The following is a 72,089-nucleotide window of genomic DNA, read 5'->3' on the forward strand; positions in this document are numbered from 1 at the left end:
TCTAAGGAAGAAATTTTCAATTTATCCAAAACTATCCGCAGATTATGGTATTTATTATTCAATAAATTTATTGTTCAATAAATGCAAAATGGCCAGTATAATAGTTTTATGCACACTTTTATCTTTGAAATCTTTGAACGCATATCTGTCACTTTCTCAATTTATTTGGGATTTTATTATTTTCTAACTCTGGTTTAAGGGTGATTGATAGAGTAATTTTAAGGAATCCCTGCCCTACATCTACACCTAATTTGATATCAACATCATTTGTTTCTAGATGTTCTTTATGAAGCACCATTGCTACAAGCTCTTCAACGTCATTGCAATACACCATAGGAGTATCATTTTTTACCAACTATTTATGAATTCAAAATGAATGATACAGATTGCATTCTAGTTGTTTTAAAAAATTGTCGATGATAGATTACACACCTCTTTGCTTTCATTTAATCCTAATAATAATGGGATTTTATCACCATCGAATAATTTTCCAATCAGCTGGTTGCTCTCAGTCAGTTTAATATGGAAACCAGATTCCACACTTTTCCGTCCTCCTTCACTTCTCAGAAATAGTACAACTTCAATCATATTGCGATTACTTAGAAGTCATAACGAAATTATTTTAAAATTGGCTTTAAATTCATAAGTATATTATGAAAAAAAAAATTTTAAGCATCAAAACTTTACTGGTATGTAGTTTTAGTTGAAGTTTGTTCAACTTATCCTAAGAAAAGAAAGGTTTTTTAACCTCAGTCTTGCTGACAAGACAACAAGTTGCTTTGAACAAAACTTTTTCAAATCTAAAGTGCTCCCTGATTCATTTGTGGTCAAGCTTTTAAAAGAACTGGACAGAACTTTTCTTTGAGTTGTATGGGATGTTGATCTTACAATGGCCGTCAACTTCTTTTGTCTTTCTAACTTTGTACAGGGATGTGAAATTCCATGTGACACTTGAACATAGCAATCTGGACAAAAGTCTTTTTGCAGGTTTATTTGAAACGTCTTTGGCACTTTTATAAACAGGTTTTCCCGAAACACATTCAACCATAAGGGCCAATATTTTTTCCATTTTTGATTTGCGCCCATTTTCACATATAAAACATTCACATTTTCTGCCTCTGATAATTCTGATATTCAGGTCTAAATTTCATAACGTATGCCTAGTAACTATTGTTCCCATAATAACGTAACTAAATTTTAACTAAAGTGCATATTTTACTTTCATAATACGGTCGCATAGCGAAGTAAGGGTTAGTCCCAGTAAGCTTTTTTTTTACATTTTGAGCAAAGCATCGTTGGAAGGTCTAAGTTGTTAGCTGAATAATCTTTCTAAAATATTTTTTTGATAATATTTGAATAGTCTTTTTTCTTTTTATTTAGATTTATATATGTTTTTTTGTCATTATTTGTTGGTCTTAAATCCTCGCGTTTCCTGAAGCAGCAAATGCAAAACATTTTAACAAAATCAACGTGTTCTTACGCATGATTAGGCATTTTAAATATATTCTTCAAATACAAACTTCTAATGTGCATTTATAATAATGGCATGATATACCGGCCCCGTTAGTTAAATTTCAATTTAATGACCAAAAGCATGTTTTCAGTTGAAGATTCAACGAAAAGCATGTTTTCAGTTGAAGATTCAACGTGTGTAAGGAGTTATTATCTTAATTATTAAAAATTAGCGACGCCTAGCCGTTGCTAGTTGTTAATATTTGAAATAGTAATTGTATTAACTAAATTCTAATAATAGTAATGACTGAAATAGAAATAGCAGTAAGTAATTAATAAAGTTAATAGTTCAGTTTGCAAATTCACATTTGAAATTCGAAATAAATGCTCGCGGGCATGTTTTTTTAAGTATAATTTTGTGGTGTAAGACAAGATCTCCAATCTTAAACCACCCCCACCCTCACCCCTAGGGGATGGTCCCTAAAACAAATTTTTTGAATCTTTTTTTGTATTTTATTAAACTAAATTAAAATTTATTGACAGATTTCCTATTTTAAAAGTTATGAACAGTCAAAGTTATTTCAAGGGGTAAATTTGTAGAATTTTTAACTTCTTATGGTCATAAATCTTAAACGAAAAGATATTTTTTGATGAAACTTGAAATCTGTCGATAAATTTTGGTATAGTTTATGAAAAAACTTTAAAAAAAATTTATTATTTAAGTAGACGTAGTTCTAGGAAGGGGGCAATTAGGGGTCGGGACGGAGTTGGGTTAGCTCCAATTACCTAAACTTTTTGCGACTCATCCTCATTTTATACCAGTATTAACATACTAAAAATTTGAGAATGCCACATAGCTCTTAGTTACCTTTCTTGAACAACAAAATTACTAGCCGCTCGTCTAAAATACGTGATTTCTCCTTAGGCCCAGGTGAAAAAAGTTGTTTTTTACATTTTTGAAATAATGAAGAGTCTTCTAATAATATACAAACAAAAAAATTTCTGGGGATGTGTTGCATGGTCTCAGAGCATGTTTCTATGCACAGTGTATTTTAGAAAGTACTTGACGTCATCTGCTGATTGATGGCATCATGTGCTGGATATTTCTTTGAATTACTTTTTTATAATTACTATCCATTTTTTCTTAAAATCTTTTTTATCCAAAACTAATTTCTTGGTTTCCAGCAGGATTCCTTTTATAATTGACCAATAACTTTCAATAACTTGCTGCTCAGGACAATTTAGAGGATTTGATTCCTTTCGATACAAAATTGACGCCATTTTTTATATATCATTCTATAAACTTTTTTGAGAAGTAGGTTGTAGCCAAATCAGGCCAAAATATTATGAGCATACCACGCCTTTTTAATAAATGGCAAAGGTGTTTTTGTAAGCATTCATTTATATACAAATCCGCTTTCTAGGTTTTAAGAGTAATTTATGCAAATTTCAAGTCATCAACCATAACGATATTGGTTGAAGGATAAAGAGAAAGGACTTAGTCATTTCGATCAGAAATAACATCAAAAAAGGTGCAGTCTTGAGATGAAAGAGAGCGATTTAGAAAAAAAAGAAATGTGATAGCGTGAAGGAGTGCTAAACGAAAGAACATAAAAGAATAATCTGTGGATTCAAACCTTGTTTCCCGACAAATGAGTGAATTCTTACGAATGTAAATGCGCAGGCTGAGCACTTGATTATTGGAGTCTTTACGAATTAAAGGAAGATGTTCATCAACACAAAGATCACAAGATGAAACAGCTGAATTCAAATTTTCACAAAGAGTCTCACAAGTATGTCTGGTTAATTTTGCAAAAGATAAGACTCAACAAAAGAAAAGTTACTTCGAATGTTAGTGATTGATTGATTTAGAGAACTTGGCGATGACAATGTTTTTTTGTGTTTTATAATTTTTGATACTTTAGTCATATTTATAAATTAATAATTTGACTCGAAGCGCAGATAGCAGTCAGTACACTATCTAATAAGCTAAGCAATTACCTCGTTACTATTAATTAACCCTAAGCCGTAACAAAGGGCTACAAATGTGGCCTCGACAATGCACACCATCCATACACACCATTGCCATGTTAATACATTATTAGTACATGTTAGTACAACAAACCTTTCGTATTTATCGATCAATGTTATCGTATTTATGCAGATCTTGTAAAAATTGCTAATAATTCTACTGTTGACTCTGCGTCTATTTTTTCTTCGGAATTCTTAAGTTTGTTATAATCTTTTATAACGGTCTCATACTATATAAAACTTGTTTTTCAAAAATAAACCTTGTTTGCTGTTTCTTATTTTCTTTAACTTTTCACAACACTACAGTAGGTTTATGCATTTGAAATTATTGTATTTGAAAACCAATTTTTACTTCATAACATTTCATACAAAAGAAATCTTTATTCCTATCCGTTGAGTAACTTAACTTAAAAATATTTTATACACTATTCAATATATGTTATCGTATTTATAATATTTAAGCTATCTGCATCCCATGTACAACGAACCCATGCATGGGGCCGTTGATAAACAGATACCCCATGTAAACGTTTGAATCTCCGTATGTTTAAAGTTTTTTACTTTTTTATTTGAAAAGAGTTATAACATGAGTAATACAGCTTCAAATACAGGATATTTGACACTTTAAGGTAAATTTATGGAACCCTTAAAAACATGATAAATTGCTCTATGCATAAGATGTAGGTAATGCGATCGAATGTTGAAAAGTTTTTTTGTTAAGAGACAGATTTCTTGTACCTTTCCTCTTCATTGCCCCTCAGTTTATAAAAATTGTCTCCAGCCATGCATTAAAATCAATTTTTTATTTAATGTCAATTTTTAATTCGGGTAGTTTTTTTTTTTTTTTAAATTTTTTTGTTAGCTTTATTTTACAGCAACAGAGATATTGTATATGTTGTCCCTAATTATTCTGTTTAATATTTCAATAAATAGATCTGTATACACTTTAAATATTCCAAATAAGTATTTCTATAAAAATCTTAGTAAAATAACATTTATATGAAACGAATGCAAATATTACAACCTTTAATGTTAAAAACATTAAAGACAAGATTATTTGTATGTAGTTTAAAATTTAAACTCTTGTTCAAATGATTTTCTAGATTATGAATTCATTATTTTTAGGTATTAATTTGTTGTATAAATAAGGATCATAATATGAAATAAATAATTTTTTTCAAAGGTTTAATAAAGTTTCTTGTTTTACTTGTGTTATACTTAATACCATGATTTTTTAAAAAAGTTGCTTATAAAATGATATGGTACCTGACCTAGTTTGTATTTTAGCGTAAACAGTAGGTACCTATATTTTGGTATACGTTAATTTGATAAAAATTTTGTACATTCACTGTTTTGAATAAGGGTTCAGCATATGTAAGTTTGACTTTATCGTAAATTAAGTCAAACTTACATATGCTGAACACACCGTGACACGCTTTTGATTTTTTCTTCATAATAATTTTCTTAATACACCTTTTTTTAGGCGATTGGTTTAATTTGTAAAATAAATTTATACCTACAAAATTAAACTTCTGAATTACCTAAATATAACAGGTTAAACTTGCGACCTTTTTTTTTAGAGTAAAATTAGAAATTTGTTTTAAGGTTAAAATTGTTTATGACACAATGCAGTTTAACAGTTATTCTACTGTTGTAGGTCCCCATACAATGCAGTTCTGAACAAGTCAAGTTCTGCACAGTCCCCACACAATGCTCAAGTTCTACACAGTCCCTACAATGCAGTTCTACACAGTCCCTACACAATGCAGTTCTACATAGTCCCTACACAATGCAGTTCTACACAGTCCCTACACAATGCAGTTCTACACAGTCCCTACACAATGCAGTTCTACACAGTCCCTACACAATGCAGTTCTACATAGTCCCTACACAATGCAGTTCTACACAGTCCCTACACAATGCAGTTCTACAAAATCCCTACACAATGCAGTTATACAGCTATTCTACAGTTGTAGCTACTCAAACAAATGTATCCCCATACTTGCTAATAAAAATCAACCGCTTTTTTTTCGTATCCACTTCTTTTTTCAATGATTTTGTTTTATGAAGTAAAATGCCCATGAATTGTTGTTTTTAAAATAATGTTACTTACCGATAAACACATTGAATAAGATATCTTAAAACTTATGAACTTTAAAGACTAATAAATTACTTTGTCATAAAAAAAACACAAATTTATGACCCCTCGCAGGCATAATAATGTCAAATTAAAAGATTTTTTTTACAAAATATAGTTTTAGTAGTTACTGATTCACCATATGAAAGTGGTTGTCACAACTCTTAAAGTGCCTCCAAAATTTCAATATTTTATGGTGTCCCATGTATCATAATGCCCCACTCTCCCTATATATAACATCAATATAATACTTGCAATTTTGTTATATGTGTACTCTCTCAAGCAAAATTCGCTTAAACTCGCCCAAGCTATTTTTGCGTGACAGCGTATAAAAGAGGAACATTTGAATTAGTTTTGAGATAAAATAGATCTTAGCTTAAAAAGTAGTTTTTTGATATTTTAGTGTTTATAGCATTTATATGATCTTTCAAAAAGATATTTTTATCAATTAGAACTGCAAAAAATTGAATTTTCTGACACTATTTTAGTTTCCTGAGATCATTCAATGATTATTTTTTAGAGAGGGTAGAATTCTAGCTCAGAACCAAGAGGTCTGAAGCTCGACGCTGGCTCTACCCCAATAAGCGACATTGGTATGGAAGGAGGCGTAAACTTCCTAATTAACTGCTCTTTCGCGGTGTTTTATGATTAATCCGTAAGGATTTCTTAAAGGCTTATAAAATTTATACATATAAAATTTATAAATTTTACATTTTAGTTTTTATAAAAGTTTTTTTTACTTGCAAGCTGAAACCTCTTGATAATGAATTAATAACAATGGTTTATACATTACAAAACTAGAGTGTTTTAAATTCCAATTTAAAGTTGGTTTCAGTATTATCTTCAAAGTTATAAAAAATGTGTTAAGTACGACTTAACTACTAAGCAGCTAGAAGTATTCATTTTAATCTCACCCAGTGCTTCAAATTTGGTCATCTGTTATTTCTCAAATATATAAATGATACCAATTTATCCTCTAAGCTCCTGAAATTTATTCTTTTTGCGGATAATAATATTTTATTTTCCGGTAATAATTTAAAATTATTTTTTTACTGTTTACACTTAACTAACTAATCTCAACGACTGGGAAACAAAACCTTCAAAACACATTGGAAAAATAATATCAGTTAATATTAGTTTAATAAAAAAAGTTCTATTTAACTCTGGGGATCATGCTGAAAACGAATCTCCATTTGTATCATATGTATTTAAAAAACTTATATTTTTCATTTATCCATAGATACATTAGTTAATGCAATATAGCAAGCAATGTTACATTAGTTATTGCAAGTGGGCAAGTAATCTCTATCTTCATTTAAAAAATTATTTAACAAGCAAAAATAAGTCGGTTAATATTTAATGCAGATAGATATGCATGCTACCCAGCAAGCATTGCGGATTTTCACTGGATCTATATAGGCATTTTGAGCAGACCACTGTAGTTTTACTTAGCCACTACTAACATGGCGGAGAGTTATTGGCTTGCAATTTATAGTGGTTGCTACGAATGGCCCACTAAAAAACCGATGTGCAAAACTCCAATAAACAGGTAAAAAATGCCTATATACTGCAAATCCACTAAAACAATGTTTGCAGGGTAGAGTATAATTTATTTCAGTCAAAATTTAAATTTTTAAAATTTTGGTCTAGCACGCTTGGATCCCTATGTATTTGGATATGGGAAATTAAATTTTGATAACATTTTTGTAAAATATGAATGTTTAGCTACCGGGAAACGGGTTTTTAAATTACGGTTTTATTAAGAATTAATCTTTTTAAACTAAGGTTTAATTTTTATAAATTTTTATATTTTTGACAATTATTATTACAAATTAAAATTTTATAAAGTAAACCACGAGTAATAAAGAAGATGAAATTATCATGGATTCGGATTCCTCTGCCATAAATGTATAAAACCCGCCGCCTCCCATTATTATTTGATAATTTTATTTCAACTATCAAGATATATTACGATTACTGTTTATGTAAACCTTACTCAAATGCTTTTTTTCAAAAATATTCCGCATACCAAAGCTTTATAAATTTTAACAAAGAGACAGGGATTGTTTTACCCCCATCTCCTCCTAAAAAAAGTAACAAGAAATAGTTGGAATAGTTGGAAAAAAAATTAATAAAAAAAATTAATATAAAAAACTAATAAATTTCACAAACTTGAAGATAAAATAACCAAGAAACAAATAAGTAGAAATAACCAATTAATATCAAATTAACAATAAAAAATTGGTACTAACTCGAGTTTAACTAAAAATGTTCATTCATAAAAAAAACATTCTGTATTAAAACAAGTGAGAGCTAGTTTTAAAAATTTTACAATATAATTTTTTTTTAGCATTAGTAAATTATTCAAAGTCTTTTTTTGATTTCATTACAGGCATTGGTTTTCAATTTCAAAAAGAGTTTGACTTCTCTCTCACAACTTTGGGTATGGAATGAAGGAAGCTCCAGGGAAGAAACTCTTAATGGATTGAGTTAGGCTAATGATAAGTTTGCAATGAAAACTGATTCAATAATGACATTTTTTTCCAACCAATAAGTTTTTTAATGTCATAAGCATTAAGGTTGAATGTTTGGGTAACTTTAAAAGGTCTCACATCAGTAAAGCCATATGGCTTTACTGATGTGAGACCATTGTGGAAGTGTCTGGAATGAAATGTCGACGGCAAATGTCACCTTTGTTTTGAGTTATCGGAACTGAGAAGTGCGACAAGTATATTCTCAGAAACAGCCCACAAGGGTTCACTTCTTAGATAAGGTTGAGAGGCTTCTTTAATTCTATCATCTTGCTTCTACGAGACTCAAAATAGGTTTAAGAGATGACCAGAACCACATTTAATGCCATAATTTACTTTAATCTCAAAAAACATTTAAGGGTAAACCATGTGTCAGGCTGCAAGCAGTCTCAAGATCTTTGCATTCTCAGGTTTAAGATCATCATTGCTCATAAATAGAAACAAGCATCTCATGCCGCAAGTAAGCCGTCAACTGTGAGACAACCTACCGCATTTAAAGACTGATCGGAATGATAATGACCGTTGGGATTTTTGAAATATTTCAGGAACCACTTAATCAGTTTTTATAATTTTTTTTTTGTTTGAAGCAAATTTTTTCAATTGCTCCACGCCATCTTTTTTGTGAAGAAGTTGGCCCATCAAGTTTTCTACGATATGACGGAAACAAAGCTCATTAATGTGAGCCCAGTAAAAAGATCTAAAAAATGTTTTATTGAGAAGACATCACTACAAACAATCGCGTATTGTTGGAAATTCAGTTTGGAGAAAATTTTTTATTTTTTACTTTTAGTTTTTTAGGGTAAGGGTTACCCCAATGGGCACAGTACGTTTTTAAAACGTTCTTTCGACGTTTTTATTAGGTTTAAACCTTATAAAAACGTCTAAAAAACGTTTTAAAAACGTACCGTGCCCACTGAGACCTAACCTTAACCATAACCCTAAGAAACATTCTAGGACCTACAAGATACGCGCTCAGCTTTGTGTTAATGGATTTTCAGGTTTTCTTACTATCTAATAACGTTATTTTTGTATTTCGAATATACTATGAATCTAAAAAACCCGGAATAATAGCAACTAAATTGAAAATAAATCTATAATAGCTATCATCCTATTTGTAAGGTATAGTTTAATATTAAGTAGCACTTATACACAAAAATTTAAAAAAAAAATAAAAAACATTCTATTATAATAAAGGGTTAATCACTATTATAAATAGTCATTTTATACATTTGTAACATAAATAGTCAACATTTAGGTAAAAAAACACAAAATTTTCAGAAAAGAAAAATGTTTTTTCGGTAGCAAGAACTGTTGCTTCACCAAAAAATACCATTCAACTCAGGCTTTATACATACATTGGAAAAGTGAAATACTGAATCAAAACAATGCATGAGTATGGTATACCCTAATATGTATATATGATAAATTCAATGTTTATTCTTTACAGAACTTTCAAATAATAAACATATGTTTATACCGCGTATATATATTTTTTTAACCGCAAAGAGGTGCGACGTGCTTAAAAACAAATAACACATGTTAATAAAAATTGAATATTTGTAACCAATTTAAGACAAGCTTGGAAAATAACTTTTTATATAACTACGACGAGATTTACGAAGACTTAATACTAATTTTGTAACATTACAGCTTTACCTATATTTATAAGATAACTTTAAATATTGCAATCAATTATGATTTTGTACTTTATTTTCAAAAGAAAGTTTGTAATTGCATTTATATGTTTTTTCATTAAAAATGTGTCTGCCAACAGAGCTTTGAAAAACAACAACAAATTTACATTTATTAACAAAAATTCATCTGCTATATTTGTCAATACAAACTGGAATGAAAACAACGAGGCATTCTATTTTAGACTGTCAAGTAGTGGAAAAGATGGCAATGTATTGTCAGTTTATGACAAACTCAGTACACAAAGACTGCATATTAAAATATCAAATGGAAAATTTAATATCATTGTTGAAGATCAACATTATAACATTCCTGGTTTAACTGACTTTGTAATAAAAATAAGGAGATGGTACATTATAAAGCTATTTCAGTTAAATGCAGCCTTAAAATTAGAACTTAACAACCAAACTGTATTAATTGCAAATAAAAAAAAGAAGATTTTTTCTAAATGGGAGTCCATACATTTTGGCACAAATGTTGTTGAAGGCATATTCCAAGGTAACAGGTAATTTATCTATTTTTTTCACCAAATAGCTTTAAGTTTGAAAATGTTAACTATGTTAACTGATATTAATTAGTAATGATTTTACGTTTGTTTAGTTTCATTGGCTGCATTGACATACCTCAAAGTGAAAGTCTGTTATTTAAGATATCTAATTTAATACAAGAAGGTTGTGTAAATGCTTGTTTAATTCAATCTTGTCATAACGGAGGTAGATGTATCAACTATTATGATCATGTAGTTTGTGACTGTTTTGGAACAGGCTTCAAGGGAATTGCATGTGAAATCGGTAAATCAATTTTTTGATAAAAATAAAAGTTTTTGCAAAATTGTTTTTAGATATCTAATGATTCCCTTTTGACAATTGTTTCTCAACAGAGCATCCAACTATTTATTTTGATGGTAAAAGTTACGTGACATTTAAAGGAAACAAAAATTTAGAAGGAGAAATAAAAATTCTCACGCAATTTAAGACTATGTCAGAAGGAGTAATTTTAGCGACAAATTTTAAAAAAAGTATAATTATAATTGAAGTATACAACGGAAACGTATATTGCAGAGGAAATGCAGCAGGAGGTATATATATTTAACTTTTTTTGTACAAGTTGTTCATATTGTATAAACTATTCTGATAAAAAATTTTTTGATTACTCAAATTATGCAAGTGGATGGTGCCCTTCAGGTATAACTTTTTTGATATATTTTTTCGCGACGCATGTATATTTTATTTTATTTTAGTAAGAGTAGCTTGTGGTTTTAAAATGTAATAAAATTGCAGACAGAAAACGCATAATTAGTCTTTGCCCTGTTCACTTGACCAGATATAATTTTATAAATTTTCTATTTAATTTAAAATGTTTCTAAAAGTGCCAGATGCAAATATTTCAGCAGGTATATTTTTTTTTTGTTCGCATATTAAAGTTATGTTGGCATTTAAGTAGCTGGTGGTCAAAATGTTTAAAAAGAAGCATTTTTTGGCACCAATACTTTCAGTTTTTCTCAATAATTTAGATCTTCCTACATTTATGAACGGTAATGTACTCGATGAGCCATCTACTCTTCATCTTCTAGGATTAACTCTATACTTCCGATCTTTCTTGGAAACCATACATCAAATCCGTTGCAATATTAGCATCTGCAAAGGTTGCATCTCTTTATCGAGCTCGGCACTTTCTTTTTATCTCTTTATCGAGCACTTTCTTACTTTGGATCTCTTTATCAAGCACTTTCTTACTTTGGATTCTATTCTCTATCTCTATTAATCTCAAATCCGGCCTTGTATGAAATGCTGTTGCCATATCTGGGGCGAATCTTCTAATGATGTCCTTTTTCTTTTAGACAAGATGAAAAAATGCATTGAAACATTAGACCTGCTCTTGAAACCAACCTCCAACCATTATCACATCATCGTAATGTCGCTTATCTTTCTCTCTTCTAAAATAACTATAATGGGCACTGCTCTAAAGAGCTAGCGTCCCTTGTACCATCTACTATAATTCATTCTCGTATTATTTGTTTAAAAAGAACTTTTCTCCTTAACTTAAACACACACATCGCCCATTACCATTTATAACACAATTGTTCAGTCACATAGGTCTACTAATTGGAAACAATGATTGAAATCATATCTTCATTTAATGAAGAAGAAATACAGTTAATCGCTCTATTGCTGAAGATTTTTCATATATTTTATTGTTTTATTGATGTAGTTTTTACGTCATTTTTTTTATCGCAAATTGTTGTTTATATATACATTTCCTTAGTATAGTAAGATACCTTAATTATTCACATATTTATTTTTTAATTATTCACATATTTTCTTGATTTATTTACTATTTTTCTATCCAATAACTAAATTTTACATTCAACACCAGTTATAGTTGTAGCTCTATTTTTCTAAATTTTTTTTTTACATCCTTTTCTCACCACATCTACTAATATATGCATTCATTTATATTATCAAAGCAACAACACTGGTACATACAGGATCGTTTTTAGGAAAGGGGCTTAGGGAGTTATCCAGCCCCCTAGAACATTTTTTTAAAAATTATTATGCAAGTTTGGACGATGGAGTCGGCAAATTTGGATCTTAAGTTGGAAGTCGGTAAATGTCAGCCAACGAGGACCTTTTTTATTTTAAGGCCTTAATTAGCAACAGTTTTTTATTTTTACCTACAGTCGGCTAAACCCCTTTTTTAACCCACATTCCTTTTAAAACCTCTTTGCGACGGCCCTTCATACATATTATTTATATACAGAATTCTAACCAACAAAGTATGTCTATAAACAGTCCAGCTTATGAGATCGTAAGATCTACCATGTCTACCACCCAAGCGTATTCCTCTATTTTACTATAATTTTTATATATACTATTTTCAAGTTATCTATATTTTATATTACTGCGTACGAGGTTGTCAAATGTGTATTCTTTTTTGTGGTTTAAGGACTGTAGGTCATTTAGTTGTTTGTACAAACTTTTTCAAAACAGCCCTTACAATCTGATATGGCCCTGATAAGACGAAGGATTGTTCTTTAACCATGGTTTTGGTCACATTGACAACTTAAGTCCTTGCGCGCAACCACTTATTTATTAAGTACATTACTATAATATTTTACAGTTCTTTATATCGTATTTTATCTTATATACCTTCGATTTTACTAAGAAGTGCATTTATCCCAAGGTTGGATCCATAGAGAGGGGGGGGGGGGTGTGAGTGATGGCCCCCCCCCCCCTCCTCCCCTATCATCTACAAATATTTTTAAATAGGTTGTTTTTTATAAACTTATATATTTAAATTAATTTAGGCAGGCTGTTTAGATGTGATAAAAAATTTAATAAATTTGTGTTGTGCAAAAAAGAAAATCGAAATGATGGACTGATAATCTATAATATAATTTTATAATAACATAGATTAAAACAGTAAAAGACTAATATTCTAAAAAAATTAACTAAAAAACGAGAAAAATTGCCCGCCCCTTCCCTGCTTAGTTTGTATCAATGAACAACCCCCTCCTCCTCCTCCTCGTTCTTTCCCAAATGGATGCACCGACTCAAAAAAATTTTAATTTCGCCTCCCTTTACTAGATGGTCTGGATCCGCCTTTGACTCATCCTGTGTAATTAAAAAGCATTTTCCGATGATCACTAAAGATTTAGAAGTGTTTTTATGGTCATTTTTTACGCCAGTTGTAAACTTTTGATTTCATTTTTTTTTTCCAGATTCTAGATACCACATTCCAGTTATGGAACTTAAGCATTTAATGGTATTTCTACATAATTAGTTATATATATATATATATATATATATATATATATATATATATATATATATATATATATATATATATATATGTATAATAATCTACAGTTAGTCAGGTCAAGTAGCATCACTTTGCAACTGGCAACTTATCACCATTAAAACAAGGATTATGTGGTCGAAAACAAGAGACCTTAGCGAGAAGCAACCAGTTTCTGATGCTAGAGAGTATCAAAAACAAGTTACCAACTGATGAATGTTTTAGCTACGCATGACATCCATGTCTGCTCGAGTGCTATGCCTATAAAATTGATAGCTGTTTGCCAGAAAACTTTCTATAAAACTGTTACTTACAGATGCCATGAAAAAAGAAGCGTTTCTTGTGGACAAAGGAATACAAAGAGTGGACTAAAGACAAATGGAGAAGAGTACGGTATAATGTAGTTATTAAATTGACAGCTATTTTGTTTATTGTATCTGTACAACCATACTATTTTAAATGAAGAAATTAAATTGAAGACACTTTATAATTGTTGATTAATTTATTTAATAACAAGCCTGATAATTGTTAAATTATTTTTTAAAGTAAAAGATCAGTTATCAAAGTTTTTCGTTGCTCTGATGGTGAGCCTATAGACCCGGACTCATTGAAAAATATGTCAAGTATCCAGAAAAGATGTTTTGGTTATTTCTCTGTTGTTTCTTACTTGGTTATTTATCTGTTGTTTGTTGTCAGAAAAGATGTTTGGTTATTTCTCTGCTGTTGGACCAGGAGCACTCTACCCAGTTACTGGCATGATGAACTTTGACACTTTTAGTGAGGTTCTGCAATACATTTATTTCAAGAGATGTTAAAAGTGTTGGAAACAAAATAAAATGTTAAAAATGGAAACAGAATGCAGGATTTAGTCTCATGCCATAGACTCAAAAAAGTCAAGAAATCATGATAGAAAATAATATTAAATAACTTAAATGGCCTGAAAACTCTTCAGATTTCAATCCAATTGAGAATCTTTGGGTAATTGTAAAAAAAAGGCTGCAAAAACATGACTGCACAACTAAAACTAAGCTTACCACCACTATCCTTCAGATTTGATTTGGAGACCTAGAAATCCAAAACATTTGTAAAAATTTAGTAGATTCTATGCCAAATTGTGTGCAGAAAGTTATAGCAGCTCAAGGAGGACTCACAAAATATCAATGTATAAGTTTTATTGAAAGAAAACTTAAAAATTCCTGGATTTTTATTGTTTTTGATTTTGATGCAATTGATTTGCACCATACTTTATATATATATATATATATATATATATATATATATATATATATATATATATATATATATATATATATATATATATATATATATATATATATATATATATATATATATATATACAGTGGTGGCTCAAAAAATTAGAGCCACCTCGAAATTTAGACAATATTTGAGTTTCGACTGTGAAATTAATTAAAATACATACGGATGTCCAGTTTTTGTCATTTCGTATTGTTAATTACTTTGTTTTGAACATATTTTTACAATGACAACACTATTGAGCGGTTTTGAGTGAAGTTAGTTGCATTATTGCAGAAGATGTCACATTTTAGCACGTGTTGTACTGGGCGATAGTTGTGTTTCTGTTTGTATTTGTTGATTTTATATTTTTACACTAAAATTTGTTTATTTTACTATTCAACACTTATTATATATTCTATTTACAAGTAAGTTATCAATATATTACAACTTTTTTATCATATTTAGGTAAATTTTGCTATTTTTTAAAATAATTGGTGTTTTTAGGTATGGGCAAAGAGAAAGATATTTCTCCCACAAAACTAGGGCTTATTCAAGGATATTTGTCGAGTGGAAATCATTCCAACAGGCAAATTGCCAAGTGTGTGAATGTTTCCAGAGCAACAGTCGATAGGATTAAAAGAAAACTGGACAATAATCAATCACTAAAATTGAATAAAAGAAAAAGTTGTGGACGAAATCGAATTACAACGCCTCGCACCGAAAGAAAAATAAGGGATATTGTGATAGAAAATAATAAAAAATCGAAAAAAGTGCTTAAGGAAATCATAAACAATGAAGGTATAAAAATATCCCTTGCAACACATCGGAGAAGAATGGCGGAGCAGGGGTTTAAGGCCTGTAGACCAGCCAAAAAACCAAGGCTCATCCAGACAATAAAGGATAAACGTCTCCAATGGGCTTAAAATCATCGCCATTTTACCACTGATGATTGGGAAAGAGTAAGTACTCAGTTTCTCTTCATAAACACATTAAAATTTAAACGAATACCATACTAAAAGAAAAGAATATAAATATTTCATCAAAAATATTAACCCTATTTTGAAAATTTTAGGTTTGCTTCTCAGATGAATCCACATTGGAAATTCTAATGGATAAAACTAATTTCGTCCGAAGAAGGACAGGTGAAATGTTCAATGAAGATTGTCTTGTGGAGAGGGTGAAGCATCCGCTAAAAATTATGGTCTGGTCAGTCATTAGTAGCCAGGGTACTGGAAGGTTTTACATTGTAAAAAATACAATGCGGCAGGACCAGTACACCCAAGTCTGGAAGGAAAGAATGATTCCTCAAGCGATGGAGTGGTAACCGAATGGGAACTTTACCTTCCAGCACGACTCTGCTCCATGCCATAAGGAAAAAACTGTAACAAAGTTTTTAGAGGCTGAAAAAATCCATGTATTACCCTGGCCAGGAAACTCGCCCGACCTAAATCCCATATAAAATTTATGGGAATTGTTAAAGAGGGATATAAGTAAAAATCTTATAACAAATAAAAGAGATTTGATTGAAAAATTAATAAATGTTTGGTACCACAGCGAGGAAATAAAAAAAAATTGTCAAAACCTCATCAAAAGTATGACCAGAAGAGTTGAAGCCGTAATTGCTGCAAAAGGTGGCCACACTAAGTATTAGTGATTTTGTGTACAATATTTTGTATATCTTATTTATTTTTCCTAAATATACGCTACACTTCTATATTTTTGTCATTTACTATTATTTATATCCTATGTTCCCAAAATAAATAGTTGTAAATTTAACTCATTACAAAATATAGGGAAAATCAGCTTCAGAATATGAAAATTTGTAAAAATGTTGGGTGGCTCTAATTTTTTGAGCCACCACTGTATATATATATATATATATATATATATATATATATATATATATATATATATATATATATATATATATATATATATATATATATATATATATATATATATATATATATATATATACATATATATATATATATATATATATATATATATATATATATATATATATATATATGTATATATATATATATATATATATATATATATATATATATATATATATATATATATATATATATATATATATATATTTGTCAAAAGTATTTTACTGATTCAAATTGTAAAATTTTTTTTTAGGTTCTGTCAGCGTAAAAGTTGGCAACTTTGTACTAGACGAGCAATGGCATTATTTATCCCTAGTAAAACATCACCAATATATTAAAATTAAACTCGACAGACAAATATTCACTTTATTGTCCATTCAAAACCAAGACGAAATTCAATTTAACAAAGAGCAAGAATACTTTTATATTGGTGGAGTTGGCAATCCGCAAAATATGACGCATTCATTAAGCAAAAAATATTTTAAAGGATGTCTTAAACATAATATTTTTAATTCAAACGATAAAATTGTTAAAACAGTATGGAGTGATCTTGGATATGAATTATTTAACAACGTAACGCAATGCTAAAAAAACTAAAAAGTCCGTAAAAATGAAAACCATAAATAATAAAAAAACTTTAAATCAATTTTAAAAACTTCTATATTGCTTACATCAATGAGCCATCAATGATTCAAGAGAATTATGTCAACATAAAAATATTGAGTCATCAATGATTCAAGAGAATTATGTCAACATAAAAATATTGAGTCATCAATGGTTCAAGAGAATTATGTCAACATAAAAATATTGAGTCATCAATGATTCAAGAAAATTATCTTAACACAAAGATTTGTTATTATTTTCAGCTTTAATGTTTCAAAAGTTATTTTTCATCGTTTTTTTGTGTTAACAATATTAAAGATAAAAAAATAAGGGTATTACTATTATTAATTTTTTAATTCTATTAAGTTTTTACATTATTTATATTATCATTATTTTTTTTTAATCTTCGCTTCAACAAGGCTGCAAGCAACCACTATTAGAGTTGGAAGTTACTGGAAGAGGAAAAATAAAATTTTTAAAGGAAGATAACGATTAACAGACGACTTAATAGATTAAAAATAATATGAATTAGGAAAACAGGATGAAGATAACAAATTCCAAAGAGCTAATGTTCAAGGAAAAAAATTAGCCGAATGATAGTCACAGTAAATAGATGACACTTTTTTAAATGACAAGTAACACGACAATGAATTTTAGAAGATGGGACAAGAGACGTTAGCACTTTAGAGCAGCGCCAATTATAGTATTTAAAGAAAAAAGAAAGAGAAGCAATACTACGACGATGTAACAAGGATTAAAGGTTGGCCTTAAGAGCAGGTCTGACCATGTTTCAATGCATTTTTGCATCTTGTCTAAAAGAGAAAGGACATCATTCAAAGATTAGCTCCAAATATGGGAACAGTATTTCATACAACGACGGATTTGAGATTAATAGAGAAAAAGAGTAGAATCAGATATAAGAAAGTGGCAAGCACAATAAAGAGATGCAATCTTAGCAGATGCTAGTTTTGCCATGGATTTGAAATATGATTTCTATTAAAAATTGCAAGTAAAATTTAATCCTAGAAAACGAAGGGTTGATGACTCTTCAAGGATATTACCGTTCATAAATGTAGGAAGGTCTAGGCTGTTACAATAACAATGGACTAAAAAAACATTTAGTTTTATTTGAGTTCACCAGCTACTGAGAGCCCCATTTTGTAGCAGAAGTGAGATCTTTTTCAAGATTAAAGGCCCCCTCCAAGTATTTATTTCTTATCAAGTCAAGAATAAATGGTAGTATCATCAGCAAACAATGCCAGAAGATTGAAATCCATATTGATGATCAGAAAGTGAGTTATTAGATTTAAGATGAGTGATTAAGTGTTTGTTAATTAAAGACTCAAAACCTTGCTTATGATAGGAAGAAGACTAATGGGACGATAGTTAGACAAGTTAGATCGCTCTCCAGAATTTTTGACAGATGCCTATGAGACGAGATTGATGAAAAGTTTTAAAAAAACCTTTTTACAATGGTATCTAGTAATAGTAAACAGAGGGCTGTTTTCTCGAGAATTGTTTTAGCGATAGATATGGAAATAATAGGTACGATTAGAAATTGCGGAAACATAATGAGAGGAAAACATGGAGAAGAGTGGGGTTCCGCTTGGAAATATTGAGTGTTAATAAAAGACTTCTTGCCAGCCTGAATTGAAGAAGCTATGTAAGAAGCAAAATTGCCAGCAGGAAGACAAAAGATTTATACTCAAAAGCTTTCACGAAGAAAATTACGGAAACAGTCCCAGTCAGCTTTAAGGTTGTTGTAAGATGTAACTAACGGTAAATGTAGTGAAACTGAGCACTGACTAGGATCAGAAACAAGACATAAGTCGAATATAGAAGGTAAATGATTTAGATTGTCTGTAAAGTGAGTTAGAAAGTTGGCTATTTGTATTAGAGATTGAGAATGGCAAAAGTTGTGGGCAGACTCACTGCGCTCACTGACTCACTCACTGTCTCACTCACTCAATGACTCAATCACTGTGGACAGACTCACTGACACTAGAACCCATCCATTCTTAGTGATTAGCATTAAAGTCACCAACAACGTCGATATTGGCTGAAGGATAAAGTGAAAGCGCTTCGTCAATTTGATCAAAAGTAATATCAAAAAGAGTGCAGTCTTGAGATAAAGGCAAGCAATATAGAACAAAGAGAAAAGTTTTAGAGTGTATAGTCTGTGGATTCAAATTTAATTTTGCGACAAAAGGGTAAATTCTTACGAATGTAAATGCCCAGGCCAAGCACGTGACTATTCTAGTCTTTACGCATTAAAAAAAGATGACCATCAATACTAAGATCACAAGATAAGACAGCTGAATTCAAATTGATCTCACAAAGTGCAAGTAGATCTGGTGAACATTGGAAGAGATAAAGCTAGTTGCTTTTCTTTATACTCTTTGAGCTCTGTAGCCCTAACGGCAAACTTTTTTAAATATTAAAGCGTAGTTTTAAACAGTATGAATTTAGGTGACATTTTTACCTTGCATTCATTATAAAAAAAATTTATTAAAAAAATTTTTTTTTTTTTCCATAGTAATTGTTATGAGCCAACTAACCCCGTGAAAATTCTGCTAACTTACCCCAAGAGCCTTTTTTTTAATAAACAGTCTATTGATCCTGAAAAACGAAAACTATTGAAAAAAAGTATGACTCGAAACCGTAAAACAATTGTGACTGGAATTTTCACAATATTTTATTTTTCATAAGACTAACTATTTTCTTCGTAAAATAAAACGGAAGCGATGTTCCAAAAGTTACGTTTTTGTCCAAAAAAAATAAATCCTAATATCCCATGCGCATGTGCGAATCTTAAAAATACTATAGTGAATGATAAAATGGTCAACTAGGAAGGTTCTGTGTAATTTTTGTCACATTCTGATGAAAGGCTCTGAAGAAAAAACGCAGTTCGTCAACTTACCCCTGCTGCCAATTAGCCCCGTCTCCCCCCTACTCACGGCAACCATCACACCCGAGTTAATGTCTAAAAAGAATTGCTGCTTGTATAAAAAAATACGAACGAAAGTGTATGCAAATATCTAACTTATGTAAACTTCAAATTATGCAATGTTAAAACACATATCAAGTTTTACAGTTTTATTTTTACTTTAAAATTGTATTGCGGAAATATCTCCTTAACTTTGAGTTACAGCATTTATTTGTCGTTTTATAAAGTTATTTCGCCGTCTTTTGTTTAGTAATAGTGTTAAAAATTGACAGATTAGTGTGCCATACACACTAAAAAAAAGAAGGTAGAAATGCCTACCTTAGGGTAGGATATGTGATACACCCTTAGTAAGGTATAATTTTCTACCTTTTAGGGTAGAAAATTATATTAAAAACAATTTTTTCTCATACAATTTTCTAACTTAAAGGTATAATTTTTTACCTTATAAGGTAGAAAATTATACCTTACTCAGGGTATATCACATATCCTACCTTAACTAAAAATTTCTACCTTTAATTTTTAGTGTGTAGTGGCCGAAGTAGTTAGCTAGCAGCTTTCTGAAGTGAAATATCGTGGTTCAAATCCCATCATTTTCAATTTTAAAAAATCCTTTTGATTTTTTAAAATACAAAATAAAACATTTTGGAGTTTACATATTTTATATTACTCTTATAAAGTTTTACTTTTTTTAAAAAATTGCGGCAAATCCTCCTTAATTATAATTTATTTGCCGTATAAAGCTATCCAATTATTTTTTTTAATGGTATTAAAATCTGGCAGATTGTGCCTTGGTGGTCGAAGCCGTTTGTTTACTAGTACAATGTTAGGGTTCAAATCCTGTCGCTTGCACATTTTTTTTTTCAATTTTTTTTATTTTCTAAAATACGAAACAAAACATTTTATAAAAAAAGTTATATTAATGTTATATACATAAAATATACAAAGATATTAACAACTATAACAAACAAAAGAGAGTTTTTCATAATGCTTAAACATCAAAACAGCGGTAGAAATTTTTTGCGCATGCCATGAGAGAGATCTTAAGTTATTAATGTGCTTAGGTAATTAGTTAAGTTTGCGCGTTTAACACTCATTAAAAAGACAGCTATTTTCATGGGAAAAAATATTTTACATTCAAACTTTTATTTTCTTCAAAATTATTTTAGTAGTAGTTTCATTTATTTCGCCGTTAAGAATTTATACAACATACAAATATAACAAAAGGAAATGGCTGGAGCAAGAAGAAGGCATCAATTAGCCTTATCACCGAGCCCCATTACAATCGTATTTTTAAGTCTGTAAAATATTAAAAAATCTTTACAAAACGTCAAGTATAAGAAGTTAAGAAACAAAAAAGTACTAAAAAATTAAAAGTAAACCAAGTTAAGAAAGATATGAAATCTATAAATATATATGTGTATATACATACACACATGACACATACACACATACATATATATACATGTTGCCTTGTATTGTCGTTTTTATAATAAAATGAATAAAATTCCATCTACAACAACATAAAATATATAAAAGTGTCAAAAGTAAAATAAATTAAATGAAACAAAACAACAAATCTTTTTAAACTTCAAGACCAAATATTCAAAAGTTAACATTTTTAAAGAAGTGTGATAAAGACATTGATATTCTTAATAATAATAGTTGATCTTATTATTTTTAGTTTTTTGTTAGTTAACATGTTAAAGTTGTTTAAGTTAATGTATCATTATAAATTTATTTTGATAACTTCTAAAAAAGACTGGCAATATTTAGAATATTAAAATCCATATTTACTAAATGATATTTTAAATTATCTTTGAGTTGCGTAAGTGTTTGTTTTTTATTAATAACAATCTGTTTAAAACTTTTCCATAAAAAAGGTCCCCGATACTGAATAGAATAAGAACATAACTTTTGATTAAATTTTAGAGTTACAAAGTTGTTTCCGGAAAATCTGGTGGGGTATTTATATGGCTTATTTTACTAAAATATTGATTAAATATTGTTGGAGATAGTTCGCGTTTTATTTTATACATGAATTATAAGTATATATTAACTTTGTACACGTTTAATGATCCAAACTTATTTAGAAGTGGCTCGCAAGGCACATTTCTTGTTGCTCCAAATACAATTCGGCAAGCATGTTTTTGTTTTGAATAAATTTTTTTCAACTTTGTGTAATTTGTGCCTGCCCATACAATATTTCCGTAAGTTAAATAACTATGTATAAAAGAAAAATATAAATTTTTTAAAGACCTAATATTTAAGAATGGTTTTGCTTTATACATTATTGCAATATTTCTTGAAAGTTTTTTTTCCAGAGAGCTTATATAAGTCTTCCAAGATAAATTTTCATCTAAAATAACAGCTAAGAAATTTACAAATATTTGTCTAGTAATATTTATTTTATTCATTTTTAGATCAGGTAACTTTAGAGGAAGATTATCCGTTTTATTTTGTTTATGAAATAGTATATACTTAGTTTTTGCTACATTAGGCGATAGTTAATTACATGTAAACCATTTGTTTACTTTGTTTAACTCTTCATTAACCACTGTAAAAAGCGTTTTAATATCTCTATGCCAATAAAACAGGTTGGAGTCATCCGCAAATAAAATAAAATTTAATAAGTTTGATGTAAAAGATAAATCATTTATTTAAAGCGAAAATAATAGTGGTCCTAAAATCGAGCCTTGAGGAACTCCGCATGTCAATATATTTTTGGACGTTTTACCTGTTTCATATTGTATAAACTGTTTTCTGCTTGATAGATATTCTTTAAACCAAAGTAAGTTATTGTTTTTTATTCCATTATGTTCAAGTTTTTTAAGAAGAATGACATGATTGACGGTGCCAAAGGCTTTAGACAGATCAATAAAAACTCCAAATGTCAAACAATCATCATTGAAGGCATTTTTTACATGGGTTACTAGCTCGATCAAAGCGTGATTGGTTGAGTGATTTTTTTAAAAACCAAATTGCTTGTTGAACAACATGTTGTTTACCATTAAGTAGCTGTTAAGCTTATTATACATTATGCGTTCGAGTAACTTAGAAAAGCATGGCAGAACCGATATTGGTCAGTAATTTGAAGTATTTGTGTCATGAAGTATTTGTCATTGAAGTATTTGTGTCACCAGATTTAAAAATAGGTGAGACTAGTGCAGTTTTTATTTTTTCTGGAACAGTACCTGATATAATAGAAAGATTAAAAATGAGATATAGAGAGGATTCTATTATATTAAAAACTGATTTTACAACATGCACACTAATTTGATCAAAACCTGCACTAGTGTTGTTTTTAAGACTATCTAGAGCAGATCGCAACTCATAAATATCTGGTTTAGATTCATCCATTACACCATTATTATCATCATTTTTTTTTTCATAACTTTAAAAAAAATAACAATGTTTATAGTTTTTATACCGTTTACTAATATTTAACGGGGCAAGGGTCCTAAATAACTGCAGATGGTTTGGAACAAAATGCAATAAAAGCCTAATAGAAATATTTAGTATTTAATATATTTAGTAGAAACTTAATAATAATATTTAATATTAATAATAATTAATATTAATAATAATAATTGATATTTAATTTTAATAATAATATTTAATAGAAACTTAATAAAGAAAAAAAAATTTAATTTTATAGAAGTTTATAAGTTTACAAAAAGAAGCTATCAAGTATTGAACCATTAATCGTTAATTCAAAACAAATATGATTTGATGATAGATTATTTGATGGCAGATTTATGACAGATTTTTATTTTACACCACTTACTAAAAACTATCTTATCATATCAAGCGGGTAAAAAATATCAACAAGACCAGCCGTGGTGCAGTGGTAGCGCACTTGCCTCAGAAACAACGGATCCGTAGTTTAAACCTCACCTCTGGGCAAGTTTTGCGACATTTAGGTTAGGAAGGAGGGCGTGAATTTCCAATTAATTGCTCATTCGCGGTGCTCTGTGATAAGACCGTAAGGAGATCTTGGGGCAACTAAAAAACAAAAAATAAAAATATATCAAGCGGGTATTCTAAATATTATTTAGAACACTCGGTTAGGGTGCTAATATCCGAATCACTGATAATTAGCGGTTCGCGTAACGACTACCAAAGTTTTTAAAAATTTTTAAAGTTTAAAGATTATGTTATAAATTATTATCATAATTTTTTTTTTCATAACTTTAAAAAAAATAACAATATTTATAGTTTTTATACCGTTTACTAAAAAATATTGAATAATGGAAATCGTATAAAAATGGTTTAAAATAGACTTTCCAAGACCCGTATTTTACGGGTCTAGGTCCTTTCTGGACAGCTAGTATTTGTGAATGATAGATTTAGAGAACTTGGTGATGACAATGGTTTTTCGTGTTTTATAGTTTTCGGTACTTTAGTCATTTTAAAATTTGTTAGAGAACTTGACTCAAAGCACAGATAACACTCAGTACACTATCAAACAGGCCAAGCAATTACTTTTTTAATTAACCCTAAGCCGTAATAAAGGGCTCCAAATGCAATCTCGACAATGCAAATCAAAATTACGAACAGGAACACCATCCAAGCGTAACATGGCTGTTGGTACTCTGATATTTTACAGCTGTTGATGAAATTAGTTTCGCTGGGAGCTAATACAGAGTTCGGGAAACATTGTGAAAAAACAGAATAAGTAATAAAAAATGTGTTGCAGTCATGGAAAACTTGCTGAAAGTTTTGTCATTGAAGAAGTTAAAAGTATCATAAAGTTTTGTCGTTAAGAAGAACTTTTGTCGATTTTATAGAATACTCATAATTTGTTAGATTTATGACTTGGTGTACTCTGTTTTTTTCTTTTTTTTTTTTTTGACAAATTAAATTTTTGATTGATGTTAAGATCTTAGAAACTTTCCAATAATACATATGTGATGAATAATATATTAAAAAATATTTTGACTTAAAAATATAATAATAAATTGAATCATATGAAAATGTACAGTCGTATGACAATTTATTATGGCCACCCAATAAATTTTAACATACCTTGCTTATCTTTTGTTTTCTTGGCATTATAGTTCAAAATTATATAATTTAATTTATTTGGATGCATACAATATAGTTATACGTTGACAAAATTATTTAAAATTTTATGCTGGTCTAAACACTGTCATTTTTGACAGCCATTTTGTGTGACGCCATCTTGAGACCGCTATTCTTACAGTGCACGTGGTGAATACTCTCTGTTAGTTTTGGTATATTTTTCAAAGTTATCATTAAAGTAAGTACTCAAATCGACTAATATTACTTTAAGAATATTACATTACATAAATTAACATAAAAATATTTTTATTTCACTCAGTATTTTGTGATTAAAATTATTTTAAGTAATAATAGAAATTTTCGTACTAAAATTGGTTATTTTTTTAGAAATGGGCAAAAAAAAGGACTTATCTCTAGAAAAAAAAGTGAAATCCAAGCACTTCTTACAAATACTGGTTTTTCCCAAAAAGGAATCGCCAGAAGATGTAATGTTTCTAGAGTGTCAGTGCAGAATATCCAAAAAAAAATTGTCAACATGGAAAACCTGACTCCAAAAAAGACTGGGAACTGTGGTAAAAAAAGAATTCTTACTCCACGAGGTGAAAGAATTCTTACCAAAATAGTATTGGAAGATAGGCTAGCATCAAATGATGATATTACTGAGAAGTTGGAGAGCTCTGGTATTAAGATGTCCAAGAGAACGGTTCAGCGTTGTCTACACGATCTTGGCTACAGCTCAAGACGTCCGGCTAAAAAGCCAAAATTAACGCCAAAAATGATGGAGAAGCGATTAGAATGGGCAAAAAAATATAGAAACTGGACTGAAGACGATTGGAATCCGGTATAACAGATTATTTTATTAAATAATACTTTAAATTTTTTAGATAATCCATGCATTGTGGTCAATGAACCATCGTATAATATTTTTAGGTTTGCTTTAGTGATGAGAGCACGTTCCAAGTCTTATCAAAAAAAGCACAATACGTGAAAAGGAAGGTTGGAGAGAAATATTTAAGTAGCTGTATTATTCAAACCGTCAAACATCCAACCTCGGTGATGATTTGGTCGGTCATTTGTGGGAAAGGAATGGGAAGGCTGTACATTGTTCAAGGGATAATGAACCAGGTGCAGTATAAAAATGTCCTGGAACAAAGATTGTTACCCCAATTGACGGAATGGTTTGGTCCAGAGGAAAACAAAACATTCATGCAAGATGGAGCACCATGCCATACGGCTAAGTCTATCAAAATCTTTTTGAAAGATAAAAATATTCCTTTGTTAGACTGGCCGGGAAATTCGCCGGATCTCAATCCTATAGAGAATGTTTGGGAGCTATTAAAAAAAAAGGTGGCCAAGGAAAATATTACAAACAAGGTGGTTCTAATAGAAAGTATTATAAAACATTGGAACCACTATGCAAGATTGCAGGAAATGGCAGAAAACTGCATAAAAAGCATGCCTAAAATGGTACAGGCAGTAATCGATGCAAAAGGGGGGGTTACAAAATATTGATTGTAACTAAGATATTATATGAATATTTTTTATTAAAGTGTATTTATTCTTATAAAATGGTAATTTTTTATTAACACACAACCTGATTTTTTATTAAAATACGTCTTTGGTAGATAAAATTGTAAAAACTGATGGAAAATCACAATTTTTTTAGAGTTTCTAGAAAAAATGTAGGTGGCCATAATAAATTGTCATACGACTGTAGGTTCATGAAGGAAAAAAATGACTGTGCATGGTGTGAACAATCTTTTAAAATTTTTTGGAAGAAACGAGAACATTTTAGTTTTTGAATGACCACTCACAGTGCGCTAAACTGACCGCCAGGTCTTACGTGCGGCCGTGGCACAGTGGTTAGAGCTCTTGCTTTATAAGCAGAAGGTCCAGGTTCGAAACGAGTTCTGGACATATTTTCGCGTTATGGTAAGGAAGAAGGCGGGAACTTCCTGTTTAAATGCACTTCCGCGGTGCTTTGTGACAGGACCGTTTGGACTTCTTGGGGCACCTGAAAAAACAAAAAAACAAAAAAAAAAATGTCCACCCACTCTGAATTTTTTTTGTTCTTTATAAAAGATACCTACCAAATATTTGTAAAAAAAGTAATTTTTAATTCACATCTGTTAAGGGGTGTCTGAAAAATTATTTTTTATACGCTCCCAGACCCCTAAAAGGGTGGGGTGGGTGTGTGCCAGAACAAAAAAACTTTGACTTTTTTTTTTGTAATTTGATTACATAAGTAAATAACATAACCTTAATTAAGTTCTTTAAATATTGGTAAGAGTCTATTAAATAGATTTTCTGGTAACACAAACATAAATCTAATTTTTTTAGTAATATTTGTAACATTTCTTGGTTAAAATAATTTTTAGGCCGTGATTCTCATAATCTTGAACTGACACCAATCAGATCTTTATGTCTAACAACATCAGTATAAATTATTAAAAAATTGATCATTTGTATTTGCATGTTTTTAATAGTAAAAGATAAATAATTATTATGATAAATATCTAAATAAATATTTATCTTTCTGTAAACTAACATAGATTTTTAAACAATTAAACGTTTTAAGAAAAAAGATTAAACAAAAAAGCCTGTATTACCATATCTGTATTACCATATCGTAAAAATTATGTTACTTCTCCATAATACACAGAATGTTTCAATAACTTATAATATATTATAAAATAAGAACTAAAAACTTTTCGATCCAAAGCTGCACACAGCCTTTTTTAACTTTTTACCATGGTTAGGATGAGAAGTATCTCTTTTATAACGAATATTAGTATGAATTATAGAAATATAAATTTAGTATGAATTTCCTCGCCTGTTTGCTTAGTGAATTTACCCAGACCACAAGATTGGTAGATACAAAATGGAATTACATGTTTCATTATAATGTGGATGTTTCAAGTTAAAGGCAACTTTGTGTCAAAGGTTTCAGCAAGACCTTGTATGTGACAAAAAGAACTTTAGAATGTTAAAAACCTCAATAACATTTTCCTGTAACTCATATCCAAAGCATAAATGTACAACTGCCCAAAAATCTTTTAAGCGCTAAACTATTGGAATGAACTGAGGTGGGATATCCTGTTCCAACTAGTCTAGTTTTTCCAATATGCGCTTGTAGTTAGCTCCATCCCAACCAGATCCAAAACACAGTTATTAATCTCTTTAAATAATTAAAAAAAAATGCACAGATCATTATTCATTTATCTTCAAATAATGAAAACATCCTACCTTGATATCCATGTCTTTAAATTGTATTGCTGGAACGCTAAGGTTCAAAGTTTTGCCAAACCCCTTAAAGCAAATCTTCTAATTCATTTACACCACTCATTAGAAGAAGTTCTGGTGGAGGGATTTGATGTTGAATTTCAACATCTGGATCAACATCAAGATAAATAAGCCTGAAAATATTAAAGCATTAAATGATGTTGACTGGTTGATAAAATAATGTTAATTGGTTGATAAAATAATGTTGATTATTATTATTTACCGTATACCTTTTGTAAATAACATTATTATGGTATTTCATTTCTTTCATGTTTCATTTTTCTCAAAATCAAAGTTCTTCTAATTATTAAAGAAAATGAATTTTAAAATCACTATAAAATACGATTAAGCATTTGATTTTACTAACTCTGTGCAAAAATGGAGTGAAACTATGAAAATAAGTGTGAAGACCAGAATAGGTTTTTTTATGAAAAACGGTAGTGGTAACTGAAGAATTGGTTTTGTATAGAGTTACGTCTAAAAAAAATATTTTTGAATATACTTCTTGCTCCATAGTAAAAGAAATAGAATTGTGTCTACTATTTATATATCCAAGAAAAAGATGTGTGTCATTTTCTGACTGGAAAGCAGCACAAATGTCATCAACGTATCTTTTATAAAAAACTAGTTTTACATCATTGAAATTTTTGATCCATTTATTTTCAAAATGACCCATGAACAAATTGGCAACAAAAGGTCCCAGTGGAGAACCCATTACTTCACCAACGATTTGATCATAAGTTTGTTCTTTAAAAAGAAAATGTATTTGCAAAGTGGCAAATTGGAATATTCTTTTAAATCAGTTTTAGTAATTTTAATGATTTTACTATGGAGCAAAATTAAATTGATTGCAGTTTCATTGGTTTCTTGAAGCGGAACATTGGTGTATGAGCTCGTAACATCGTATGATACTAAAAAATATTTGTGGAGATCGACTTGACCAATTTCTTTAACGAAGGAAGTGAATCTTTTGTACAAAATTCATTTTTTATTAATGGAGAAAATAAATCTCTAAGAAATTTGGCTATTTGGTAGACATAGGTTCCAATAGATGATACAATAGGTCTAAAGTTTATGGTAGTCTCAGAAGAATTTAATTTATGCATCTTTGGAAGTCCATAAATACTAGTAGAATGGGACGGATGAATTTTGTTATATAAAGAATCATTAAAAAGCTTTTAATGATTCTTTAACAAAACCTTTTGCTTTTAGTTTACCTTTATCAGGTTTTAAGATAATGATATCCGGATTACTAGATTAATATCCGGATTACTAAATTAATATCTGGATTATTAGATGAATATCCGGATTACTAGAAAGTTTTTTCAGTATTCCATGTTTTTTCAGAGTTTCCTAAAAAGGGCGATAATTATAAATATAAGAGTTTGCAAGATGGGAGAGCTCTGCTTTAAGTTTCCCTAAATCTTCATTTTTACATTTTCTTTAAAGAAGACAATTAATTTGTTTGAACGAAAAAAAGATATCAGTAAAAAACCAGATATTAGTTATTTTAAACTGCCGTTTTTGGAAAAAATATCTGAACTAAAAAAAGACTAAACTCAATTGCTAAAAGATATTGCCGTTCAGCAAATATTAAATTATTATTTATCTCACTGAAAATTTCTAAGTTCTTTTCTTTTAAAGATCCTATTCCTCTAGAATTCCTCAAATCGTTCGTGGTGTATAAATTCGTATGTGCATGATGTAACTCCTGTTATATAGGTGAAACTACTCGCCATCTCAAGACCCGGATATTTGAATATTACAAGAGGGATAAAAAGTCTCATATTTATAAACATCTCCATGCTAATGAAAATTGTTTCATGCAAATAAATGATAAGTGTTTTTCTGTGTAAGATTCGGCTTCTAACAAATTTTAGCTAAAACTTAAAGAAAGTATATTTATAGAATGGTTAAAACCTGGTATGAATAAACAGGTTAACTATGTCCAAATGACACTTTCTGTTTAGCTGCTATTTTTTATACATATTGCGTATCTTTTTAACCTATTCTTTTGTTATTTCCTATTTCTTTCCTACGACATGATAAGCTTTTAAACTGATTTTATTGTTTTTTTGTAATAATATTATTATTAATTTGTACAAGAATAATTATATTTTGTATTTTTTTTTAACACCTTTATAGGTATTTTCACAAATTTTAAATATGAAGATGACTAGTGTCAAAACATACTGTATTTTATTAAATAAATATATATATATATATATATATATATATATATATATATATATATATATATATATATATATATATATATATATATATATATATATATATATATATATATATATATATATATATATACATATATATATATAGATAGATATAGATATAGATAAATATACATGGTGTTCAAATTTGAATTAACATTTAAAAATTTGTATTTTTTTCTCTTTAACGATGAAAGTAATTTTGAAATCGGTAGGTATGTAAACAAACTAAATTGTCGAATCTGGTGTGAAGAAAATAGTAATATTGTAAAAACAACTGCATCCACAAAAAGTATCTGTTTGGTGTAGTTTTTGGTCAAGTGGAAAATAAAACTGGACTAACTGTTACTGTGAGTGGAGCTCGTTATCGAAAAATGATAAGTTACGTTTCGTTTGACAAATTGGAGCATATTAATGTGCAGAATATGTAGTTACTAATAATCCTCAAACTATTCAAGATCTCAAATTAAACCACAATTGTGTCATCATGTGTTGGAAGATTTTACAAAGAGGTGGTCACTTATCTGACGTTCTTTTCTATTATTAACTGCCATGTGTCTACTTAAATATTAAATTGAAAATATCTGCTTATTTCAAAAACAGTTTTGTGTTTTATTAAAAAAATTATAAAAATAATTCAAAATTGAACACCCTTTATATATACTTATGTATATATATATGTATATATATATATATATATATATATATATATACAACCCTTAGATGTTGTCCGAAAGTTTTTTCGATATTTTGTTGACAAAAAGTAAAAATTAAAATGCAAGACCGGAATTTTTTTTTTTAATAATGATAGACTGCCTGCCCCAACCAAACCCTCAGTCGATGTAGCAGCACTCCCTTGCGGGTCAGGCTATTTGTCAGTCGATGTAGCAGCACTCCCTTGCGAGTCAGGCTATTTGTCAGTCGATGTAGCAGCACTCCCTTGCGAGTCAGGCTATTTGTCAGTCGATGTAGCAGCACTCCCTTGCGAGTCAGGCTATAAGATAGTCGATGTAGCAACACTCCGCGCATGATTTACAGAAAAAAAATAAAAATAAAAACATTTTATTAAAAAAAATAAAAATAAAAACATTTTATTAAAAAAAATAAAAATAAAAACTTTGTTTATATTGTTAAAAACATTCAAAATGTTATAAAAACATTCAGAATGTTTTTAAAAACATTCTGGTCAATTAAATTTGCGTTTTTGTGGTTTTTTTAAAAAACGATTAATTTGTAATTAAATTAATGGTTTTTACTTTCGTCCAACACGGAAATGTTGGACGAAAGTCAAAAGTAATTAAAAGTGACGTATGTGTTGGCGTAAGAATCACTTTTTTCCTTCCGCTCTTCCTAAAGCCAACAAACTATAGAACTATATATATATATATATATATATATATATATATATATATATATATATATATATATATATATATATATATATATATATATATATATATATATATATATATATATATATATATGTATATATATATATATGTATATATATATATATATATATATATTATATATTTATATATATATGTATATATATATATATATATATATATATATATATATATATATATATATATATATATATATATGTATATATATATATATGTATATATATATATATATATATATATTATATATTTATATATATATGTATATATATATATATATATATATATATGTGTGTGTATATATATATATATATGTATATATATATATATATATATATATATATATATATATATATATATATATATATATATATATATATATATATATATATATATGTATATATATATATATATATATATATATATATATATATATATATATATATATATATATATATATATATATATATTTATATATATTTTGCCGTTTGACAATAATTACAATAACTAAGTAAATAAATAAAAATTTACATGACAGTAGCATAAAGAAGACTATAGTTGACTTATCACTAAGCCCCATAATATATACCATACATAGCATAGCTTTTAAAAATCGTGTAAGATAATGCAAAATCTTTTAAATATTAATTAAATTTTCTTAAAAGTTATATTTTAAATAAAAAGAAAAAAAGAAAGAAAAAAATAAATAAATAAAAAAAATTTAAAAATTTTTTTTTTTATTATTTATATTTTATCTTCCTATTTCCTTTTTTTTTTAATTTCTTTTGTTAGATTGAAAATAATAAAGAAAAAATTTTTTTTTTAAATAAATAAAAAAAAAAAGAACAATAAATATATATATATATATATATATATATATAAATATATATATATATATATATATATATATATATGTATATATATATATATATATATATATATATATATATATATATATATATATATATATATATATATATATATATATATATATATATATATATATATATATATATATATATATATTGATAGATATAGATAACAAAAACAAAAATCTAAAAATTGAATTCACACACTCACATATAAATACATGGCAAACAATTAGGGGTACTTTTTAAACAAGGTTTCAAGAATATAGTACAAACTTTTTTACATCGGTAATAAACAAATGATAAAATTAAATCGCGCAAAGTGTACAATAGGATTTTTTACTTTTTCTTTTTTTTTTTTTTTTACATGTGTATATATAAAATTAATAAATATATTCATAATTATATAAATCAAATCATAAGAGTACTCTTATTTAACGCCTTATTTAACGTCGTTTAGTGGAAGAGTTTGCCTAAGTTTTGTTTTAAATTGGTTTAAGCGAAGAGAGTGTTTTAAGATCATCATTTAAAAATGTATTCTATGATTTAGGTCCTCGATTTGTTATTGAGTATTTAGTGGCTGAAAAATAAGTTTTGGATTGACTGAAGTTATTTTTTGCGAAACTTGTGCTGTATTTATTTTTTTAATTATTGAGTAAAATAAAGACGGTGTCGTTTTTTTATCAAATTTAAACATAAATATAAGAATTTGAAAAAAATTTATTTTGAAAACATTTAATATATTGAGTTTACTAAAAAGTATTTTTGTATGGAAGAGCCGACCTTCATTTGTAGTAATCTTAATATCATATTTTTGTCTGCAGAGAAGTTTATTTACTTTTGTAACGTTGGTGCTGCACCAAACAATATTTACATAGTTTAGGTAACAATGTATAAATGAAAAGTGTATGTATTTCAAACAAAGTTCGTTTAAAAACTGTTTAAATATATACACACACATTGAATATTGTAGGCAATGGACATTGCCAGTGTATTTTTATCCTTAACTAGAAAATTCAGAACAACTGAAGTTTTATGCTCTTACTTCATTTTATCTTTTTTGAAAAAATAAAGTTCTTAGCACTTTAAACAGCAGGTGTTATGGTGCATGGGTACCCAATGCCTTTTCTAATCAGTTAAAAGCATTTAGTGCAGAATGATTTTAAACTTTGGATACAAAAATATTTTACCACGTTTTTCTTAACTTGCTTTCTTGTCTGTTTGTCCGGACACAAAATTCTAAAAGTAAATAAAAAACATCGGAGTTTATTTTAATAATTATTAATCAATAAATAAAAGTAGTTTAATTCGCGGATTTCTTTTATGAATAAGTAACAAAGTGTTTAGTGATTAGAATAAGGAAAATTATTATGGTATGAGAAGGAAATTAAAGGAAAGAAATTAAAAAAACAAATTAGAAAGAAAAATTGTAAAGAAAATTAGTGAATAACATTATAATACAGGAAATTAAATTTGATAGTGGAACATTATTTAACAAGTGTTAATTTTTAATCAATTAAAACGTTTTCTTTAAGTTTTCAGGGTAAGTTTATATACAATTTAAAAATAATACTTTGAAAATTCGATTTTGTCTTCAATGTTGTACGAAAGTTTTATGCTGAGATTTTTCAAATAATAAAGTTTTAATCCTTAGGTTAAATCCTTTTCAAATAATCAAGGTTTAATCCTTTTGAAAAACAGTAAAAACTAAGCCATTTAAATGCACTATTTGTTGTTTATAAGATAAGTGGAAAAAACATTCAATTTTAGAGGAAAGGCTTTGTTTTCATCTTAAAGGTTAGCGCATTATTGCGTTACACCTACCAAAAATTTTCTTGATTTAATTAATTATACCTTTATGAGCTTAATAATTGCATCGGATTTAATTCTCAAGAGGAATACAAAATATTTCATTTGTTTACTTGAATAAATTGGTATTTTAGGGATTGAATTTCAACAAATTATGTTGCATATAAAACTTACGAACTTTTACAAATCAAATGTTTAGTCAATATTGATGAAAGTGTATTTTCATGTCTAAAACTTATATTCATTTGTACATATATTAGAGATTCAATTTAAATGGAAATCTCAAAGTTTCAAGCAGTTTATCATTTCTTTACAGTTTAATTGGAGTGTAAGTAAGCATGGCATCGAAGAGAACACAGGTGGATGCAGGTAAGTGCAATACTATTTCAAAACGTAAGAAATATGTTAATGAGACTGAAGAGCAGCAAAGTATACGGCTTGAAAAAGATAGAGAACGAAAAAGATTAGCTTGTGCCACAGAACCTCAAGAAAAAAATAACTTCTCGCTTGGCTCAATAAAAGAGCAGAAAAAATCAGCTGAGAGCGAATGAAACAGATGAAAATAGAAATTCTCGCCTCAAAATTGATAGAAATCGACATACTGAGTTGAGAGCGAATAAAACATATCAAGAACATGAAAAAAGACTAAATCGCCTCCGTGAAGTTTATGCTGCAAGATCAGCAGAGGCTGACGAATTTAATCGCACAATAAATGTCTTTTGCGATAAAACATCCAACATATGTACTAAACAATGTTATCCAAATCAAGTTGTGAAATATCACTTGAATGTCGCTAAGCCATATTTGCCTACAGAGCTTGCCAATATAACAGAATTATTAGTTTGCCACAGATGTAATACACATCTGAAAAGTAGAAAGAATGAGGCGCCGTCTAAAGCATACTGGATTAACTTAGACCCAGGTGCTATTCAGGATGAGATTGATTGCACTTTCGGCCAGTATGGCTTTAAAGGTCATGCAACTCTGTTCGCATTGGACCTATTTGAGGTCACTGAAGCTCGACCAAACATGTTGCCAAAATCTAGCAATGAGACAAACATAATCGTAGCACGTAACAGTTTTATTAATAATAATGTAGCTCGCATTATTTGTGCTTCATGGCGTCAAGGCAATGCCACTATATTTGATTCAGGTAATGCAGTCATTCAATGCTTTGTGTTGGGTCTTATGTGTCTTGCCTCCACGTGACAAGACCTGGCAATCCAAAGAAATTTAGAGATTAAGAAGACAGTAATTTGTATTTTATATTTCAGATATTTAAAAAATAAGATTGGAATCATACGAAAAAAGTACGATTATTGTTTTTCTATATTTCTATATAAATGCTTTACAGTTAATACTAAAAAGGAGAAAATAATACTTGTGTAAATAAAAAAATTTAAAAATCCACGTTTTTCTATCCGACTAAAAAGAAGAAAATAATTTTCTTCTCTGTTACACCTGAACTGATTTGTTAACATGTATGTAAATTTTTAATTCATATTACTTTGAACAATTTACAAAATTTTAGAAGTGAAAACGTGAGGTGTGTCTAGTTGATAGATAGATCAGAACACAAATTTACAATTAGTTGTGAATGTAGTATTTTTATTGCATTTTACTATTGAATTGTTAACAGTTGCGTTTCACGTTTTTAATTCTAAAATTTTATAAACTGTTCAAAGTAATATGAGTTAAAAATTTACATACATGTTAACAAATCAGATTCAGGTGTAACAGAGAAAAAAATTATTTTCTTCTTTTTAGTCGGATAGAAAAACGTGGATTTTTTAAATTTTTCTATTATTATGATTTCTATTATTACATATATATATATATATATATATATATATATATATATATATATATATATATATATATATATATATATATATATATATATATATATATATATATTGAGTATTATTTTTAATTCGATGACATATTTCTTAATTTAAAAATCTTGTGGCTTATTTGATACCATACTACAAATAGGACATAAGCATCCATGTTTGTACCAATCCGTCAGTGTTCGATGCGGGATTTTTTGGTAATGATGTTGGAATTTTTGTTAATGATGAAGAGGGATGTTAAAATGTTTTTGTACTTTGTATCACACTTGCGTCTCCTGACAAAAAAAAGGAACGCTATTTCTAAGATATTTTAGGACATTCAGATTCTGGTGGTGGTGGTGTACGTGGGGGGAGGGGATGTATTTCTTCATACCCCCTGGATCTGTCACTGCAATCTGTCATAACTATAAAAGTAGTTTATTTTTAACTTTGTAAACATTTTTAGTTGTTTTTACAGACTTTCCTTAGTGTGAACAAGATTATTACTTTGTATTTTATTCAACTATTTGAAGAAGAAATTTTAATGATAGCAAAATGTATGAAATTGAAACAACCATCATGGCATAAAGAGCACTTTCGAAGCGGTAAAAAAGTCCAATGGGAAATGCAATTATATTGAAACTGAATCCCTCATGTACAAGTCTTAAACTAGTTTCACTAGCGAGTGGTATTTGATGTTGTTTGATAAGTTATAAAATCTTTATCTGCATGTTATTATTTTTAAACAAGTTCTAAATTTATTATTACGTGTTTAAGACGTCAATTATATATTTTGTGTGTACTTTTACTATACTTTTTACCAATTTTTAGCGTGTTATTAGTGTGTTATTAGTGTGTTATTAGTGTGTTATTAGCGTGTTATTAGTGTGTTATTAGTGTGTTATTAGTGTGTTATTAGTGTGTTATTAGTGTGTTATTAGTGTGTTATTAGTGTGTTATTAGTGTGTTATTAGCGTGTTATTAGTGTGTTATTAGTGTGTTATTAGTGTGTTATTAGTGTGTTATTAGTGTGTTATTAGTGTGTTATTAGTGTGTTATTAGTGTGTTATTAGCGTGTTATTAGTGTGTTATTAGTGTGTTATTAGTGTGTTATTAGTGTGTTATTAGTGTGTTATTAGTGTGTTATTAGTGTGTTATTAGTGTGTTATTAGTGTGTTATTAGCGTGTTATTAGTGTGTTATTAGTGTGTTATTAGTGTGTTATTAGTGTGTTATTAGTGCGTTATTAGTGTGTTATTAGTGTGTTATTAGCGTGTTATTAGTGTGTTATTAGTGTGTTATTAGTGTGTTATTAGTGGACCTTTTAAAACTACTCGTATTTATCAAGCAAAACATATTAAAAAACAAAGACAAAAGAATAGCTTTGTAGGTTTCGGTTCAAAATGAGAGGAAGCTAAAGTAATAAAACTAATTTAGCTTTTAATACATTATTTTCAAGATTTCAAAATAAATTCAGCTACAATATATGCATACGAATAGGTTTTAAATAAAAAACTCGTGTCTTTTAAAATTCTACATATCAAAAATTGATTAATTATCTTAATTTTAACCAAGTTAATTAGAACTTTGCAATTAGCATCATAAAATACTTTCTACCATGTGATCGTTATTTAATGATTTCATTTTCTTTAATTTATGGCATTGATAGAAATTATTATTGAAAAAATATCCGATGGTTCTTTTTTTAATAATTTCTATAAACTAATTACTCCTTTTTTTGACAAGATTTAAGACAAAAATTCGTTGGTTGATCATCTATTTATTTAAGTGAATTTTTGTGATTTACGTCAGCCAAATAAAAGAAATCAATAAGAGTAATTTGAAATAAATCTTGTGTCTTTTTATCACATTATTTATCACAATTTAGCGCGTTAAGGCGCATTGTCTCTAAATGCAAATAAACTTTTTTTTACTTGGAATAAAAAATTTTGAAGATAATTTTATATTTCTATTGTTGTTTGTGGTGGTTTATTGCAGAATGATATTTAGGTGCATGATTTATAGCAGCATGACATTGAGGTATTTCTAAATAATTTTTTTAATTGTTAAATACATCACAATCCATGAAAATAATACATATTGTGTTTTATTTTGATGTATTGTGATGTATTTAATTGTGATCTAATGCAATTGTTGCGGTTGAACTTAACATCAATATTGAACTTGTATTTTTTCAAATTTGTATTTATTTTTCTTTTTAAATTATTGATTTATTAATTAATTCTTTTTAATATTTCAAAATTAAAATAATAAAGATGAAGTAACTAAAAAAATAGAGTTTATTTCTTTTTTTTCTTATTGTTATTATTTAAATATCTATTATATTTTTAAATTTTCTTTTATTTAATTAATTTTACTTTTTTTAAATAAATGTCAATATATTTGAATAATTTTAACATTAAAAATTTTATTTTAAATGGTGAATTAAGATTTTAAATAATAGTGTTTTTTTTTTAGAAAAACTTAAAAATAGTAAAAAAAAAAAAAAAAAAAAAATCTTATTATATCGAACGTTTAATTATTCTATAATAAGTAGGTCAAATGTCAAATCTTATGAGTTATATGTCTTTAAGTTAAAATTTTAAATTGTGTTGAAAATGAAGTTAAAATATTGCTATGTTACAAAAAACCTTTAACTTTACTTTCTACTTTTAAACAATGAAAAAAAATTTCAACTTTATTGGAACCAATAAAAATAAGTCTTACAAAAATTTAACTAAAATTAACGTAAAATTAAAAATTTGACGGCAATTTCAGTAATTTGTCACAAAAATTGCAAATAAAAATCCCGAAAGCAATTTCCATAAAAAAAATTTCCAAAGAAAAGCAACTACCAGATTTTGATCCGTTGCAGAAATCAGTATCACAGCATGTAACCTATAACAAATTAATTCACAAAAATATTTAAAATTGTTATATAACCTAGACGGAAAAGAATAAACAAAACAAAAAAAAATTAGTACAAAATAATGAGCACATACCTTACAATCAAAGCCACCTAAGTTAATTCCACATCCTCCGTTGCAATCAAAATTCATGTAGCAACTTTGAGTAATTGTGAACCCAGCTAAATTTGTTTCATTTTTAGTCATGCATTTATTGCAGTTTGACATAGCAACGAATGCATTTACAGAAATAACTTCATTTGTTGTCACCCCACTCCAACATTTTAAACTTGTCGCTGAGTAGTTAATAATAAAAATTTAAGAGCCAAAAAAAGTAATAAGTTTGTAACATAATAATAATTATTATTGTTATTAATAATAATTAATATAATAATCATTGTTAATAATAATTATTATAACAACAAAATGATAATAAAAAAAAATTTAAAGTTAATAACAAAATGAAAAAAGTATTACCACATGGTATGAAAAACAAAACGGTTAATAAATTCATTTTACTGAAGTATTAAACAAATCGTTTACAGTTTTATGTAAAAGAATCTATTATAAAATATTTATCTCCGCAGAACATATGTATCACTTTCAAATATATATTATCTCTCCCTATTATTCTGTTTCTAAAAAATATATCAATACTCGTTGCCAAACGACTTAAATTGTTGTATATGACGTATATGAATATGCACCATTCATATACTAAAATCAAAAATCAGTTATTAAAAAGCGTAAAAATGCCTCCAAAAACTTATTTCAAAACTTAAATTATAACTTTTCAATAATTTAAAAACTTAAATTAAAAGAATTGAAATTCAAATCAAAGTTAAAACCAAAAGAAATAAAAGTAAAAAAGATCTAAAAATAAAATTTTCATCATGAATCATTAAGACAAGCGAAAATACTTTCCAGGAAATGTTAAGGACGTGTTAATTGGGTAGCGCAAAGTTATTCTATGACAAGCTGTTTCAGGGGCACAGTATGACGTTGAATTCAAATCTGGAAAAGATTTTTGTCCAAAAAATTTGATTAGAAATTGGCACAGTATTTTCTTACCAAATTTGGTTAGTTTTTAATAGTCATTTTAGAACTTTTAAAAGTTCAAAAAATCTTCTAAAAATTGGAAAAAAAAAATTATTTTTTGCAAATATACGCATATAGTATATCCTTTCATGTTTTCGTAGGTTCGTTTCGTCTTCATATATTAGAAAGTTTTGCGTCTTAAATGATGTTTCAGTTTACAAAGATAATTTTCCTGTACAAAATGGCCGCTGAAATGATTGGGAAACGTTTAAAACATGTAAATATTGTCAAATATGGAGTGCATCAAATTTTTGAAAAAACGGTTTTCTAAATTCCAAAAAAAAAATATTTTTAACGAGTTTTCGAATTTTTGTTAAAAAAAGTTAAATATGGGTAAATATTCTATTTAATTCATATAAAATCACAAAATTTATTACAAGTAACAAATTATCTCGGTTTTATGGTTTTTAGTGAATCAAATAACAAATGTAAGTTTTTGGTTCTTTAGCTTGTTGTCTTAAATGATAAAAATTTAGCTTTCAGTGTCCGCTTTTAACCGCTTTTAACAAAGCATTACTTTGATAAGTAGTTTCTCTAATTTCCTCTTCGTCAGAATCGGTATTCATAATACATTTTATTTATCTAACATGTTGAACACGCAACCTCTTTTCTAAAGTTAAGAAAAGAAAATTTCATAAGATTTCTTAAGAAAAGAAAGTTTCATGAGACTTCACAAAAACTTTAATGTTCTAACACTTTACATAGATCGAAGAGAATATATATTAAAAACTACTTAAGAGAATATATATTAAGAATTATTGAAGAGAATATATATAGAAATTATATATATTCTCTTTGATAATTTTTATCGACAATAAGACAATTATTGTCTTCTAAAGGGTTCGTCCATACAAAACGCAACACAAAATATATTTAACAAACTGAAGTAGGAGATATTAAGTTCTTTTACGCATGGCCGTGTCGTCACGCGTTTCAAAGTGAGGGGGATGGCACAATCGTAAATTTCTTATAAAAGTCCTCTATATCTAGAACTTTCTTTAAAAAAAAAAGTGGAGGAAGCATGTGCCCCTGCCCCCTCCCCGCACCTCGTGTCACCGGCCCTGTTACGCTACAATTTTCATTAAATTTAATGGGCAATTTTGATTTTGTTATTTAAATTAGGACTTTGCGAGGGAAAACTTTTGAACTTTCTTGTTTTGTTTATTGTGAAAGTTTGCGTTACGTAATTTATGGACGATCCCAAAACTAATTCTACTACAAATTTAAAAGTGTTGTAGTAAAATTTGGTTTTTAATTTAAATGTTAAAACCATTGTTTTTCAACTTTTATTTGAAAAACATTTTTATTTAACTTTAAATTGAAAAACATTATTTTTTAAATTATATTGAAAATTTACCACTGAGAAAAATTTAAAACGACACCATTTTTATCTCAATCTGAATGTTTTGTTAAAATTTCATCGCATCAATTGATGCGTTCATTGATCAATGATATGTTGATGGGTTAATTCTAAAGCATTGTAGGGTAAGACGGGGAAAAAAGAGACAGATCACATTTATAATGATCCAAACCACGCAATTTATTGCTTTAATGATTTTTAAAATTTAAGTTGTGTACTTAAATTATTAAGTGTTGCAAAAAATATCTTAAGTCACTTTGAAATGAATAAGTTGCAGAGAACGACAACCATTTCATCTCTTGGCTCTATGACAATTACGAATTTCATTTCCATATATTGAGATTTTATTTCTATGACAAAATTACCAGGAAAATACACAATTTCGATGCCAACATATTGCGGGGCAAAACAAGACGTTTTGGTTTTTTGTTTTGCCATGTTTATTTAGAAAGTTAAATATGGTTTGAAACTATGAGAAAAAAATTATATGTGGCAATTTTTCTGAGCAGAGCATGTTATGTTAAAATTAAAAGAAATTTCATTTAGAAAAGCAGCTTTGACATTTAACGGAAATAGATGTTTTACAGAGAAGGATTGAAAGAAATTTAAAGAGTTTAGACTATTATTATACATAAAAAATCACTTGGTTCATTTAAAAAAGTATTGCCAGATGATACTGAAAGTTAATAAGTTATCAACATAAAAAAAATGAATTGTCTATAAGTGACATTCAACAAGTTGTCTTCCAGTATGTTGAAAAGTACAAAATAGTTCATCCATTTAATAAATATAATGGTGTTGCAGAAAGCGATTTTATAAGTGGATTTTTAAAGGGACATCCAGACATTTCAATAAGAAAGTCTTAATTGTTACTTTTAAATTGTGTTTCTGGTTTAAAAAGCAATTCTGTGAACATTCATTTCAATAATATAGAAGTTGTTATGAAAAAGTACAGACTTAAACCTCATTAAATTTTTAACTCTGATGATTTAGGCAACTGTTCATAAATTATATGTTATTTAATAAAAGGAAAATTAAATAGTTATAACAATAAAAAGAAAAGATTGTGTTTCTTCTGTAACTAGTGGTGAACGAGGTGTAGCGACAACTGTTGTTTTGAACAACTTAAAACTTTTTATAATATAGAATAGGGAATTCGATGTAAGTGGGGAATTCGATGTAAGTTTCCCAGAGACATGAAATAAATTAAAAATTTACCAACGTTTTATTATTGTATTACCATTTGACTGAAAATCTAATTGTTTACAAATATCAGCAATTTGTATATAAATTTAACAATCATTATTCGATCCCTAGCGGATTACAAAATGTGCTTCAAAGCAAAGTCATTTATCATTATTTTCTTCATTTTATTCACTTCATTATATTCACTTCAAGTCATTTATCATTATTTAAAATACAATTGTCATGATTATCGAAGATCACTTCAACAACTCATGGGAAGATGACGAGTGATTGAACTTATATTATAGATATAGAATAAAATTGTGATTAGTTTGTTTATTATTTGATGAGATATCAACTGTTCTATAATATAACTTGATAATATCTACTACTATATAAATTTATTAATTAATCAGAAAAAAATCAATGGTGTTTACACATATTTTTAATGTTACTTTAGGCGGGGGGGGGGGGGGTACAAAAACTGACATCATATATAAGGGGGGTTGGCCAAAAATTCACAGTTTGACAAAGGGGGGAGGGGGTTCGAAAAATCGCTGACATTATTTATGGATAACCCTTTTAAGTACATTAATTATCTCTTTGCAATTTTGAAACAAGGATGTGAAAGCATCTGATCTAGCTGACCAACGAGTGTCAGATAAGACTTTCGGTACCTTTTTGGTTGGCTTTAATTTTGCTTTCAGTCAAGCAATAAAGAAAGAATAAATTTTTTGAATTATTATGAAAAAATGCACGGCTTCAATGCACCACTCAGCAGCACATTGACCAACTAAATTTATAAAATGGCAAACACATGGAATAAAAATAGCACGTAAATTTATTCCTAAAATTTTGGCGCTTACGCCGTTGTAGATTCCGGGCATATTCTTTGCATTATCGTATGATAGTCCCCTGCAATCTACCAAATTTAATTTGAATTTATCCAAAAACTTCAAAACTACTTCAAACATATTGTCCGCTTTATGACGAACATCGTCAAAAAAAATTTTAAAATTTTTCACTGTGTCCTCGAAGAGGTAATCCCCAGCAGAGGTAATCCATAGCTTCTTAATGACAAGATAACTCTATTTAAAGTATTTTTCCAATAATCTAGTTCGTTTTTAAAATTTTTGAGCAAAAGGTTTCCACACTTCCATTCATGTTACTTCTTTCAATCATGGTCATGTCTCAACGGCGATTTGTAGAAGATTTTTCGTGGGATTCCAATAATTGTGAAAATACAATCCGAGCATCCACCCTTTTTAGAAAAAGAACTATCATCTTTAATTAAATAACAATGAATGCAATATAGAGCCTTATCAGACTCTGAATATGATAAATAATCTCTTTCATGAGTTTCTCCATTTTTTAATTTTTTCGAAAAACATTTGCACGTTTAAATAACAATATGTCACCAAATAGTTTTTTCGATGTTTAGTTTAGTTTATTTTAGTGAACAATAGTTAAAAATATTTACAACCCAATCTAATGAAATTAATCAAATTTTTTTTTTTTTTCCTAGCAATTTTTATGTTACCGAAAATTCACAAATCTAATGCAATAGCAAATTTTATAAAAGAATCTAATAAGAATATATTGAATGTTAATGCCCCGATGATCTAAATGGAAGGCCAATAGTCGGAGGTTCTTTTTCGCCTATCCAGCGCCTTATACCATCTTCACTCTAGCGATGTTTGGCGAAACATTATTCCGGAACAAATGTTACTGGAACAAAATTTTCTACAAAATGTTCCTTGTAGCGTTCACATGTAAAATTGGCTTGACGGTACATAAAAGAAAAACAAATGGTAAGTAAAATTCGAATAAAAATTAGTGACAAATAGTTTTGCATATATACATTTTTTATATAATTTATTAATTTTTAATATTTAAGGAGAAGTAAAACTAAATGCAAATAACGCTGCGGATCCAGCTAGCTCTTTTAGACAATAGAAATCCAAACCAAAATACCCGCCATAAAAAAGGCGACGTTGGAACTTTGTTATCCTGTTTCTTATAACGCTTGGTTTTATGGATAAGTCATATCTACTTTAATCGCTTTTGACGACACAGAAAAGCAGTCCATCAGTGGTTTAGTACTGAATAAACCTATTATACATTAATACCCACGACCATTTAAAACTATTCTTATTTTGTGTTCATATATATTTAATATTTATTTATTTAGACAGATTTGATAACCTCAAGTAAAGTAAGTTTAGTTTAAAATTAATAAATACATAACCATATTACAACTAAAGCTTTAAATAATAAAAAACATTATTACTTTATTTGTCTCTTTCTTAAAGGTATTTAGCAAATGCGTCGCGAACATTTTTTCCTGGTCCATTGTTCCCAGCAGTAGAAACTGTATTGGTCATCATTATGATGTGTAAGCCATTCTATTATAATGTCATAATATTCACAGATGTTGTGAAGAGTGATGCAAGCATAAGCAATTCTTGTAGCAAAGTTAATATCGCATTCCATACGCTTGCAAATGACACGGAATCGAGCTTTAACGCGTCCAAAAGCATTCTCAACTACTCTTTAAGATTTGATTCTAACATTGCTTTCAAAGAAGAATTCTGCAAAATATAGCTGTCATTATTTCTACCAGGCGATCCAACAATTCTATAAATGAAACGGTATCTACAATCTACAACGGCAAAAAGTACAATGGAATACCACCCTTTTTAATTATAATAAAAAATTGCTTGATCTTTAGGGGCTGAAATTGGGATATGTCATCCATCAACAGCTCCAATGCATTGGGGAAAACCAAGAATAGCTTCGAAATCTCTACTACATTTATTCAAATTTTCTTCTGATAATGGAAATTTAACATATTTAGGGAGCAAAATGCCATTAACAGCGTTAATAAATTCATGAACAATTAAATTTGCTGTTGACTTTCCTATTCGAAAAAGGCTAGACACAACACGATATTCTTCACATGAAGCTAGATAATGTAATGTAACTGCAACACGTTTTACTACTGTAATAGTTTCTCGCATAGATGTGGTAGTTTAGCCTAAATGTGTATGAAATTCATTAACTAGGAAATCAAAATTGTTGCGATTTACTCGAAAATGTTTTTTAAATTCACATTCCTCTATTTGATTAAAAATATCATTAAATCATTGAGAACTTTTCGGCTTAACCCAAACTTTTTTTTTAATTAGATCCCTTTGTTGATTTAACTTAAAGGAAGCTAAATTTGAATATGAAAATAGGTAGGTGATTGATTCGTCATCGATTAATGTTCTACTTCTTGATCGAAGTACGGCCAAAACGCTTTCCATGTTTTTCCAATAGTTTTTTCCTTCACAGATATCTCCCTAAAAAGTTATTAAAACTATATAGGGGAAAGGCGCCTATGATGGCATAGCGCCTATGATGGCATACCGGTCATATTTCCATTAAAATTGATTTTGGTAAAAAAATGATTAGACCTACATGACTATACTGACTTTACATCAGTTTTAGTGAAAAAACGTCCCTTGTGCACAAGTATTGTTTTTATAATCAACAAAAATCGATTTTGGGATGTGCTGTTGTAGTTTTATTTCCTTCATATATTTAAGATTGTGATTTTACTATTAACTGTGCAGAAATGAAATTTTCATGCATTTTATATTCAAGTTTTGTGCATTTAGTGGAATAGTTACTTTAATTTTATCTTTTGAACAAAGCAGACACAGCTTGTTTTAATGAAAATGATGACTTTTACCCATGATGGCATACTGACGAGTTGGGGGTGTTAAAATATTGACGAGTTGGGAAAACCTTTTTTTTTTATAAGAAAAACTTATTTTTAAGTAAAGTTAAAAGAAAGCGATGCTCCAAAATTTTTTTTTGGTCCAAAAAATACGTAAAACGCAATATCCTATGCGCATGCGCAAAATTTTACAATGCTGGTGTGTAGCATGAAATGGTAAATTAGGATGGTTTCGAGTAATTTCTGGGTTTTCTGAGGGAAGACTCTAAGGTTAAATGAAATCATTAACTAACCCTCGATCCTAACTAGCCCCATCCTCCCCTATGCCATCATAGGAGCAGTGGTAGCCTATGATGGCATACTTGTGCTTTTTTTTACAATAAGAATAACTTATAAAAAAAATTAAACTGATGAAAACTCCCAGGGTAATTATTGTTCCAGATGTAACAAGGAATGTATCCATATCAAAACTTTTATTATTGGTCTTCAGGATACTGAATAATGAAGCTTCAAAGTTAAGTATGCCATCATAGGCGCCTTTCCCCTAAATACATTGCATAAATATAATATTTATTATATTACAATTCAAGGGAAATTAGAAAACATTGTTAAAAATCATTTTGTTATAATTAATACAGCATGATCTGTTAACAAAAATAAAAATGAAACATGTAATGCAATTTGTGTAGATAAAAAACAAACCACACTGGCATTATAAAAAAACATATCACTATAATTCATCTACAGGCTTGTATCATATCACAAAGAAAATATTTCTTTGGTTAAAAATACTAATTATATATAGCATAGAGATACAAAAAAAAAGAATTATATGACAAATTTTAAAAATATCATCAGAGATGCATTTTAATGCTTGAAATTACAAAGTAAAAATTCATTTGATAATAGTAATATGGTAAGATAAAGAACATATATAGAGTTTCATCTACAAGCATGTACAATATTTCACTAACCATCCCTTTAGTAAAAACATTGAAAAACCTTATTATATATATATATATATATATATATATATATATATATATATATATATATATATATATATATATATATATATATATATATATATTATATATATATATTTTATATATATATATATATATACTGCATAGATAAGTAAACAAGGTATGCTGCTGAAAAAGATATTGACCTTTTGACTTTAACATAATTAATTATTAAAGAGATATCTTGATTAATAGAACATCTTATTTTTTCATTAAGAATTTATAATATTCTACTTGGACTTTAGACACATTTACTTGGGCTTGAGATGTATTTTCAATTGCATCGCACATATGCTCTAAAGCAGCAACTTCTCTGATTTGTAGCTCTTGTGAACGGATTTGAACATCTAGATTTTTAATTGCTATTTTTAAATATTCTGAAGAAAAATTTGCTTTTCTATTTGTTCTTACCGGTTCAGTTTTTGCAATTTTATTCAAAGTTTTTTCATCATCAGAGTTCCTTCGTTTATTGCAGCCGGATGTAGATTGAGTTGGTTCCTCATCAGGAATAGTGACCATAGATTACACATCACTTGTATCATTCAAAGCTTCAATATTTAAAATACCAATAGTCTCCTTACCATCCTCCATTGTGGCAATCTGTAATTAAAAAATACACATTAAAAAAAAAATTCCACATATAAGAAATGATTATAAATCATATTTCAATCAAAATTTTTCTCTTGACTTTGAGAGACTAGACTTGAAGTCATTTTCATCCTCCCCCCTCCTCCACCAAACAAAAAAGATCTATATAGACAATAGCATTTTACAAATTGATTTTCATAATTCAAAAACATGATACTCCCTCTGTTCCAAAGTACTGCTCCAATTTGAATTCAATGTAAAAAAACTATTGAAAATAAATTATGTTTTTAATTAAAAACATTTCTTATATAAAATTATGATGTTTTTCTATATTATGAATAATTCATGGCAATAATATTATCTTTATTATTTAATAGTGGTTAAAACCATTTAGTTTAAATACTTTATGCTTAATGATAAAAACAATAAAGATGACTTTATTGTTTTTAAATCTGTAACAAAAAGAGTCAGGAGTTTAATTGCTAGTGCTCTTATTGCATTTCTAAGTTTATTGTTATTGCAGTTTTTACTGCAATAACAACAAACTTAAAAACAGATAACATTTTGGTTTAAAAAGATTTCAAATGTGTTTTGAATATTTTTAAATGAATAAAAGAGTACGCATGAACTTAGAAACGAGCAACGTAGAGCGATTTACAGTGAGGAATAATGGAAAACTAAAAAAAGGCTTACTTTAAAATACTGTTGAAAAATTCAATGTGTGCACTAAAACAATCAGTGACCTTTAGCACTGTGGACAAGAAATCTTACCATTACCTCTTTTTGTCAAACTAAGTGTTCTAAGAACACTTAGTTTACACCAATAAATAATCTGGATTTTGGATTTTTTATTATCTTATTATATATAAGCATGTGTAGACAAAGAGATATACAAAAATAAGATAGATAGATATCCTAGATTTGGGTTATTTTGGTATATAACTACGCAATTGTGTGTATATGCTGCTCCAAAAAGACCTAAACTAATAAATAAAGAATCACAAACATAATTTGTAAAAAAAAATCTTTTTGCAAAAATCTAGGGCGCGCAAGGTCCCCTCAATACTCCTAATGTAATGGCCCTTGATAAACATTTTCAAACAATTTTTCATTTTATAAATAAGTCAAAGATATTCGATTTTTCTCATCAAAATTAGCAATAAAATCAAATCGGAATAGTATTTTGGAACAAAAAAAACATGTGAAATCAGAACAGTATTTCAGAACAGAGGGAATATTATATGTTTTTGATGTCTGCTAAATGTTGCAAAATTAAGAACTTCTTAAACTTAATATAGTAGAAATATTTAACATTTAAAAAAATTGTATATATTATTTAAAAAAATATATAGCACTACAAAATATACAGCAATAAATTATACTAAACTTACTTGATCATCTTGAAAATCTTGACAAGAAAAATTTTGATTTTTAGATAAAAGGTCAATTTCAAGGGAAGCATCACCACCTATTATTTTGGCAACAATATCATAAGGCCACCATTTACTAGGAGTTCCTCCCGATGAACCAACTTGAAGTTTTTCTCGTCTATAAAAAATATACATAAAATATAAGTAAATATAAGCACATCATTAACACAATATAATATGAATCAAATAACTTTAAATGTGACAATCAAAAATTATTAACGTGTTGTAAATCTACAACTGATTATCAAAATTTGTAAAGCATTTTTTTAGCTACATTTATAATTGTAATTAATTTTTCTCAAATTGTTATTTTTTCTTATATAATTTTCTCAAACTATCAAAGAGAATATAAAACTGTGTATGAGTTGGACAAATCAGACATGGTCTTTCAGTTGCCACATCCCTCTATTACAGGAGGTTCAACAAGACAGCTGGATAAACTATCATTTGGCATTAACTTTTATTACCTGAATGTAGAGTAGACAAATGCTAAATTAAAGTGAAAGACTTAATATTACTAAACTTTAATGTAGTTATTTGTTATACTCTTTTTTTAATTTATGCGGTAGTTGAGTCGTGGTAGAACGCTTGCTTTATAAGCGAGAGGTTCCGAGTATGATCCCCACCACATCCCTGGTAGTACGGCGCTCAACTTGTTTCTCCGCGCAGCGACCTTGTTCGCCAAGGTTCGTGTTTTGGAACTATAGAGTTAAGAGAGGGTTATAACCACAAGTAGCCTTCTCATCTGTAGTGGCCTTATTGGCCTTGGGGAGGTAAAGTAACAAAAAAAAAAAAAAAAATCAACTTTATTTCTTTTGTAAGTTTTTAATATTTCTAAGTATGAATTAGTTTAAATTTATAACCATACATAAATTTAACATAAATATAAACTAATATATAATTTATATAAATCTAACTAGTTAGATTAATATTATCTCAAATGAGGCTGATTCACATCAGCCTCATTTGAGATATAGTCTAACTATCCTATAAGTAAACATTATATCAAATTTCTAGCATGTTGAGAACTTAATCTGTTAAAACAATAATACCTCCAAGGTAAAATATACATACTTTAAAGGTACACCACCAGTGGTGTACCTTGGCTGTAGTGTAATTTATTTTTAAGAATTAACAAAAGGGATGAAAAAATATGTTTAAATATTTAATAAAAAATTCTAGAGTAACTAATATCATCAAGTTAAAGAAAATATATTGCTAAAGATTACATCGTAAGTATTTTTTTATTATATTTGTAAAAGTTTGAAAATACTTCCAAGGTATACCACTCTCCCCTATTATACATGGTTAACTTTGTAAAATATTTTCAGCATTTCAGTAAGGTATCATACATTAAATATAGAATACGTACATACCTAAATTATTTCCTTAAATTACTAATTTTAGTTTGAATTTGAGATCCAGTTAAAGGAGGTACAAAATTATATGTGTTTGAAAATTCAGCTGCCATTTGTTAAATGTTTGTGTTTCTTCTTGCAGATATTAGCACTTGGTAATTATCTTTCCATAAATCTAATAATACTCTTGTGTAAGCAATATTCCATACAAATTTATTTCCAGGAGATATGCAAAGACCAGTATGCGTTGTGCTGGCGTTTATAGTGTCTTTATCTGAATGCTGAGACATTGGGTAAACTTAAAGTTTTACCTACTAAAAAGGATAAATACATTAAATCTAGCAACAATAACAACAACAAAAAAAGAAAAAAAAAAACTTAATAATAGACTAAATAAGGTTAAACTTTACAAGCGGTATAAATGTTATGGGCTTACTAAATAATTTAATATTATGGGCTTTAAATAATTTTATAATGTTATGGGCTTACTAAATAATTTAATTAATGGCTAAAAACTGGTAGCCAAGGGAACAGAAACTTTTAGATGCTACTTTTATTCTTATTTTTACTTTTCCTTGCAATTTAATAATTATGTCATTTAATAACATTGATCTGTCAACACTATTGTTTGTTTTTATTATTAAATGTCAATAATTCTAGCACATTGTGGCAAAGATATACATTACAGTCATATCAATACAGTCAATCAATAATATATATTCTGAATAAAGGTCTTACTTTCACAAATATTCAAACAGTAAATTAACTAATATTAAGTAAATACGGAATATTTATGAGGAAAATACTAATGGTAATGTTCACCAATTAAAATAACAAGATAAGACAAAGCTAATATAATAAAATATATACCAATAATAATATCATTAATAATATTAAGATAAATGATAATAACAATAATGATAATAATAATTTTTATTAATTATTATTTTAATTGGCAAGGCTAACAATAAACAACTCTGCTTACTAGTTCAAAGTTGAATTTTAATAATAAAATTGCTATAAGTTTATTAAAAATGAATTAATAACAATGCTTGCAAAGAATATAAGTAAATAAAAACTATCAAACAATGAAAATTAAACTTTCTTAAAGCAAATTAAATGTTACCTTTAACTATACTTCTTTTCAATTCAAATTAAAACTGATCCCAATTAAAAATACTACTGTCTTTGTAATAATGGTCTATTTGAAGAACAAGTTTTTAAACACTTGCATAAATATAACTTCTTTTTAAGCTAGTAATAAACTAATAATAATTAAATTTCTATTTTATTTATACAAATTTTGAATATCGTTAAAAATAAAAATACTTTTTAATGGTCAAATAAATTGTTTTTAAATAATTGCCCACCATCTGGTCTACAGTGTTGGCCATTAAATTAGGACATTCATTAAAATTTCACTTTTTCTTGATTTTGAGTTAAAAATAACACAACCAATGCCATGTTAGTGTTCTGGAACCATGGTAATTTAATAATAAACAAACATTTTGAAAAATATTAATTAATGCTAAGAATTTTAAGTTAGTTTTATCGTTGTATGTCAGTTAAGAAGTCGCAAGATGATTAAGTTCATATTGATGTTGTGTTGGTGTTACATTGAACAGTATGCAACAGAATAAAACTTTTAATGATTAGTCAAATTAGTAATAATTAATATACTGACTGGATTTAAAGGAAGTTTATATTTTGAAATTACTATGATATATCTGTAAATTTTTATAAATTAATAATGGGTAAATGCTCAGACATTAGTCCCGCAAAACGTCGTGAGGTTGCTACCTTGTTGCAACATTCGTCTTTTACAAATATGGATATTGCTAAAAGACTTAATGTTTCCCATCAGACTGTTGGTAGAATTAAAAAAAGTTTGTTTACTGGTGCCAATATTACTGAAACTAAGAGAAGTAACTGTGCCAGACCACGCAAATCAACACACCGTGGTGATTGAGAACTGATAAAGCTTTGTCGTGAAAACAGGCGTAGATCATCTTCTGATTTAGTCAGTGAATGGAGGAAAGCTGGAGTTGAAGTCAGTAGTAGAACTGTGAGAAGACGCCTAGTGGAACATGGATACAAGGCCTACAGGCCACAGAAAAAACCAAAGCTTACACCGGCAATGTGCAAGAAGCGACTAGCTTGGGCGAAGGATCACCAGAACTGGACTGAAGATCATTGGACAAAGGTATTTATTGAATATTAATATTTGTTTTAGTAAATATTGTCCTTGTTTGCTGGTTATTATTACTAATTAGAATAAACTTTTTGCTTTTTAAATGTAATAATTGCATTAATGTGAGCAATCTCGACATTCTGTTTAGAATTGATAATAATTAATTTATTGATTATTATGAAATTGTGGTGTTCCATTAAAAGAAACTTTGTATTGTCTATGCTTAGGTCTGCTTCTCAGATGAGACAATGCTAGAAGTTTTGGGAGAAAGGACACAGTATGTTAGGAGAAAATCAACAGAAGCATATCATCTAGACTGTATTCAAGAAACTGTTAAACACCCACATAAGATTATGGTCTGGAGCGTGATATCTATTCAGGGACAGGGCGACTCTACATTGTAGATGGTATAATGAACCAAGAAAAATACAAAAACTTATTAGAGAGAAAGTTATTTACACAATTAGATGAATGGTATCCAGATGGCAATTGCATATATTTGCATGATGGTGCACCTTGTGACATGGCCAAATCCATCGCTAAACTTCTTCAAGAAAGGAATGTCCCAGCGTTAAATTGGCCAGGAAACAGCCCAGATTGTAACCCCATTGAGGAACTGTGGAGAGAGTTAAAGAGGGAAGTAAATAAAACAGTTTCAACTAATAGGGCACAGTTAATTGAGAAGCTAGTTCATGTCTGGCATCCTGATGAGCATCTCAAGAAACTTGCAGATCAATTTATTCGTGGAATGCCAAGACGTGTAAAAGCGCTCATAGATGCCAGAGGAGGACATACAATATATTAATTTTTTTTAAACTGGTTTATTATGTGATTTAAGATGCACTCACTAACTATTTCATTATCAGTATTTCATTTTGGTGCATTTATATATGAAAATAAATGTAATATGTAACTTTTTTTGTCAATGTCCTAATTTAATGGCCAACACTGTACTTATGATTGATATTGATGTGGGATCGGAATTTCCTTGGTTGCATGCAATTACCACAAGTTTTTAACTCAATGAATAAAATTATGAAACAATATTCAAAAAAAGTTCTGAATTCAATAAGAAAGATCGAAGGTCAAGACTAAAAGTTTCAAGGCAACATGTTGCAAAGTATCGATACTCTTGTCTTGATACATGAACAAGACCAAGGACAGTAAAAAGATCAAGGACTAAAAAATCTGGTTAAGATGACAACAACTTTGCAAAAAGAATAGCTTGAGCCTTTCACAACAAATTTGCATATAGCAATTTTAAAAATAATTGGAAATAGGGACCATTTTTTATACGAAAACTAATAAATGTTCCGGAACATTTATTTGTTTTGGGTTGGCGGGACGGTACAAAAGTTCCTCAAATGTTTTGTGAATCTCAAATGTTTTGTTCAAGTTCACACGAAAGGATAATTGTTCATGTTCCATGTTCTATGGAATGTTCCGACAAATGTACCCTCGTGTAAATAGACTATTAGTGAACTCGTTGAAAAAATCTTATCACCTCTTGTAACAAAATTAACAACATATCTCAAAGATAATTGCCATTTCATTAGAGTACTACCTAATAATATGGAGTGCCAAAATACCACTTTATACAGTGTTGATATTTCTAATCTTTATACTAGTATTTCTCATGAATTGGGTTCAGAAGCAATTAAATTTTGGGTATGTAAACTACGTGATTACCTATCAGATTTTCAGAAGCTTTTATTTTAAAAAGTGTGAATTTTATTTTACAGAACAATAATTTTACTTTCAACAATGAGTTTTTTAATCAACTAATCAGAACAGCTATGGGACAAAAATGGCTCCACCATAAGCTTGTTTAGTAGTAGGATACCTTGAAGAAGTGAAATTATTTCCTAAAATTTTACCAAATTTATTCAATAAAATTGAATGCGAGAATATTCAAAACAATTTCGAAAGATACATGGATGATGGTTTTGTTGTTTTATTAAAATCAATGTTAATTTGCTGTTACACCCCGATATCAAATATACAGAAGAACAATCTAAAATTTCATATACGCAAACCACACAGTACCAATTTTTTAACTTTTTAGACATAACAGTTATTTTACATTATAACAACATTATTGAAACAGATATTTTTTATAAACTTACAAATTCCCATGACTATCTAAATTACAATAACAATCACCCTAAACACACAAAGGAAAATATACCTTTTACATTAGCTTAATGGATCATTTGTTTTGTATCTAATCCAACAAAAATGGAAATCAGACTTCAACAACTAAAACAATTTTTAGTTTGATGCAATTACCCAGTAAAAATAATTAATAATGGAATTTTTAAAGCTCGACGACATGGACCAGCACCTAAAAAAAGAGAAAAGAACAAAATTATACCTTTTGTAACTACAAATTTTGCAAATATTAATTTTGAAAATTTGTTAACAACTCTACATGGTATTTTGAAACTGTTTGTTTTAGACAATAAATTAAAATCAGTTTATGAAAACACTTCTATTGTACTATCACAACGCTAACCAAAAAATATTTTAAGACACATAAGTACATCAAGTTTTAATAAGAAACCAGTTTTTATTAACGATGAATGTAAGGTTTTAAAATGCGTATCAAAATAAGTTATGTACTACGTATCTTCAGTTTGTTAACCGTTTTACCACATCATCTGGTAAAGTATGGTACATTAAAACAATATCATGTAATATTACTTATTTTCTATCATGTAATGGATGTGATGGAAACACAACATACATTGGTAAAACTAATAACCTAAGGTGTAGAACTAATCTACACATCTACACATGCAGAACAGGTATTGGTTCACATAAATTTGATCAGCATATATTTAATTGCCATAAAAATGAACTAAAAATTATTTTTGGTTAAATATATATATATATATATATATATATATATATATATATATATATATATATATATATATATATATAAATATATATATATATATATATATATATATGTATATATATATAAACATATAAATATATATATATATATATATATATATATATATATATATATACATATATATATATATATATATATATATATATATATATATATATATATATATATATATATATATATATATATATATATATATATATATATATATATATAACTTTTTCTGTACATTCATTTTTAAATATTCAATCCTAGAGAAATGTAAAATTAATTTTTTGCATATTTGAACTTTTTTTACTGGTAGCTAATATTTTGCCGCCCTCTAAATTTGTCACCCTAGGGAGGTGCTTGATCTGCCTATTTGTAAATCCTGGGTTGCACACAATGTTTTCCTTCATCAACTCTTTTGAATTTTATTTTTTCTTTCTTAATTAAAACTATAATGTAATAAAAGAAAGAGATATTTTTAATAAAAAAGAAATTGCAGAAACATTTAATGACTTTTACTAACTTATCTCATAACTTTTATAAACTTGGGTTATAATCTACCCAGAAAAAAACGAAGCATATAAATCTTTTTTGAAAAAAGTTAATTCCGATTCGGATAATTTAAAACGTCGACGAGCTTCGTTTAACAATGATAAAAAATAAAAGTGTTGGATGAAATTAACAAGTTGTGAAAGCAAGTTACCTCTTTTTATGATTTTTAATCTTTTCTTTAGAAATCAGCATCATTTGTGACCAATTAGAATTAGCAAAAATAATTCTTATGCATAAAAAGTGTCAACAAAATTAAATTACAGACATAATTCTGTACTTTCCTGCTTTTTCAAAATACTTATTGTGTATAACAGGCTATACAATTATTTTTTATTTAAATGAAATTACTTTTTCATAAGCAGTTTGTTTATCAAAAAAATTAATTCATACAACACGCAAAAATTGAATTTGATATCCAAATTTGAATAGTTTTGAAAACAATAGTTGAACACTGAGAGTTTTTCTAGATCTAAGGCATTTCAAACCGTCAACCACAAAATTCTTCAATACGAACTAGGCAATTTTAGAATAGTTCATTCTACTATATTATTTCATTCTATTATATTCTAAAATGGCTGCAATGTTATCTAGAAAACGGCAAACAAGGAGTACCTTATGATTTATACCTGCATACAATTTGAATCAGTATGATGAGGTGTTTCTCAGGGATCAATATTTGAACTTTTGTTATTCTTAATTTATGTGAATGATCTTTATTTGTCTTCAAAATTAATAATCTTATTTGTGCAGATGACACTAATATTTTCTTTTCAGACTCAAATTTAAAAAATATCTTTTATTGTATAAACTCAGAGTCAATATGTCTGCTGTAATGGTTTATAGCAAACAAACTTTAAATGAATATTGACGAAACAAAATATATTTTATTAAATTGTCCAAGAACCTTCCACTTAAATTACCAAAGCTAACAATTAAAAATACTAAAATAGAAAGAGTTTTTTTAATGAAAACTCTTGAAATAATTTTTGATGAACATTTAAATTTGATAATCATAAAAAGTTTGTTGGGAATTTTTAAAAACTCTAATGACTCTTTGGAAGACAAACATCTTTTAAATGTTAAAAATTTATACTTTTTGTTTACGCATAGTCATATTAACTATTGTAATATATTTGTTATACTAAAATATTGATTTATAATTGTAATATTCACAGACAGTATTTGGTCTGAAAAAAACGTCTTTTGGACGTTCAAAAGACGTTCAGAACTTTCAAAAAATGTCTAAAAAAAACGTCTTTTTTGCACCAAATGCCGGCTAGGTTGTTTGGACAAGTAATCATTTATCATTCCTAAAAAACATTTATACTAAACAAAAGCAACTAAGTTGGTTATTTTGGGGCGCAGATAAGTACGAAAGTGCCAAGCTGTGTTACTTAGTTTATGAAATATAGTAATTTACATATAAACTATTATTACATTTAAACCATTTGTTTATTTCGTCTCTCTAATGCCATTAGTAATGGTTACATAAGGGACCGTTTTAATATCTCTATAAGAATAAAACAGATCGGAGTTATCCGCAAACAAAATAAGATAAGTTTGAGATAAAAAGATTAGATTTTATCATTATCACAATAATGATCTAGCTCACAGGAACACATATTATTACCTTTTTTGTCATTTTAACTGTTTCATATTGTATATACTGGCTTCTGTTTGATAAATATCTTTCAAACTAAACTAAGTTATTGTTTTTACTCCATAGTTTTTAAGTTTTTTAAGAAAAATGATATAACTGACGGTGCTGATGGCTTTAGACAGATCAATCAAAACTTCTAATATTAAACAATCATTATTAAAAGCATCACTTGCATGAGTTATCAGCTTTGTTAAAGCGTGATCAGTTGAATAAATTTTTTTTTAACCAAATTGCTTGATGTACATTATGTTTACTATTAAGTAGTTATTAAAATTATTGTACATAATACGTTCGACCAAGGACGTAAAATAAGATTTTACGTACTTGGTTAGACTAACTTAAAAAAGCATAGTTGAACCGAAAGTCGTCTATAAGTTAAAGTATCCAAGTTAAAACCAGATTTAAAATCTGATAAGACTCGTGAATATTTTAATTTTTCTAAAACAATACCTAATTTAAGAGAAAAAAGATTTAATCAAAAATGTGATGTAGAGAGGATTCATGACGATTCTAGAATACTAAAAACTTGTTTTACAACATGTACGCTATTTTTATTAAATCCTGCACTTGTATTGTTTTTAGGACTATTTAGAGCAGATCGCAACTCTTTAATATATCGTTTGAATTCATCCTTGAGTTTTTAACTTTTTTATACCTTTCAAAGTATATGAAGTAAAACTTCATGGGTTTTTCAGCTTTGTTAGTGACGATATCAAGTTTTTAGTATTATAGAAGCTGTTAATATATTTTACGCTGTTATTGTTTTTTATTAGATTTTAAAAAAATCTAATAAGTTTTAATCTTAAATTCGTCGAAACAATTTGTTGCGATGTCAATATCACTAACCAAAATCACTTTCACACAAAAAATTTGAAAATCAAAGCTTTCTTCCATTTTTAATAAACAGTTAAATTAAAAATTTAAAAAAAACTTATTTTGCATTAAGATTAAGATCTATCACTATTAGCTTGTCGTACTTGTCGTACTTGTCGTAGGGTATATTTTCCGGCATTACGCTCAATCTTTATTTTTTCACCAAATTCGCGTCTAATTTTGTTTGTTGTAATAGAAAAATCTACATTATTAAAATGACTATTCTTTTCAGCATTTTTGCATTTCAAAGTTTATTATTTTCTTTGTAGTTAAACAATTTAATAATGATATGGGTTTTGTATTTATTTTTTACTTTTTCTGTGATGAAACGTCTATTAATCTAAGCAAAGATTCTGTTTGTTAAAAGTCTGTTCCTGATTATAATTTCTGAAGATTTTAAAACAAACTATAGCAACTCAAGAAAGTTTTGAATATGTTGAACCTCAGTGAACTTTCTCTTTTTTTGTTCTGTATTATGAAGCTGAATAATTCAATTTATGGTCTACAAGCACATTCTTGAACACACACATATTGTACACTCATGATGTAAAATTGCATTAAAAGATCGTTTTAAGTGCGAATCTTTAAGAAACTCTCTAAGAGCTTTTGGATCAATCAAGACAGATTATCAGATATTCAGTCTGACTGGTTCAAACATCAAGTGCATTCATAAATTCAGCCTATGCACCTATCATTCGTGCCTCTAATGAACCTTTTATCCTTGATATGCTTACACCAATTGAGTTTTATCTGTTGTAAATAATCTTTTACAATCTCTGTCTATGTTTTGGATACATTCTATTGAATGTATCCAAAGTTTTACTTCACATTTAACAGCAGCTATTTCATTGTTTAAAATTTGCAAGAAATAAATCTAGAATGCTTTTGAAGAATGTGGGTGTATGGCACGGATTGGTTTAGCAGAATACATAAAAAGATAGAATAATTCAAAAATTAGTAAAAAAATTAGTGAAAATATATATTAGAGTTAAAAGCAGTAGAAATAATATTTAAACGTGTTAAAGTTATAAGTTTATAAGTTTTTTAACACTTATTATTGTTTGAACACTTTTTTACGAGCACACTTGAGTCTCTTTTGATGAGTTTTGCAACTTTTTATGAGTTTTAAACTACATTCAGATTGATCATTAATTCATTTTTGTAACAAGTTCTGTAACAAGTGTTTTGCAACACTCGTTTGCAACACTCGAATCTCTAAATTTAGATCTAAATTTAGAAATTCTTGAATTGTATGAAGTCTTGATACGGTCCATTTTTTCACGCAATATTTATCACAAATACTTTTTTGTGACATTCCACTTACGTAATCGCCAATAATTTTCTTTCTTATTTCCAATCCAAGACTGTCGGGAGCCATTTTTGCACTTGAAGTCATAAAAATAAACAATCACGCTTCTCAAGGCTTACCGTGTTACATTTACCTTGTGATGATACAATAATGCTCTGTGGAACACAACGTCTTGGTTGGATGTGGATGTGATGTAATGAAACACTTGTTGTATTTCACTTCTTGTATTGATGTTCTTCGATAAAACACTTTGATAAAACTCACTTCGATAAACTGTCTTGATAATACTGACTGATTGACTTCCATATACTGACTGAATTACATGTCGATTTACATGTCTCTTATATAGTAAAATGAACCTGTGTGAACCTGTTCTGGAAGATTCTAGATGCTTCTTTTCGATGCTTCAGGAAGCTTCTGGATGCGTCTGGATGCTTCTGAATGTTTCTGGATATTTCTGGATGCTACTCAATGCTTCCAGATGCTTCTTTTGGAAACTTCTGGAAGCTTCTGCATGCGTCTGGAAACTTCTGGAAACTTCTGGATACTTTCTTTAACTATTAAAAAACTTCCGTGACGTTGACACGGACCAGACTTAAGAAAATGAAACAAACCAAAAAAGTTGCACTTGTTTTGTCCGCTGCAAAATGGCACTTGTCAACGAAGTTCTGTCTGTGTGCTGTCACCAGTCAGCTGATTGCTCATGTCATTGTTCTATTAAAGTTGGTAAATTACAATTATTACGTATACGTGGTAAAAGTCACGTAGGTAAACGTGATGAAAGTCACGCATTCATTTATGGTTTTTAATGACTATTGTTGTTTTATAATTCTCATGGGAATTATAACTTTGTATTTATACGATTTTTTGTAATAAAACAGAAGGTTGAAAAACGCTTAGATAGTTGTTTTTAATATATGTATATAAGCGAATACAAGAATGCAACGAGCTATTTCGGCTATTATGCCTCCAGTATTTGATGGCAACCATCAACGGTTTATCCGTCAACTACGAACATATATTGCAGCAATGGACATTGACGAAGCAAAGAGAAAAACGATAGCATTAACATGTTTGCCACCGCAGATTTATTCTGCTTTAGAAGATCTATGCTTGCCGGCTTATCCAGAAGACGATTCAGTGACATACGAAGAGATCGAGGAAAATATTATGAAGCTTTTTAAACCAAAGTCATCGTTAATACTACGCTTTGAATTTGCAACAATTAACGAGAGTGAATTGCAAGTAACGAGAGTGTGACGGAATTTTCACGACGGATTGCAAGAGCTGCTGAAGGATGCAAATTTACGGATAGAGATGACAGGTTGCGCGACCAATTTATCACTGGCTTTAACGATGGAGCTACAATCAAACGGCTATTACTGGAATCTGAAGAACTTACATTTGCAAAGGCTGTTGAGGTTGCTGTTACTTTGGAACGAGTGACTCAAGAAGCCCGACAGTTGGATGGTTCCGATAATGTGATGGTTGCAGCAACATCGCTACTTCCCCAAACAACTGGTTTTGCCGGAACAAATAAAATAACATGTTTTAATTGTGGGAAATGTGGACATTATGCACGGGACTGCAAGGTAAAATGTAAGAACTGTTCACACAATCATCGAGCCAAAGACTGCATCAAACGATTGCAAGGTTTAAAAGGAAAAGGGAGAATTTGGAAATAATGGCATCCAGTATTCTCCCTGAAACAGCGTTGCCATCATTAAAAGTTAAAATAAACGGAATGTTCCGAACAGCATTAATTGATTCTGGATCCTCAATTGCAGTGGTTCATGCTGAATCTACACGTGGACTTGTTTCAAAAAGTGAAAAATGCATCACAACTTTGGGAGGAACTGTACAAGTACTAGGTGAAATGGAAATCAAATTGGAAATTGATGGAATATATCGGATGTTTAATTCGTTAATTGTAAAGGACGAACCATTCGGGTTTGATTTGATTTTCGGAATGGATGCTATTGAAAAATTCGGAGGAGCCGTAATCTATGGTGATAAAAACCGTACCGTCCGAATGTTAGCATGTGACACGGAAAAATGTGGCGCAAATTATATAAGTAAAGAAAACGAAATAAACGAAAAGAACGAAATAAACGAAGAGAACGAAATAAACGAAGAGAACGAAGTAAACGAAGAGAACGAAGAGAACGAAGTAAACGAAGAAAACAAAATAAACGAAGATAACGAAATAAACGAAGAGAAAGAAATAAACAAAAACAACGAAATAAAACATCAGGATTTCACGGCAAAGTTCGACGGAAAAAAATGGACGGCATCATGGAACTGGAATAAAGAGCCCGCAATTAATAATACGATCCGCGAATACAAGATGAGCGAAAAGCATGAAAGTAGTTACCGAAAAGAAATAAATGAATGGATCAACTCTGGCATTCTTGTGCCGTATAACGAGCAAGCATTGGGACCACCTAAAGTATTGGATTGAGCCTACCTTCAAATTCACATTGACAAAAAACTGTGGCCATATCAAACTGTGATTATAAATGGGGAACGGTATTGTTTCACCAGAATGTGTTTTGGCATCAACGTGGCTCCAACAATAATGACTACAATTCTTCGTCACGTGCTCAATATGAACTCGACTGTGAAGAAAGCATGTGATAATTACATTGATGATATATTTGTTGATGAAAGTGTAGAAACAGCTGAAAATGTAACGAAGCATCTTGAGAAATTTGGGTTGCAGTGTAAACCTCCAGAAGAGCTAGAAAAAGGACGTGTTTTAGGATTGAGAGTCGAACGAAATAAAAATGGGGAATTGATATGGAAGCAGGACAATATAGTACAATTCGAATTTTCAAATGCAGTCACGCGATCACAGCTTTTTAGCAATTTAGGTAAACTTACTGGACATTACCCGGTGGCAGGAAGTTTGCGTTTACAAGCTTCATACATCAAACGATTAGCTGGAAATATTCCATGGAATGAGTATGTTTCTGAAGATTGCAAAGAAAAAATGAATGAGTTGCTTCACCGTTTGGAAAAAGAGGACTCGGTTGGTGGGAAATGGCTGGTACCAGTGAATGGAAAAGCTGAGCTTTACTGTGATGCATCGTCCATAGGACTGGGTGTAGTTCTTCTAATTGGTGGAATCGTTATTGAAGATGCAGCATGGCTACGACCAACGAGTGATACGCACCATATTAATATAAGTGAACTAGATTCGATACTTCGAAGGTTAAATTTAGCCAGTAAATGGGATATAAAAGAACTCACAGTATACAGCGATAGCAAGAGCACCGTGGGATGGTTAAACGCAGTTTATAAAAGAAGAATATCGCGTAAATACTCGGGGACTTTCTCAACTGCTAGTACAACGACGGCTGAATACGATAAAGGAAATAGCAAAAGATATTAAGATTATTGTACAATGGATTCCATCTGAACTAAATCTGGCCGATCGACTTTCACGAATCCCTCAAAAATGGTGCAGAACAGTGTGTGCAACCGGAATAATCCGACAGAAAGACATATCGTAAGTTCACTCAATTGGTCATTTTGGTGTCGATCGAACATTGCAACTTTGTTTACGAAACAACCTGAATGTATCACGTAAGGAGGTTTCAGCAGTAATTGCAAGTTGTAACCAGTGCAACTCCATCGATCCTTATTCCGTAAAATGGAAGCATGATCAGCTGAGTGTAAAGCAAAATTGGAATCGGGTTGCTCTCAATGTGACGCATGTAGGTGCAGAACTATACTTATCAATGATTGACTGCGGCCCGTCACGGTATACAGTGTGGCGCAAACTGGTAACCAAAACAGCGGCTGAAATTATTGGAAAGCTGGAAGAAATATTTTCCTTATTTGGACCGCCAGCTTGCCTTCTAATGGACAATGAATTTCGTTCACACACGCTAACAAGGTTTGCTGACGAGTGGGACGTTGATTTAGAATATCGAGCAGCTCATCGAGCTCAAGGCAATGATATCGTTGAACGCATACACAGAACAATCAAAAGAACAGTCGCCCGCTCACGTTGCTCAATTGCTCTGGCAGTATTACTGTACAATGAGACGATCTCATCAAATTGTAGTAAAAGTCCATCGCAGCAATTTAAGCAAAAACCAACGTCGTTTATTCCAGGTGTCGATACACGTAAGAAAGTCGAAAAATATGAAGTAGACAACATATTCAAGGAAGGTGACAATGTTTGGGTAAAACCAGCTCAAGAGATAAAATGTGATCGGTCTTGGATACCTGGATATCGTACGGAAGCAAAATGCCTGGTCGCTTGACGTCGAAACCGCAAATAGGGCATTCCCACGACATATCTCACACTTGCGTCGCCGTATTCCGGACTCTCATAATAAAAAAGACTCATTTAACGATGGTCTTGATATACCAAAAGATGGAGTTGGTAACGGTAAAGGACGATATAACGAGAATGCCGTTCAAGTTCGAAATGATTGCAACGAACAAACGATAACGCGCTCCGGACGAATAATAAGAGCCCCACAACGATTAGATTTATGAGGTAATTCACCAAGAGGGCATGTTCTATTAAAGTTGGTAAATTACAATTATTACGTATACGTGGTAAAAGTCACGTAGGTAAACGTGATGAAAGTCACGCATTCATTTATGGTTTTTAATGACTATTGTTGTTTTATAATTCTCATGGGAATTATAACTTTGTATTTATACGATTTTTTGTAATAAAACAGAAGGTTGAAAAACGCTTAGATAGTTGTTTTTAATATATGTATATAAGCGAATACAAGAATGCAACAGTCATGGCATGCTATGACTCCAGACTCCTGAACTGTTTGCTGTGGTAGTATAGTTCGTTTTGTTTATAAGACATGTAAAATCAGGAACACTTTTTAGCATTGCTCGATGTTGGTTGCAAATGTTTTGTCCGATACTGTATGTGTATATACACATACACACATACATATAAATACATATTGCCTATTGCATGTTTAGATTAAAGGAAACAAAAAAAATAAAACTTTTTAAACTTTAAGACTAAATATTTAAAAGTAAACATTCTTAAAGAAGTGTGATAAAAACATTGATATTCTAAATAATAATAGTTGATTTTCTCTTTATCTTGAGTTTTTTGGTAGTTAACATGTTAAAGTTGGCAATATTTAGAAAATTAAACACGGTTAGCACGGATCCTGATAATGCCTTCCTAGCGGACCCAAGAAGGCCACTTATACGGAAAGATAGCGTACACATCAAAATACCCTGTGATGCAAATTTTGAAATCTTTTAATTTTGTCCGCGGAAAAAAATTTGATTTGAATTTTCAAATTGAGTAAAATTTTGACTTCATAGTGCGCCAATAAAAACACTTGTAGAATATGAATATAATATAATTTAATAAAAATTGGTGCAAATGTAGCCATTAGCCACACCAAACTCTTGACAAAATTTCAGTCTAACTGGTTTAATGGTTTAGGTGTTATGGCAGTTTTAGTTTAAATTTTATCAGTTTTTTGCTACTTATACCTCAAAGCGTTACCGATTACTTTGATATTCGGTCAATATTTTTAAAATAATGGTTACATGAGTGTTCTACTATGTAATACCAACAATTTTTATTATAAATATTTTGTTGGTACATGTACCAGTTTTATTTTATAGGCCAAAATATTGTTGCTACTTAAAGCGTGGTTTGAATCCGTCGACACGGCTTTCAAAGTGTGTGTGTGAGGGGGTATGGGGAGGAGGGGGCAACTTCTCTATTTCTAAATTAAAAAAAAACAGTTCTAAAAAAGGAGCCTACGTTTCTCTGGCCATGAATGCATAGCGTGAACATAGCAACATTTCCTAAGGTATAAACTGCATCCAAAATGCTAAAAAAATTGCAAAACCTGGTCAAATGACTATTAGTTGGTATAACAAACAAAAAAGCAGATCCCTTAAATTTTTTTGTCTTGACTCTTGAAACCATCTTAAATACATTTACTTTCAAAATTAAGTAAAAAAATAACTATTTAAACCCTATTTTTTATATTGTATTACAATAAAATAGTATCTGATTACATTTTAAAACTTGTTTTTTGATTTTCTCAACAAAATATTTATAAATAAATAGCTCAATCTACTCTTTTTATAAAAATCTCTATAATACTATTTTTAAAAATGGCAAAAATGATCATTATAAACCGTATGCTATGAATTTCAGCTGCCCTATCTCTAATAACTCAAGTTATTTTAGCAGTTCTTTAAAGATGCTTACTGTTTAGATCAATTATGCAGGTCAACAATCTTTCTTTGTACTCTGGATGATTATTGTTTCGCTTATACCTCAACTAATGTTAATAAAAATCTTGATGAGAAGTTTCGACAGTTTGTCACTATAGGGCCCCAAATGGGATCCTTTGTGACTGATGAAATCCTTGATGTGGTAGAAGACAGCATGAATTTTAGGTTTTACGCTTGCACCAGTTATCATTAAGTAACACCTTTTGAAGTTTTCAATTTTTTCAGCGAAATCCAGCTGAAGGATGTATCCAAAGCAAACCTTCAAAACTAAAATGAAGCTTTTGAATTCTTCAATTATGCACAAAATGTTGGGAACCATTTTTGTACCAGCAAGTTGCTGCAGCACATTCAAATTAAATTTTTTTCCGCGGAAAAAATTAAAAGATTTCAAATTTTGCATCACAGGGTACCTTGATGTGTACGCTATCTTTCCGTATAAGTGGCGTTCTTGGGTCAGCTTGGTAGGCATTATCAGGGTCCGTGCTAACCGTGTAAAGTCTATATTTACTAAATCATACTTTTAATTTGCTTTGAATTGCGCAAGTGTTTGTTTTTTATTATGAACAAGCTGTTTAAAGTTTTCCATAAAAAAGGTCACGGATACTGAATAAAATAAGAACATAACTTTTGATTAAATTTTGGAGTTACAAAATTGTTCTCGGAAAATCTGGTGGGGTATTTATGGCTTTTTTTTACTAAAATATTGATTAAATATTGTTGGGGATAGTTCGTGTTTCATTTTATACATGAATTGTAAGTATATATTAATTTTGCACACATTTAATGATCCAAGCTTGCTTAGTAGTGGCTCGCAAGGCACATTTCTTGTTGCTCCAAGTACAATTCTGCAAGCATGTTTTTGTTTTGAATAAATTTTTATCAACTTTGTGCAATTTGTGCTTGCCCTTACAATATTTCCGTAAGTTACATAACTATGTATAAAAGAAAAATATAGATTTTTTAAAGACCTAATGTTTAAGAATGGTTTTGCTTTATACATTATTGCAATATTTCTTGAAAGTTTTCTTTCCAGAGTACTTATATGAGTCTTCCGAGATAAATTTTCATCTAAAATAACACCTAAGAAGTTTACAAATATTTGTCTAGTAATATTTATTTTATTTATTTTCAGATCAGGTAATTTTATGCGAAGATTATCTGTTTTATTTTGCTTATGAAATAGTATATACTTAGTTTTTGTTACGTTGAGGAACTCTGCATGTCAATATATTTTCGGACGCTTTACCTGTTTCTTATTTTATAAACTGTTTTCTGCTTGATAAATATTCTTTAAACGAGAGTAATTTTTTTTTTTTTTTATTCCATAATGTTCAAGTTTTTTAAGAAGAATGACATGGTTGACGGTGTCAAAGACTTCAGACAGATCAATAAAAACTCCTTATGTCAAACAATCATCATTGAAGGCATTTGTTAACAATGGTTTATTAACAATTGGGAGTTTAGCCTGGGAATTTACATTTGTAAGAATTCACCTATTTGTCAGGAAACTAGGTTTAAATTCACTGACTATTCTCTTATGTGCTTTCGTTTAGCACCACTTAACTCTGTCGCCTTTCTCTTTGTTCTATATCGCTCTCCTTCATCTTAAGACTGCACTCTTTTCGATGTTATTTCTGACTAAATTTACCAAGCTTTCTCTCTTTATTCATCAGCAAATATCGTTGTTGTTGGTGACTTTAATGCTCATCACACTTAATGGCTTGGTTCTCATGTCAGTAACTCTGCTGGAACTAAAGCCCTCAAATTTTGTTTTTCTAAATCCCTAACTCAAATAGCCAACTTTCCAACTCGCTTTCCAGACAAACCAAAACATTTACCTACTTGACTTATATCTTATTTTTGATCCTAGTCAGTGCTCAGTTTCTCCACATTCACCCTTAGGTGCCTCTGATCATGGTTTGATCTCTCTAAAACTATCATTTCATTCTTATTCATCATCTGAATCCCCCTATCATCATACCTCTTACAACTACCTTAAAGCTGACTGGGACTCTTTCCTTAATTTTCTTCGTGATGGCCCTTCGGTAGAAATCTTTCGTCTTCCAGCTGACAAATGCGCTTCTTACATAACTTTGTGGATTCAAACTGACATGGAATCTTTTATTCCCAATCGACGAATCCAGGTCAAGCATCACTCTTCTCCATGGTTTTCCTCACATTGTGCTGTTTCGATTTCCAATCGAAACCGTTATTTCCATATCTATCAGCAAAACAATTTTCAGAAAACAGACGTCTGTTTATTACCAACAGAAATCATTGCAAAAAGGTTTTGTCTAACGCTAAAGCCCAATATTCTCTGGTAATGAAATCTTGTACTTCATCACAAAAATTTCTGGAGAATCTTTAACAGTATCAATAATAAGGGCAAGTCTGTTATTCTACTTTCCTGTATGGTTCAGACTCTGTCACCTCACCTAAAGATAAAGCTGAATTGTTTCCTAAGAACTTTTCATCAATATTATCTCTTGATACCAATAGTTGCGTTTTACCTGTTTTTGCTATCAAACTGGTTGATCCATTGCTTGACATTGGTATCACTCTAGCTTCTGTATCTAAAGTGATTTCCTGCTTAGACTCTTCTACAGCTTGTGGTCCGGACAACATACCTGTTATTGTCTTGCAGAAGTGTAATCCGGAGCTGTCGTCTATACTTTCAAAACTATTTAACAAGTGCTTATCAAAGTCTGGTTTTCTAACCTGCTAGAAATCGGAATCTGTTATCCCTATTTTCAAAAAATCTGGAGAGCGATCTGATTCATCTAACTACCGTCCTATTAGTATTCTTCCTATCATAAGCAAGGCTTTTTAATCTATAATTAATTAACACTTAATCTCTTATCTTGATTCTAATAACTTCTTCTCGTTCTACAGCCGATTCGCTAACAGTAATAACCGATAGGTTTTATTGTGCATTAGATAAAGGTGGAGAGGTTAAGGCAATTGCTCTTGACATTTCTAATAATTTTGATAAAACTTGGCATGCTGGTCTTCTTTATAAGCTTTCTTCTTAAGGTGTATCTGGTAAAATCTTTAAGATTATTGAATCCTTCCTTTCTAATCGTAGTATAAAGGTTGTCCTTGATAGACAGCATTCTTCTTCATATTCTGTAACTTCAGGGGTTCCTCAAGGTTCTATCCTTGGGTCTATACTCTTTTTAATTTACATTAACAATCCAGATCCAGATATTCTCTCATCTTAGGTGGCATTGTTCGCTGATGATACTACTATTTATTCTTGTCAGGTAAGAAGCCAACACTCTCTGATTGCTTGGAGGAGGTATTTTAGCTTAAAAAGGATCACACTTCTGCTTCAGCATGGGGCTCACAGTGGCAGGTGAACTTTAATTCAGATGAAACTCAATTTTTTTCAGCAAATCGTTATCGCAATAATTTAAATCTTCCTATATTTATAAACGATAATGTACTCGATGAGCCATCTACCCTTCGTCTTCTAGGATTGACTCTTACTTCCGATTTTTCATGGAAACCATATATCAAATCTGTTGCCAAATTAGCATCTGCTAAAGTTACATCACTTTATCCAGCTCAATATGTTCTTTCTCTGGATTCTATTCTCTATCTCTATAAATCTCAAATCCGGCCCTGCATGGCCCTGTTGTCATTTCTTGGGCCAATCTTCTAATGATCCCTTTTCTCTTTTAGACAAGGTGCAAAAACGCATTGTAAACATAGTTGAACCTGCTCTTGCAGTCAACCTCCAGCCATTATCGCATAGTCATATACTATAATGGGCACTTCTTTACAAATACTATAATGGGCACTTCTTTAAAGAGCAAGCGCCTCTTGTGCTGTCTACTAAAATTCATTCTCGTGTTGCTTGTCATTCAATTAAGTCTCATCCTTTTTCTATGACTGTTCCTTAATGCTCCAAAAAACTCTTATTCCTATAGTTATTTTTCCTCGAACATCAGTTCTTTGGAACTCACTTCCATCATCTTGCTTTCCTGATTCATATAGTTTGCAATCTTTTAAGTCGCCTGTCAATCATTTTCATGCTCTACAATCTTCATCTTTTCTCTTCCAGTAACTTCCAGCTCTAATAGTTATTTGCTTGCAGCCTTTTTGTATGCGAAGATGTTAAAGAAAGAAAAAAAAAAGTGGTCCACCATGCTATGTCATTAACTTTGTCTTGCAATGAACACAATAATTGCTTTCTTCCTGCCACAAATTTCAAATAAATTTAGCAATATACAAAAATTGTGCAGCAGGATAGGTTTGTGTAAATTTGTAAAAAAAAAGTTATGTTTTGTTAATCGTGTTATTTATTTTTTGAAGGTAAAAACGCCTTTTGTAGGAATGGTGTCGAAAAAACTTGAGAAAACGTTACCATTAGTTCGTTAACTAAAAAGGCAACCAAAAGCACTTAAATATTTTAGTAAATTACAATGTTTTTAGCAAAAATAGTTTGTCTTTTAGAGGAACACACACAACGAATTAGATAACCTTTAAGAATTACAAGATAATCGTAAACCAATGTATAATCACGTCATTTATCTCAACGAAGTGAAAACGAGTTTTTCGAAATTTGTGCCAATAAAATTCAAAATAAAGTTATAGAAGAAACTTAAAAAAATTCAATAGTGTGCAATTGTTTAAGATGGCACTCCAGACGTCTCACTTAGAGAGCCAAAGATTGGTATTCATAGCAAGAACTGATTTTAATAGAGATTGGGGTCAGGGACGTGCCTGGCCGGCGTTCATTGCGAGTACCGCATGCAGGCAGCCGACTTAAAAGGCGGCCAAAAAGCTATAAGAATACATCTACATTCAGTGCTGTAAAATGTAAAAATTTAGTATAAAACTAAAAATTTAAAATAAAAATTCAT

At 29.2% G+C, this 72,089-nt stretch overlaps 2 protein-coding genes and 1 long non-coding RNA gene across 6 annotated transcripts; 1 reads left to right on the forward strand and 2 right to left on the reverse strand.

The window, feature by feature from the left end:
- Positions 1 to 9,721: 9,721 nt before the first annotated feature.
- On the forward strand, positions 9,722 to 17,643 carry LOC124808033 (neurexin-1a). Its single transcript, XM_065811383.1, has 4 exons — positions 9,722 to 10,348; positions 10,444 to 10,634; positions 10,724 to 10,921; positions 17,053 to 17,643. The coding sequence occupies exons 1-4, from the start codon at positions 9,846 to 9,848 to the stop codon at positions 17,385 to 17,387; spliced, it is 1,227 nt and encodes a 408-aa protein (XP_065667455.1). The 5' UTR covers positions 9,722 to 9,845; the 3' UTR covers positions 17,388 to 17,643.
- Positions 17,644 to 24,053: 6,410 nt separating this feature from the next.
- Positions 24,054 to 40,324, reverse strand: LOC136087820 (uncharacterized). 2 transcript variants are annotated; one of them, XM_065811384.1, is made up of 6 exons: positions 40,183 to 40,324; positions 39,802 to 40,001; positions 39,655 to 39,697; positions 34,350 to 34,398; positions 28,618 to 28,787; positions 24,054 to 24,351 (listed from the first exon to the last, which is right to left on the reverse strand). In XM_065811384.1, exons 1-5 carry the CDS (start codon positions 40,217 to 40,219, stop codon positions 28,682 to 28,684), a joined length of 435 nt encoding a protein of 144 aa, XP_065667456.1. In that variant the 5' UTR covers positions 40,220 to 40,324; the 3' UTR covers positions 24,054 to 24,351; positions 28,618 to 28,681. The 2 variants fall into 2 exon arrangements, with proteins under 2 accessions (XP_065667456.1, XP_065667457.1); XM_065811385.1 differs by lacking the exon at positions 28,618 to 28,787 and having other exon boundaries at positions 24,063 to 24,351.
- A 5,189-nt stretch (positions 40,325 to 45,513) lies between these two features.
- Positions 45,514 to 59,028, reverse strand: LOC136087821 (uncharacterized). Of its 3 annotated transcripts, XR_010642106.1 has the most exons (6): positions 58,755 to 59,028; positions 55,853 to 56,008; positions 51,492 to 51,787; positions 50,077 to 50,233; positions 48,509 to 48,697; positions 45,514 to 46,692 (listed from the first exon to the last, which is right to left on the reverse strand). It is a non-coding gene; the product is annotated as an uncharacterized LOC136087821 (long non-coding RNA). The 3 variants fall into 3 exon arrangements; XR_010642105.1 differs by lacking the exon at positions 45,514 to 46,692 and having other exon boundaries at positions 48,204 to 48,697; XR_010642107.1 differs by lacking the exons at positions 45,514 to 46,692; positions 58,755 to 59,028 and adding an exon at positions 58,562 to 58,618 and having other exon boundaries at positions 48,204 to 48,697.
- Between the last annotated feature and the right edge of the window lie 13,061 nt (positions 59,029 to 72,089).

This window comes from Hydra vulgaris, chromosome 12 (assembly GCF_038396675.1).
Source record: "Hydra vulgaris chromosome 12, alternate assembly HydraT2T_AEP".
NCBI lineage: Eukaryota > Metazoa > Cnidaria > Hydrozoa > Anthoathecata > Hydridae > Hydra > Hydra vulgaris.

Excerpts from the sequence above, each read along its gene's own strand:
- LOC124808033 (XM_065811383.1), top strand. The coding sequence starts at position 9,846 with ATGATTTTGTACTTTATTTTCAAAAGAAAGTTTGTAATTGCATTTATA. Across the intron at positions 10,349-10,443 it reads GGCATATTCCAAGGTAACAG|TTTCATTGGCTGCATTGACA; the intron begins GTAATTTATCTA and ends ACGTTTGTTTAG. Across the intron at positions 10,635-10,723 it reads GGGAATTGCATGTGAAATCG|AGCATCCAACTATTTATTTT; the intron begins GTAAATCAATTT and ends GTTTCTCAACAG.
- LOC136087820 (XM_065811384.1), bottom strand. The coding sequence starts at position 40,219 with ATGAATTTATTAACCGTTTTGTTTTTCATACCATGTG. Across the intron at positions 40,002-40,182 it reads TTTGTTTTTCATACCATGTG|CGACAAGTTTAAAATGTTGG; the intron begins GTAATACTTTTT and ends TTAACTACTCAG. Across the intron at positions 28,788-34,349 it reads AGCAAGTTAAGAAAAACGTG|GCTTATTTATCTTGATGTTG; the intron begins GTAAAATATTTT and ends TAATATTTTCAG.